Below are 61,848 nucleotides of genomic sequence, written 5' to 3' on the forward strand. Positions count from 1 at the left end.
AATTTTACTAATATAGGTGGAGCTTCCTACTCAGTCAATGCAGTCCTCAATACGGGGGATTGAATATGAGTCTGTTTGTGTTACTGCATTCATTTTGTGGTAATCAATGCAAAGTCTGGTTGATCCATCAGGTTTGGGTACCAATACAATAGGGGAACTCCAGCTACTTTGGTTTGGTTCAATTAAATCATTGTCCAGCATATATTTGATTTCTATGCAAACTTGAGCCAATTTGTCACGGCTCAGTCTGTATGGGTTTTGTTTTATTGGTGGGGTCTCTCCTACATCTATATTGTGTATTGTTGAGGATGTATGACCTGGTTTGTCCCTGCAAACTTCCTCAAACTCCCTTAGCAGTGTTGCTCGGACCTGTCTCTGTTGGTCAGAGAGATTGTTGAATATGGTATCTGGTCTCAATATTTCTGTATTTTCCAATTTCATGGTGGTGGGTTCAATTTGAGGATTTTCTGTGTTCTCTTCCTCACTTAGTTGGTCTTCATCAGTGCTGTCTTCCTCTACTGCACTTTCAGTTTGGCATACAGTTACTGCTTTATCTGGTTCTCATCAGTGGTATTGTTCTAATAGATTGATGTGACACAGTCTTTGCTTTTTTCTCCAGTCTGGGGTATTAATCAAGTAATTCACATCATTCACCTTTTTCCCTATACTGTATGGGCCACTGAATCACTGAATCTGGCTTTTCGGGATTCCGCTTGCAATGGTAACAGTACTAGAACCTGGTCCCCCAATTTGAATTCTCGGGCTGCAGCCTTTTTGTCTTGCTGCTTTTAGGTGTTCTTTTGCTGCAGCACAGGATTTAAAAAGTCTCTCACGAAAGGTGGATACATAATATAGTAGTGAGATTTCCTCCCTTTGATCCAGGAATTGATCTTTAATCAGTTTCAGGGCATCTCACCTCATGTCCAAAAACTAATTCAAATGGGCTGAAACCTGTGGCTTCGTTTGGTGAATCTTTAGTAGCAAACCGTAAGAACGCTATTCCTTTATCCCAGTCATGGGGGTAATTACAGCAATATGCCCTGATCATGGTTTTCAGGGTTTGATGATATCGTTCCAGAGCCCCTTGGGACTGTGGGTGGTATGCTGAAGATTTCAGCTGGCCAATACCAAGGCTGTGTACTACTTCTTGGAATGTTCAGGACTTGAAATTAGCATCGTGTTCGGACTTAGTTTCTTTGGGCAAGCCGTATCGTGTGCAAAATTTAACCACATCTTTGTGGATTTGTAGCCAGTAAGAGTGTGGGCTTATCCAGGCCTGGGTCTTTCTGATACCCACGTGCCCATCCATAGGGATTTCATGGGTAATTCTCAAAATTTCCATATGATATTTAGGGGGAACCACAATTTGGTGAACTGCTGTCCACTCCTCCTCTGCAGGTTGCTGTGGGTCTCCATTTACTCATCAGGATTTCATTCTTAAAATAGTAGCACTCAGGCAGTTTCTCTGCCTCAGAATAGGCTGTCAGCACTATCCTTTTTTAAATCAGGGTCTGTCTGCTGGGCCTCAATTAAGTAGGGCCTGTTGTATACCTCCCCTAAATCTCCAAAAATAATTTCAGCCAGCCAGACCTCAGGGTCACCTGACTGAATTACTGGCTCAGCCTGCTCTGTTGGAGCTTGCTTAACCATGGACCGTGTCACTACTCAGGCAGGAAAGATTACAGGGACTTCTTCCTGTATTTATTCTGTCTCCCTGGCCTCATTTGGCTGGTCTAAGACCACTGGAGCTGCTACCACTTTACCTCTAGCCAAATCATTGCCTAACAGCAAATCTATTCCAGCCATAGGCAGGTTTTTAAATCTTAAATACTAAATTGATTTAACTGATCATGGGATATGCCTCCCTGCCCTACAAACTCTTCAGTATTAAATGTGGCCATGTCTTTTTGTTTCTAGCACTATAAAGAAGAAAATAATGACACGAGAAAACCTGTTTGTTCAATTGTCCTCCCATTTCCAAATCTCTTGTTTAATCCGATTATTCAAAAATCTCAGCTTCAAGTCCCTAACTTGTTACAGACAGGTGGAAAGGGGTGTGGGTAGTTCCCACTGTTCACCTCCCAACTGACAGCAATTGTGTTTTGTTAAAATGCTGTGTTAGCCCAAGTGTCTTTCGGGTCAAGTAAATAGACAAGTGACAGTTTACTCATAGGTTAAAAAAAAAAATCTTTGCACAATTCCCAAAATGTTCACAACCTCACCCAAGCACACATACACAAGAATAGATAGATAGAGAAAAAAATGGTAAGTAGTTTAAAGTGAGGTAAGTGTTTGTGGTTTATGGTAAACCTGTTGATTTTTCTCAGGAGGACAGTCTGTTTTAAAGGTGCAGGCCTGGGTATTTGTAGTCTTGAACTTGTCGATATGTTGTAGATGTTCTGGTGGTTAAAACTTCAGACTGGAGGTGGTGGTCACTTTAAGTTCTCTGCTGCAGTAGAATTAGCAGCCGGGTTTCTTCCATACTTGGCTAGATCTTTTTCACAATCCCTGGTTGGACTGCTTCCTGAAGGTGTTAGCTTGGTCTCTTCCACCCCCCTCTCCCCTCTCTCTCTAGAGGGTTACTTTTTTTTTTAAAAGGTAAAACATTTATCACATTAGAGTTTCACTCCCCTAGTGTAACCACACAATGGACCAGGATGTGGAGACCATTGCTATCGCTTGACATTTGACTGGGGACTATTCTGTTAACATGGTGCTACTTCACACCTACTCAATGTTGGTTTGGGCTGTGAGTCTGTCTGTCTCCAGTATCCTTTGTTAGTTCATTCATGTTAAGAGTAATATGCAATAGTACTCTTTTTAATTTCAAAGGGGCTCTCCCCAGAGCTGTTTCAGAAAGATTAACTAGTTCCTTTCTTGTAGGCAGGTTTGTTGATTTCTAGTACAGGAGGGATCATATGACTGCTATTCCACTTAGACTGTGGTACAAGGGTCCACATTCTTATGGTTTTGTTTAACAGTTGATTTTTTTCTTAAATTCACAATTCTTCCATTTCATTGATGAAATAAACACAGCTCCTTCCAAGCATAACAAAATGCAAGTCACTGTTTTTGAAATAAGGGTAGAAAATTGGAGGTGGCATTTACACAAGCTAACAAAATGGTGAAACCACTGATTGAGCCAAATAGCTTACCCCTGTTTCAAGGCAAAAAATGCCGAGAAGAATCAAACTTCTAGGTGCTGGCTTTTCAACACTTGAGGCTCACATGGAGAGCAGCAGTTTGAAAAAGTAAACCTTAAGCTATTGCAAGGAACGAAATCCCAACTGGATGTAAAAATTCACAAAGGGCACAAAAATGGTCCTCAGGATATGTACCTATTTCTATGTTAATCAGCCAAACTGCTTTAAGCTCAGCTCTCTTTCAGTGTGGCTATTCCATTTCTCAGTATATAAAAATTCATGTGAATCCTCTTGCCTTAGGTCAGCCCTGTATTATTGCATTAAGATATTGTTACGTTGAAATGCACTCTATCTAGGGTCTTAAATATTTACAAGACAATTTTCAGTACCTCGAATACAAGGATTGAGTTCAAGTTCCTTTTTCATCTTTGAAAAAGTTAAATGGTGGTATTTTGGAACTTCCAGGTCCCATTTAATACTGAAGATACCAGCTTTTGCTGTGCCCCATTAGCCAATGGATTCTAGAAAATGAGCACAGCAGTTTACATTTGATCTGTTCAACAAATGTAAAAATGCAACAGAGGCAGAAGACAGGGATCTTATTTATTGAGAAAACAAGACAGAACATGTGAGTTACATTTGCAACAGAAGTTCACTTTTGCAATGCTGCACATCAATTGCTCAAATTCAGATGTACATTGCTACAGATTCAACTGATAATGAGCTAAAAATTCAATCACACCTCGATTAAATAATAAAAAAAGACCCAAAGCCAGTTGAGGTCAATTGAGAATGCCTGGCATAATGATTTGGAATATAATGTAGCACAAGAGACTCAACATCGGATGGAAGAAAAAAGATGTCTAAACAGAGTATATGCTTTTTAAAATAAATATGGAATGCAATCATTTAAGGTGTGATTGAACAATAATGGCATGATTTATGCAGCCGTGCGTAACTGATGATTAGCAAATTGAAGGACCCCACTTCAAGTCAGTCAATCTTAAGTTACAATTCACTGTTTAACTCACAATGTTTTATACTTTTATCTTGGTTCCCTGTTACAGCAGCACCCTATTATGATGTGAAAAACACTTCAATATTCTTCTCCTTCCTCTTCCCCTTCCCCTTCCACAGAGTCAACACCAACTTCTTCATAATCTTTCTCTAGAGCAGCCATGTCCTCACGGGCCTCAGAGAACTCCCCTTCCTCCATACCCTCACCAACATACCAGTGAACAAAGGCACGCTTGGCATACATCAGGTCAAACTTGTGGTCCAGGCGAGCCCAAGCTTCAGCAATGGCAGTGGTGTTGCTCAGCATACACACAGCTCGCTGAACCTTGGCCAGGTCACCTCCAGGTACCACAGTGGGAGGCTGGTAATTGATACCAACCTTGAAACCAGTTGGGCACCAATCCACAAATTGGATGGTACGTTTAGTTTTAATAGTAGCAATAGCTGCATTGACATCTTTTGGCACCACATCACCACGGTAAAGGAGACAGCAGGCCATGTACTTGCCATGACGGGGGTCACATTTGACCATCTGGTTGGCTGGCTCAAAGCAAGCATTTGTTATCTCAGACACAGAAAGCTGCTCATGGTAGGCTTTCTCAGCAGAGATAACTGGTGCATAGGTGGCCAGTGGGAAGTGGATACGTGGGTATGGCACCAAGTTGGTCTGGAACTCTGTCAGATCAACATTCAGAGCACCATCAAAGCGGAGGGAGGCAGTGATAGAGGACACTATCTGGCCTATTAATCGGTTGAGGTTGGTGTAAGTTGGTCGATCAATGTCCAAGTTTCTCCGGCAGATGTCATAGATGGCTTCATTGTCAACCATGAAAGCACAATCTGAGTGCTCCAGGGTGGTGTGGGTGGTCAGGATAGAGTTGTAGGGTTCTACCACTGCTGTGGACACCTGTGGAGCTGGATAGATGGAGAATTCAAGCTTGGATTTCTTGCCATAGTCAACGGAGAGACGCTCCATCAGCAGGGATGTGAAACCAGAGCCAGTGCCACCGCCAAAGCTGTGGAAGACCAGGAAGCCCTGGAGACCTGTGCACTGGTCAGCCTGCAGAAGATAATGCAAATTTCAGGTTACCTGATATTTAAATATGACTAGCTGCAACATTTCGTTTCCACATGAGGACATCTGTCCTTAACAAGTAACAATACTCACGAGTTTCCGGACTCTGTCCAGAACCAGGTCAATGATCTCCTTGCCAATTGTGTAATGACCACGGGCATAGTTATTGGCAGCATCTTCCTTCCCAGTGATGAGCTGCTCTGGGTGGAACAGCTGGCGATAAGTACCAGTACGAACCTCATCTGGAAAAGGAAAGCAAAAAAATATTTTGTTACTCAGCTATGGATTATTAAACAGGTAGGAAAAGGTGATGTGATTTTTAAAAAAAAAAAAGTGATGGATTGGAAACCCATTTAAACACAAGGACTGATGTTTAGTTTTTGGGATACATCAAAGTTCTGCTTTCAAACCAAATTGAGAAAGATCACTCCAAAAAGCTAATGAATAGCAATGACAAATGATTTGTCACCTACCAATTACAGTTGGCTCCAAGTCCACAAACACAGCTCGTGGAACATGTTTGCCTGCTCCTGTCTCACTGAAGAAAGTGTTGAAGGAATCATCTCCACCTCCAATGGTCTTGTCACTGGGCATCTGTCCATCAGGCTGGATGCCATGCTCCAAGCAGTAGAGCTCCCAGCAGGCATTTCCAATCTGGACTCCAGCCTGACCAACATGGATACTGATGCACTCACGCTACAGAGAAACAAATACAAAGTTTTGATCAGCTACTTGAATACCTTGCCTAATACTCATTACATACAGGTTTATTTCTGCATTCGTGCTCATCCCAAGCACCAGCTTTAGGAGCTGGTCAACTGCTCCCCCAGTGTGGAGGCCAATATACCCCCCTGAATCAGCTACAAATCTATTATCGGATGGTTGTCTCAGACATCTTGTTGACCAGCTGATTGTACAAGTCACGACTGTCCTAATTAAAACCTCTAAATGGTGAAGGGAGGCAGTGTTTTGGGGCTACACAGTAACTTAAGAGGTAGGACAGCAAGACATTTAGTTTGTATGAAGCAGCTGTACTTGTGCTGGACTCACTGGCAGCTCAATATGGTGGAAAGTGGTCAGGGGCAGTATTGCTATCATTGTGGTTGTGTGCGCATTGGTGGTTACTTGGAAATTGATGTTAAAAGAAACCATATCAATAGAAGGGGGTCAACGTGTGTGTTTTTCTGTGTGCACATTTGCATTTGCAGGGCAAGTGGTCTCACATGTGGTAGGAGTGGGACGCATGTTTGAGGGAGGTACCATGAAGAAGCAGATACAGGCGAGAATTTTATGGTGGATGGGCCAAAAAGTCAGGAGTGAGCTCACCTCCACTGGTCCTGGGAGGCACACTGGGATTTTCTTTGCTCCCTCGGCACTCACTTGGCCTTGGGCAGGACTGCCACTTGAGGCAGGCCAGCAGCTTAGTTCCAGCAATGCCACTGGGAGCAGTGGCCACTACAGGGACTGCACCCAGCCAACAGAAGCAAGAGGGACAGCAGCCCTGTAACCAAGGTATATTTTTGGGGACTCACTGGGGACAATTGGCCAGACCCCAGCCCGCAAGGCCACCAGGTTTTACTTGGCAGTGTTCTGGGGGCCTTTGCCATCCACTGGCTGAGGGGGAAATACCAATGGCGGCAGAAGGAGACCCTTAAGTGGAAGTTAATTGGCCACTTGAGGATTTTGATTGGCCTGGGGCAGGCAGGCCATTTCTTGCCACCACCTGCTTGTGGGGGCCATAAAATTCTGGCCATACAGACAGCTTGAGTGTAAATATCAAGTCTAATATGGACAGAAACAGGATTGAATTTAGTAACTCAGGTTTGCAGCTGATACAGAAATTGGGCACATCACCCAGCAATTCAGCAAGTTTTATCGTACCTCCTCAGCACACCCCCCCCCCCCCCATATTGTTTAAGAGGGCGGCACAGTGGCGCAGTGGTTAGCACCGCAGCCTCACAGCTCCAGCGACCCGGGTTCAATTCCGGGTACTGCCTGTGTGGAGTTTGCAAGTTCTCCCTGTGTCTGCGTGGGTTTTCTCCAGGTGCTCCGGTTTCCTCCCACATGCCAAAGACTTGCAGGTTGATAGGTAAATTGGCCATTATAAATTGCCCCTAGTATAGGTAGGTGGTAGGGAAATATAGGGACAGGTGGGGATGTGGTAGGAACATGGAATTAGTGTAGGATTAGTATAAATGGGTGGTTGATGGTCGGCACAGACTCGGTGGGCCGAAGGGCCTGTTTCAGTGCTGTATCTCTAAAACTAAAACGATTACATCAGTCTTAATTCTGTTAATACAAATGTAATTCCTTTCTAATACCCTGTATTCTACCATCTTAATGCAGATTTTGCTCGAGTATTTAATACATGGACTGCTTTTTAAGCAATAGTTGGCAATTTACAAAGTAATTCAAATTTAATTTTCATCCTCAAGTGATACCCTTGTTTGTGCTTGAATATATATTGATGGTGCAAATCAGTTAGTTTTGTTGAGAAAATCGTTTAAATGAAGCATAGTTTTACAACCGAACATTTTTTGAATAAAAGGCTTTTGGTCCCATCTGTAAAAAAAAAATGTAAATCTCTAGAATTTGATTGCTCTGCAAATCTACGGCAGTTTCTTGCGAGACAATGGTGCTTATTCTGAGAAATCATATCCGCTGGGCAGAAAACGGCACATCAGTGCAATTCTTTGGAGTTCAGTACTGCAACATTCATGAGCTGAAGGTTCTGATGCTGAATCTGGGTGGGGTTACACTGCAGTGCGGATTGCCTCCACCTACCTTCCCCCCTCCCCACCCCATATTGTTTTGCTAGACGCCAAACGATCCGTTTGAAATCTTTTCGCCAAGCCATTTTTCAAATAGGACCTTTTTTATACCCAGTCACCAATATGGACTCCAAATTTACATTGTCTGTACTTAGCATAGTACCGAATGAGTTGTAATTCTGTACATTTCTTGGTGACCTAGTTTGACGTTGGCTTTGTGCCCTCCGCATGATCATTATTGACGTAATGCCGTTAGTAAGCCGACCTGCAGTGATTTTCGGTAGGAAATCCGTATGAAATTCGCTAGCTCGCAGCTGTGGTCGACAAACCATAGAACAGGAAAATGTGAAGTATCTGGAAACGTTAGAGTCCCAACAAAACAAAGTAATTTGAAGGGGAGGATTGACAAATTCAGCTCGCATCCTCTGCGCATTACTATCCACTTAGAGCCACCCCCTATTGTATTAAAACACCAAATTCACGTTTCAGAAGTTCCATCTTGAAGTATCATTTTAAACATATCTAACAATTAGCCCGCGAAAAAAAGCTTCAAAACATAGGTTTGGCCAAGGACAAAATCAAATAAATTCGCGTTAAATGGAGTCAAGTTCTAATATATTTGCAAAAGTCTACTGAAAAGTGACTGTTAAACACCTTGAAGTTTGTTTTTATCTTAAAATGAAGTGGATTGTATTGACGGAAAATTGTATGTGAATAGCGTACATATACATTACCTTCTGCTTGTTATTTCGGTCTTAACTATTTATTTCCCGTAACTAAACCACTCAGTGAACGTAGTTTGTAATTTAGCATTTGGCCCGATGCTTATGCTCTGGAACCTCCTCACACCCTACTTCATCTCACTCGGAGCAAAAACCTTCTGTTTCTTTCTCCTTTATGCACTTATCTAGCTGTCCCTTGATGTTTATGTTCAAGAGATCACTTTGCGTCGTGCAATTCAATGATTGAAAAAAATATTAGGGCGCTTCAAAATTAGGATACAAGTCTTACAATACAGAATTTAAATGCCTAACTTGTTGGGAAGAAAAAACCTTTTTGCATTAAACAGCATCTTACCATGATGCCTGGTCCTTGGCAGTAGACAAAACAAATGGAATAAAGAGGAGGCTTGAGCGACTTCTTCCTACAGCGCGACTTTTACGAGTCGTCGTAAGAAAGAACCTACAATTCAGACGGGAGAGACATGTTCTTATACCAGGGCCGGACTGCAAGACCTGGGCAGCGGTCCCACTCTCATTGGAGGAGGTGAGTTTGAGTGATGGGGAACCACCACAATGTCGACTCTCTGATAGGAGGATACGTCCTCCGTTAGATGCCTCGCGAGGTTTGATTGGACAGGCGCTCCAGAATAAGCTAATCGCCTTCACCACTTGTAATTTTCAACAAAGGCTGACATTTGATAAAACACCATAAAAATGGAAGAACAAAGATAATGTAAGATTCGGCTTTTTGAAATGTAAAACACCTTAACAGTTATTCAAGCCACCATCCTTCTAAAAGGGCAAATGGTCCTGCCTTGTAAAGAGTAATTCAATGTAAATATCCTTTCACTGTTAACTAGATACTAGAAAGCGTGTTGAACTGCTCATCAGATGCAGGAAACGATTAGATAAATTATAAATATCAATTTACAAATAAATCATTTTCTGACTCTACTTTCCCATAAAAAAACATTAAGATTGCCGTATTTAATGAAGTCCCGTTTCCATTTCTTTGACAAAAGGAATATTCCTTCCCCAACGAAATGCAATCTTTTACACAATATAAACCAATAATGGATTAATCACTTAATAGCAGTATTACACTACTAGAATCTGAATGTAAAAGGTGGTATTTTATTTACAGGTTACTGCAAAATGAATACAATAATCTGTAAGGTTTGCTACACTAGCTCTTTGTCTAATTTATAACATAACAGCTCTAGTGACCCGGGTTTGATTCTGGGTACTGCCTGTGTGGAGTTTGCAAGTTCTCCCTGTGTCTGCGTGGGTTTTCTCCAGGTGCTCCGGTTTCCTCTCACAGCCAAAGACTTGCAGGTGATAGGTAAATTGGCCATTATAAATTGCCCCTAGTATAGGTAGGTGGTAGGAGAATTGTGGGAATGTGGAAGGAATATGGGATTAATGTAGGATTAGTGTGAATGGGTGGTTGATGGTCGGCACAGACTCGGTGGGCCTGTTTCAGTGCTGTATCTCTAAATAAATAATAAATAAATAACGAGGTGAGGCTGAATCGCCTTTTCTCTCGATGTAGCAGAAAACGTTCTGCTTGTCGTAATTTATCCAGCGCTCTCGAATGCAAGCGGCGCCTTCTCTTTCCTTGTTACACCCGAAACGTCCCAACGAATCGTGCCGTCAGTGGGAGAAATAAAACGCATTCTTTAGTTGAGCAACTTTGTTTTTAGTCGGTATTGTTTCATGTTACAAAACAGACGATGGGGCGGGGATTTTTTTCATGTTTGAAAAGCAGCCTTTTGTGCTATAGGTATGTCAATGCAGAGCTAGTTACATTTGCAGTGACTTTATATAAACAGCCTACAGTTATATAAAAAGGTCATTTTAGCACAATTTCCCAGCAATTATTTAAACCGTTTTTATTTCAGGCAATCTTGACTATCCAAAGATTGCACATTTTAACAATTCAGCAAAGAGAGAAAAGCACTACACACTGATATGCTTCAGTATAGGGAGGTAGTTTTTCTGCTGGTATAGAAGACATAAAGCTGATAACAGCATTAGGCAATAGCAAGGTGAAAGCTTTAATCGTATCTATCAGATGATGCGTAGTTTTGAAAGGGAGTGTGTTACAAAAGATTGAAGGGTTCAGACTCGACTATTGTAAACGGCAACACTGAAGGTAGATGGATTTGTTAATGTCGTCTGAATACAAATATGTGTCTGTCTTGAATGAAAGTCCAACTTCTGTTCTTTATATTGTATAGGCAAACAATAATAGCTTAACATTTTTTGAAGTGGGAAAAAAGTTATTGTTCGCCCCTTTTAAAGTTTATTCATTTCAATAGAATGGATGGGTCCTGTGTACCAGGTGACTCATACTGCAGATATTGTACCATGTGACTCATACTGCAGTGTTTTTTTTCCCTTCAATTTTTCCTCAGTTTTTTTCCCCTTTATTCCTCCTTTCCACAGGGTGAGAACTCCAGGAGTAATTGTGGCCATTTGGTATCTTACCCAAGTAACCATTCTTCGCATATGAGCTAGGGCAGTGAGTGAGCCATGCTCGCTGTGACAGTTTACATGCTAGATTAGGATCATTTCGAGCAGTTCCTAAAATGGGGAGTTCCTCTTGGATTCTCATTGTTTTAATTTACGAGTGGCTTATTTTCCAAAAAAATATATACAGTATTTGAGAGTGCAAAGTATTCAGATCCAACCAGAACCAGTGACAGTATTAGATTAATACAATGATTCCAAAGACATTTTAATCTATTTACAATATCATAACTATTAGCATCTGCACCAGCATGACACTAATGTCTAATAATGATCGATTGCATCTGACTTTATTTGTCCCTGTGAAATGGTAGATTTGCATTGACCTCTAGTCCACCTACACATTATTTCTTGCAGGTTTGTACCTGAGCTCTGGTAAATAATGTCCACTCAATGCACTAGACAATTTAATGTGTTTGTCTCCTTTTTGTCTCCTCCTAAAGACCACAGGTACAACACCACAGGCATGGCAGGGTTCATCTAGAGTGCCATTCTTCACTTGTTATGGTGGGGGTGTGGTGAGGGTACAACACAGCCTGATCTTGTGCTGTCTCACTGTTCACGTGTACCTCCAGTAAGAGTTGCTTTCTAGTCTTACATAGAGTTATATAGAACAGAGAGCACAGAAACAGGCTATTCACCCCAACTAGTCCATGCTGATGTTTATGCTTCACATGAGCTTCCTTCCTAAACTAACTTCCTGGAAAACTCTCCGCTGGTTGGACTCATACCTAGCACAAAGGAAGATGGTTGTGGTTGTTGGAGGTCAATCATCTCAGTCCCAGGACATCACTGCAGGAGTTCCTCAGGGTAGTGTCCAAGGCCAAACCATTTTCAGCTGCTTCATCAATGACCTTCCGTCCATCATAAGGTCAGAAGTGATGATGGTCGCTGATGATTGCACAATGTTCAGCACCATTCACGACTCCTCAGATACTGAGGCACACCGTGTCCATATGCAGCAAGACCTGGACAACATTCAGGCTTGGGCTGATAAGTGGCAAGTTATATTCGTGCCACACAAGTGCCAGGCAATGAACATCTCCAACAAGAGAAAATCCAATTATCTCCCCTTGATGTTCAATGACATTACCATTGCTGAATTCCCCACCATCAATAACCTGGGGGTTACCATTGACCAGAAACTGAATTGGACCAGCCACATAAATGCTGTGGCTACAGGAGCAGGTCAGAGGCTGGGAATTCTGCGGTGAGTAACTCACCTCCTGACTCCCCAAAGCCTGTCCACCATCTACAAGGCACAAGTCAGGAGTGTGATGGAATACTCTCCACTTGCCTGGATGGGTGCAGCTCCAACAACACTCAAGAAGCTCGACACCTTCAGGACAAAGCAGCCCGCTTGATTGGCACCTCATCCACAACCTTCAACATTCACTCCTTCCACCATTGATGCACAGTGGCAGCAGTGTCTACCATCTACAAGATGCACTGCAACAGTTTATCAAGGCTCCTCTGACAGCACCTTCCAAACCCGTGACCTCCAGCACCTAGAAGGATAAGGGCAGCAGATGCATGGGAACACCACCACCTGCAAGTTCCCCTCCAAGTCACACACCATCCTGACTTGGAACTATATCGCCGTTCCTTCACTGTCACTGGGTCAAAATCCTGGAACTTGTGGGAGACACTAAAACTAGGCGGCACAGATTAAAAATAAGGGATTTCACATTTAGGACAGAGATGAGGTGCAATTTTTTCTCTCAGAGGGTCGTGAGTCTGTGGAACTCTCTTCTCCGTAGAGCAGTGGAGGCAGGGTCATTGAATGTTTTTAAGGCAGAGGTAGACAGATTCTTGACAAACATGGGAGTCAAAGGATATCGGGGGTAGACAGGAAAGTGGAGTTGAGTCCACAAACAGATCAGCCTTACAGAATGGCAGAGCAGGTTCGAGGGGCTGACTAGCCTATTTCTGCTCCTCATTCATATGTTCGTATGTAACTCTCTTCCTAACAGCACTATGAGTGTACCTACACCACAGGGACTGCAGCGGTTCAAGAAGGCAGCTCACCACCACCTTCCCGAGGGCAATTAGGGATGGGCAATAAATGCTGGCCTAGCCAGCGATGCCCACATCCTATGAAAGAATTAAAAAAGCCCTCTATTGCCTTCTCCCTCATATTGCCATCTGGCTTCCCCTTAAATAAATCTATACTATTCCCCCGCAACTACTCTGTGTGGTAGCGAGTTCCATATTCTCACCACTTTTAGTGACTATCTCATATTGATGGCCTCTAGTTTTGCTGTTCCCCACAAGTGGAAACATTCTCTATGCGTCTACTTGACCAAAACCTTTCATAATTTTAAAGAACGCTATTAGGTCACCTCTCAGCCTTCTTTTTTCAAGAGAAAAGAAACCCAGCCTGCTCATCCTTTCCTGAAATGTATAACCTTGCAGTTCTAGTATCTTGATTTTCACATATGGACTGGGAACCTTCGTTGATTTCCCCCTACCCAGCTGAAGGGTGCTCAAGCTAATTTTAGCACCTATAACCCCCCCCCCCCCAACTGAGATCAGCTAACTAATTACAAGTAGTTCCATTTGAAGCAGATGTTGGGCTCCTCTGATTCATACCACAGTTCCTTTTGAAAGAATTTTCTCGATAAATAGTATGCCCTGTGCATATTTTACTGCAATAATGGTCTAGTGACGAGGAAACTATCAAATATTTGATGTATGGTAATACCTGCTCATTATAGGTTTAAAACAATATAAAGAACAATAGATATTAGGGTAAATTATAAGGCTATATTTTAACAGTTCAAATGACATCATAAATGTGCTAGAACAGAGCTCAACAACAACAACTTGCATTTATAGAGTGCTTTTAACTTAGAAAAACATCCCAAATTGCCACTGCGCTAAAGAAGGAACCATTAAGACAGGTGATCAAAGGTCAAAGAGGTAGGTTTTAAGAAGGGTCTTAAAGCAGGAGAAGTTTAGGGAGCGAATTTCAGAGCTTAGAGCCCAGACAGCTGAAGACACGGTTGGAGGAACGTAGCATTCTTGGAGGTTTGTAGGGCTGTAGGAATGTACAGAGGGGTGAGGTTACAGAAGGGATGAATAGATTTGAATAGAAGGATAAGTATCTTAAAATTGAGGCGTTGGTGGGCCAGGAGCCGAATAAGGTGAATGACATACAGACCAGTTCTCTGATTCCTGAAATTAGATTACAACATGTTAAATTCACTTCTGGGCATCCAAAACTCTGTTGCCCATATCCTAACTCACATCAAGTCCCATTCACCCACCACCCCTATGCTCACATTCTAGATGGTGAGTGTTGGTAGGCTGTTCAACCATAGGTTGCATCACAGCCAGGTCTGATAATATGCTCATCTGATAGCCATGTGCATTTTCCAGCAGGACTCATTGGAGCAGAATGCATGATTGATTTTTTTAGCCTAGAGATATTGAAGTGCCCCTCCTGCTGCCCAGATAACTCGGCAGGACCTTTCTGGTTTGTACTTTCTGGCTGATACTGAATGCTGCATTTATCCACTAGCCTTCTGGGGGAACCCTGTCCTTCTTCAAAAGTATCTATGTTACTGCAGTAATCTATTCACCAATGCTATTGATTCTTCCTGAGTTGGTACCAATCAATGGTTGCTGACTCTGAGTTTATGAAATTGACAGGTAATTGGGAATGTGAATCATATCTGGCCTGTTTTTTGTCAGTAGTTTTTGATGAATAATAGAAGGGACACTTTTCCTTTTTAATATTAGATTTGTGCTACAATAAGACAAAGGACAAGCAATTAAATTATTTTCCACAATGCTTTTGTTCACTGGTTATCCAAGAGCACATCAGACATGCCACTGTCAGTAATCCCAACGCACCTCGCCTCTCACAAATTGCATGTTGGAAAGCTAATTAGAGTGGACGGTCAATTCTTCAATCCTGTTGCTAGGAGATGAATGGCTCTGTTGCCATAGAGACTGTCTTGGCACCTTGGTGTGTTGTAAGCTTCCTTTATCACATTGGAGCACGTGACTGCTGTCATATCCATAAAACTGTAACAGCATTTGCAATTCAATATCTAGATTATTGTAGCCACTTTCAGTGTTCAATATTCCTATATAATTGTGCAATGTCTTCCAGCTTTCAGTGAGACATTAAAGAGCAGCGTTAGCTTGGCTTGGCTAGTAAGAAAGAATATACATTTATATAGCGCCTTTCACGACCTCAGGAGTGCTTTACAGCCAATGAAGTACTTTTGAGTTGTAGTCATTGTTGTAATGTAGGAAATGCAGCAGCCATTTGTGCACAGCAAGCTCCCACAAACAGCAATGTGATAACACCAGATAACCTTGTCCTTCATGATGTTGGTTGAGCGATAAACATTAGCCAGGACACTGGGGAGAACTGCCCTGCTGTTCTTTGACATCCACCTGGGAGGGCAGGCGTGGCCTTAGTCTAGTGGCTTATCTGAAAGACAGTGTCTCCATCAAGGCAGCATTCCCTCAATACTGCACTGGAAGGTGTTGTGTGATCGCTTTAAGAATGATGTCCCTTTAAGAACTCAGTATGCTAATGAGCTAAGTACCAGGATGTAGTCATGTGACTAGTAGCCATTGTCTCTCTTCACTATAACATCCTGGACAAAGGTTCTGTATATAGTTTGCTCTGTATTGTATACACTAGTTTAGCTGTTAATAAACCCTCTAGAGATCTTCAAGGAACTGGAATCCACATACCTCATTGTGTTGCTTAAGATAACACAAAGAACACATGACAGGAGGGTCAGCCTAGATTTTGGGCTCAAGTCTTTGGAGTGGGACTTGAACCCTTGACCTTCAGACTCTGGCAAAAGTAGTGTCAGCTGTGGCTCATGGGTAGCACTCTTGCTACAATTTGCATCTGCTGTGCTAAACTATGATATGAATAATATTCTTAGGAGCAACTCATTTCTTTTTCTTACTGTTCATGGAAGCTTACTGGCCTGTGTAAGTTGCTTCAGCTGGATTCTCCAATTTGAAGAAGATGTGGCAGGATTGAGGGTGGGGGTGGACTGGTGAAATCAATGAGATGAAAACTAGGCAGGTTCTACAATGGATGGACAATCTGCTCCACCAGGTTACTGCCCAGATGATGAAGGTGAAGATTACCTCCAGGCTGATCAATACCTTCACAAAAATACTGGAGCCAAATTAATTTAAATGACTTTTTTCCTCTTAAAAAGCTGCCAATTAAACATATCTTTGAATAAATCACAAAAGGTGTTAGTATTTGAATTGAATGATTCAGCTGTCTCAAAAAACCCCATCAAATTAAAGGTGCGATATGATTTCTGTGACTGAAGCTATTTTTTAACACCTTATGTACCATGACAGAGTTTTTTAAAAAGCCAATACCAAGCTAAATCTTAGATAAAATTACTTCATTTGTGTCACAGGATGTTAATAGCTAAAGATGGCCAAGTTGGTAAATGTAGTACTGTGCCATATGGACTTGAAAGGCCCCAGGATCAATCAGTGAGGCTGCAGTAGTAGTGCAGTTGATCAGGGATCCTTGGGAGGAGAAAGAAAAGAAGCCAATTGCTGGAAACTGCATGTGAAAAGACAGAAACAGACTCTGTTGTGCAGCCTAAAAGCTGCAGACTGAGATTTCACTGACACAGCTGTGGTGAATATAATAAATAGGAACTACCAGCTAAATGTAGTAGGGATTAATGGAACAGTAAAAAGGATTTTTAATATTTGTATTCATGAAACACCAATACAAGTACGTAGGAAAAAGTCAACATCAAGGAAGAATGACTCAAAAAGCAGTAAATGAGTCAGGGTTTAGCTACACGAGTAATTGACTGGAACATGGTTAAAAAGACGAGTATATGCAAACGTTACTTTGCATTTTTTGCTATTAGATCCTGTTCTCTACTCTGTAAACAAAAATCAGTTGCTTTAAAAATTCTCCTCTTCCAGTCTTCTCCTCTCTTCTCTCGAAGGTACTGATTTGTGTTGGGGTATGGTTCCACGTGTGGTAGCTGCCTCTGGTACCTAATTAAAATGGTCATGGTTTGTTACTCACGGATGAGCAGGATGCCAGAAGGAGCTTCAAAGCTGAGCCCAATTCTATCCTCAGCTAACATCTGCACATGTATACTTTTCACTGGTGGTTACTAGATAGTGAACAGGAGTGGAGTCATGATTGATTTCTTTCATTCCCTGGTCTGGAGTGCTGTAGCCATTTGTAGCACCTAAAACTGCCTCTCTAACTGAGAGAGCTAATTCAGCACCAACTAGGGATCAAACCTGGTCTGGTATTGTTAATTTCCACATTGAATAGTAAAATTACCAACTGACCCACCAGGGAAACAAAACATTAATTCAAAAAACAGACAAACTACAAAGATAAATGGTTTTCAGGTAGATTTTAAGCTCAAACAAATGCTGTCAGCTCAGGCTGTAATATTTTTGCAGACAAAATTGAAGTTCTAAAATCAATGCTGCAATATGCTCAGAGGGAGTTACAGTGATGTGATCATTAGTCACAGCCCTGACATTGATTTCACATGGATCTGCTGATGAACAAAAGATGTTTGCTCTTCAGAATGTTGCTGACTCCACAGAATTGTTTCACTTGCCGCCCAAACACCAACCACCTCAGTCTCTTGCATGACTAAAACATTCATATGCCCCATACTGACAATAAGCACAGCGCATATCCCTGAACTCTTCATGAAGTAATAAAGGTCTGTAAGTCCAATATGCTGATCTATTATTTCAGGACTGGTGTGCACAGTGCCTGCAACTGTTCCATAAGCTGCACTGGTTGTTACGATCCACAAGCCCTCTGTTTCTGTTGTGTCATTTGCAATGCAAATATGTGTGATGTCAATGTTGCATAAAATTATATTAAATTATTAAGTATGTGCATGCATACCATGGTCAGTCACAGATTAGTTTGATTATTCAATTATCATGAACCATAAAATCTAAACCAAAAAAAAATCAACTCTGCCCAAAATTCTCTTATTGTCTTGTGCACACTCAGATTCCTGTGTTTAACAATTAATTAAATCTGATGTGGTATCTACAGATGCCTGTCTCATTTCAATTGGCACCAATAGTCTTATTAAAGTACTCCAGAGGATATGATGGTTTTCTACTATTGGGGGAAGGGGAGGGGAGAGATGTAAGTAGAACACATCAGGGGAAGATTAAATAGTGGAGAGGTGAAGCTGGATGATTATTCTGGTCAGTTACTTTCAGGGATCAGGGATATTTATGAAGAATCTTTGCTCGCGTGATTAAGTGGCTGGGGGAGGGGTACAGTGCACAAATGGCTTGATTTTGAAGCAATCTACTGCTGCACCACACTTCGCACCAGAAAGACAAGCACCAGGGTGGATCCCAGAGAATTGGGGTACTCTACAGCCAAAGCTGATGACCCCTGTGAGGTTTTCTAGAACACCAGCTGAGGACTGGCATTAAGAGTACTGGGGGCATGCCCTCAATATTGCAATGAGCCGGACCCTGGAAAATTCAACAGGGCCTGAGTGGGATTATGTGTTGGGCAGACATCCTGACCCAATGCATTTTGAGGGCTGCAGCATCCATTCTCCCGCAACTAAGATGGGGTCAGGGACGCATCCTGACAGGGGTGAAAATCCTGCTCTGTTGCAGTTCAAGCTGGCATTATGGTCAAGTAGAAGATATAGACTGTGAATTTATTTTTAGCTGTTTGCATGTGCCTATGCATTTAAATCCTGTATATTGATATTCATATTTGCTGCATATATATCTATCTATAATAATAATACACATTTTTTGTCTTTCCAGACTGATTTAATTGGACAATTTAAGGGGTGCATTTGTTTGTTTAGGACCTTCCCCTTTATTCCAGGTGACTTCTATCAAATGGACCAAAAATACTCAGTATCTTAATGTTAAAATAAAATGAGACCTTCATAGCCACTCCAGGTGCTGCTTCACAAACCACTGACCACCTCCAGGCGCTTACCCATTGTCTCTCGAGACAAGGAGGCCAAAGAAGAAGAGAAGAAAATGTTACAATAAGGGATGCGTCCGTTGGTGGGTTTATTTGGTGGGCGGTGCCAAGGTTTAGTTTTCGGTGGCATTTTCAACTGGGACGGAGGTGAGTAGTAGAAATAAAATCTTCTTTTAGTGGGATGAGATCATGACAAATTTGTAAAAATGTTTTTCAGGCAAGTGTTTGCCAGCTGCAAGAAAACAAAGCGTAAGGTAAGCTCCCTGGGACAGAGTCCGGTGAGGTGTCAATTCTCCCCCTGGGGTACAGTTAGTTAGGCAAGGTGCTGACCCTGTCTCTCCCTGGGGTACAGTCAGGCAAGGTGCTGACACTCTCTCTCCCCAGGATACAGTCAGGCGAGATGCTGACACTCTCGCTCCTTGGGGTACAGTCAGGCAAGGTGCTGACCCTGTCTCTCCCCAGGATACAGTCAGGCGAGGTGCTGACACTCTCGCTCCTTGGGGTACAGACAGGCGAGGTGCTGACACACTCTCTCCCCAGGATACAGTCAGGCGAGGTGCTGACACTCTCTCCCTAGGCTATGATCAGACGAGGTGCTGACTCTCTCTCCCTAGGCTATGGTCAAGCGAGGTGCTGACTCTCTCGCTCTAGGCTATGGTCAGGTTGGGGTGCTGACTCTCTCTCCCTAGGCTATGGTCAGGCGAGGTGCTGACTCTCTCTCTCCCCAGGGTACAGTCAGGCAAGGTGCTGACACTCTCTGTTCCCAGGATACAGTCAGGCGAGGTGCTGACCCTCTCTCTCCGCAGGGTACAGTCAGGCGAGGTGCTGACACTCTCCCTCCGCAGGGTACAGTCAGGCGAGCTGCTCACATTCTCCCCAAGGTACAGTCAGGGGAGGTGCTGACACTCTCCCTGAGGTACAGTCAGGCGAGGTGCTGACTCTCTTTCTCCCCAGGGTACAGTCAGGCAAGGTGCTGACACTCTCTGTTCCCAGGGTACAGTCAGGCGAGGGGCTGACCCTCTCTCTCCGCAGGGTACAGTCAGGCGAGGTGCTGACACTCTCTGTCCCCAGGGTACAGTCAGGAGAGGTACTGACACTCTCTGTTCCCAGGGTACAGTCAGGCAAGGTGCTGACCCTCTCTCTCCCCAAGGTACAGTCAGGCGAGGTGCTGACACACTCTGTCCCCAGGGTACAGTCAGGCGAGGTGCTGACTCTCTCTCCCTAGGCTATGGTCAGGCGAGGTGCTGACACTCTCTCCCTAGGCTATGATCAAGTGAGGTGCTGACTCTCTCTCCCTAGGCTATGATCAGGCGAGGTGCTCACTCTCTCTCCCTAGGCTATGGTCAGGCGAGGTGCTGACACTCTCTCCCTAGGCTATGATCAAGTGAGGTGCTGACTCTCTCTCCCTAGGCTATGGTCAGGCGAGGTGCTGACTCTCTCTCCCTAGGCTATGGTCAGGCGAGGTGCTGACTCTCTCTCCCTAGGCTATGGTCAGGCGAGGTGCTGACTCTCTCTCCCTCAGCTATGGTCAGGCGAGGTGCTGACTCTCTCTCCCTAGGCTATGATCAGGCGAGGTGCTCACTCTCTCTCCCTAGGCTATGGTCAGGCGAGGTGCTGACTCTCTCTCCCTAGGCTATGGTCAGACGAGGTGCTGACTCTCTCTCCCTAGGCCATGGTCGGGCGAGGTGCTGACTCTCTCCCTAGGCTATGGTCAGGTCAGGTGCTGACTCTCTCTCCCTAGGCTATGATCAGACGAGGTGCTGACTCTCTCCCTAGGCTATGGTCAGGTCAGGTGCTGACTCTCTGCCCCGAGGCTATGGTCGGGCGAGGTGCTGATTCTCTCTCCCTAGGCTCTGGTCGGGCGAGGTGCTGACTCTCTCTCCCTATGCTATGATCAGGCGAGGTGCTGACACTCTCTCCCGAGGCTATGGTCAGGTCAGGTGCTGACTCTCTGTCCCTAGGCTATGATCGGACGAGGTGCTGACTCTCTCTCCCTAGGCTATGGTCAGGTCAGGTGCTGACTCTGTCCCTAGGCTATGATCAGACGAGGTGCTGACTCTCTCTCCCTAGGCTATGGTCAGGTCAGGTGCTGACTCTCTGTCCCGAGGCTATGATCAGGCGAGGTGCTGACACTCTCTCCCTAGGCTATGGTCAGGTCAGGTGCTGACTCTCTGTCCCTAGGCTATGATCAGACGAGGTGCTGACTCTCTCTCCCTAGGCTATGGTCAGGTCAGGTGCTGACTCTCTGTCCCTAGGCTATGATCAGATGAGGTGCTGACACTCTCTCCCTAGGCTATGGTCAGGTCAGGTGCTGACTCTCTGTCCCTAGGCTATGATCAGACGAGGTGCTGACTCTCTCTCCCTAGGCTATGGTCAGGTCAGGTGCTGACTCTCTCTCCCTAGGCGATGGTCGGGCGAGGTGCTGACTCTCTCTCCCTAGGCTATGGTCAGACGAGGTGCTGACTCTCTGTCCCTAGGCTATGATCAGACGAGGTGCTGACTCTCTCTCCCTAGGCTATCGTCAGGTGAGGTGCTGACTCTCTGTCCCTAGGCTATGGTCAGATGAGGTGCTGACTCTCTCTCCCTAGGCTATGATCAGACGAGGTGCTGACTCTATCTCCCTCGGCTATGATCAGACGAGGTGCTGACTCTATCTCCCTCGGCTATGGTCAGACGAGGTGCTGACTCTCTCTCCCTAGGCTATGATCAGACGAGGTGCTGACTCTATCTCCCTCGGCTATGGTCAGACGAGGTGCTGACTCTCTCTCCCTAGGCTATGATCAGACGAGGTGCTGACTCTCTTCCTGGGCTATCGTCAGGTCAGGTGCTGACTCTCTGTCCCTAGGCTATGGTCAGACGAGGTGCTGACACTCTCTCCCTAGGCTATGATCAGACGAGGTGCTGACTCTCTCTCCCTAGGCTATGATAAGACGAGGTGCTGACTCTCTTCCTGGGCTATCGTCAGGTCAGGTGCTGACTCTCTGTCCCTAGGCTATGGTCAGACGAGGTGCTGACACTCTCTCCCTAGGCTATGATCAGACGAGGTGCTGACTCTATCTCCCTCGGCTATGGTCAGACGAGGTGCTGACTCTCTCTCCCTAGGCTATGATCAGACGAGGTGCTGACTCTATCTCCCTCGGCTATGGTCAGACGAGGTGCTGACTCTCTCTCCCTAGGCTATGATCAGACGAGGTGCTGACTCTCTCTCCCTAGGCTATGATCAGACGAGGTGCTGACTCTCTCTCCCGAGGCTATGGTCAGACGAGGTGCTGACTCTCTCTCCCTAGGCTATGATCAGACGAGGTGCTGACTCTCTCTCCCGAGGCTATGATCAGACGAGGTGCTGACTCTCTCTCCCTGGGCTCTGATCAGACTTGGTGCTGACTCTCTCTCCCTAGGCTATGGTCAGGTGAGGTGCTGACTCTCTCTCCCTAGGCTATGGTCAGGCGAGGTGCTGACTCTCTCGCTCTAGGCTATGGTCAGGCGAGGTGCTGAATCTCTCTCCCTGGGCTATGATCAGACTTGGTGCTGACTCTCTCTCCCTAGGCTATGGTCAGGTGAGGTGCTGACTCTCTCTCCCTAGGCTATGGTCAGGCGAGGTGCTGACTCTCTCGCTCTAGGCTATGGTCAGGCGAGGTGCTGACTCTCTCTCCCTAGGCTATGGTCAGGCGAGGTGCTGACTCTCTCGCTCTCGGCTATGGTCAGGCGAGGTGCTAACTCTCTCACTCTAGGCTATGGTCAGGCGAGGTGCTGACTCTCTCGCTCTCGGCTATGGTCAGGCGAGGTGCTGACTCTCTCGCTCTAGGCTATGGTCAGGCGAGGTGCTGACTCTCTCGCTCTAGGCTATGGTCAGGCGAGGTGCTGACTCTCTCGCTCTAGGCTATGGTCAGGCGAGGTGCTGACTCTCTCGCTCTCGGCTATGGTCAGGCGAGGTGCTGACTCTCTCGCTCTAGGCTATGGTCAGGCGAGGTGCTGACTCTCTCGCTCTAGGCTATGGTCAGGCGAGGTGCTGACTCTCTCGCTCTAGGCTATGGTCAGGCGAGGTGCTGACTCTCTCGCTCTAGGCTATGGTCAGGCGAGGTGCTGACTCTCTCGCTCTAGGCTATGGTCAGGCGAGGTGCTGACTCTCTCGCTCTAGGCTATGGTCAGGCGAGGTGCTGACTCTCTCGCTCTAGGCTATGGTCAGGCGAGGTGCTGACTCTCTCGCTCTAGGCTATGGTCAGGCGAGGTGCTGACTCTCTCGCTCTAGGCTATGGTCAGGCGAGGTGCTGACTCTCTCTCCCTAGGCTATGGTCAGGCGAGGTGCTGACTCTCTCGCTCTAGGCTATGATCAGACGAGGTGCTGACTCTCTCTCCCTCGGCTATGATCAGGCGAGGTGCTGACTCTCTCGCTCTAGGCTATGGCCAGGCGAGTTGCTGACTCTCTCACTCTAGGCTATGGTCAGGCGAGGTGCTGACTCTCTCTCCCTAGGCTATGATCAGGCGAGGTGCTGACTCTCTCGCTCTAGGCTATGGCCAGGCGAGGTGCTGACTCTCACTCTAGGCTATGGTCAGGCGAGGTGCTGACTCTCTCGCTCTAGGCTATGGTCAGGCGAGGTGCTGACTCTCTCGCTCTAGGCTATGGTCAGGCGAGGTGCTGACTCTCTCGCTCTAGGCTATGGTCAGGCGAGGTGCTGACTCTCTCGCTCTAGGCTATGGTCAGGCGAGGTGCTGACTCTCTCTCCCTAGGCTATGGTCAGGCGAGGTGCTGACTCTCTCGCTCTAGGCTATGGTCAGGCGAGGTGCTGACTCTCTCGCTCTAGGCTATAGTCAGGCGAGGTGCTGACTCTCTCGCTCTAGGCTATGATCAGACGAGGTGCTGACTCTCTCTCCCTAGACTATGATCAGGCGAGGTTCTGACTCTCTCGCTCTAGGCTGTGGCCAGGCGAGGTGCTGACTCTCTCGCTCTAGGCTATGGTCAGGCGAGGTGCTGACTCTCTCGCTCTAGGCTATGGTCAGGCGAGGTGCTGACTCTCTCTCCCTCAGCTATGGTCAGGCGAGGTGCTGACTCTCTCTCCCTAGGCTATGGTCAGGCGAGGTGCTGACTCTCTCTCCCTAGGCTATGGTCAGGCGAGGTGCTGACTCTCTCGCTCTAGGCTATGGTCAGGCGAGGTGCTGACTCTCTCGCTCTAGGCTATGATCAGACGAGGTGCTGACTCTCTCTCCCTAGGCTATGATCAGACGAGGTGCTGACTCTCTCTCCCTAGGCTATGATCAGGCGAGGTTCTGACTCTCTCGCTCTAGGCTGTGGCCAGGCGAGGTGCTGACTGTCTCGCTCTAGGCTATGGTCAGGCGAGGTGCTGACTCTCTCGCTCTCGGCTATGGTCAGGTCTGGTGCTGACTCTCTCCCTAGGCTATGGTCAGGTCAGGTGCTGACTCTCTCTCCCTAGGCTATGATCAGACGAGGTGCTGACTCTCTCCCTAGGCTATGATCAGACGAGGTGCTGACTCTATCTCCCTCGGCTATGGTCAGACGAGGTGCTGACTCTCTCTCCCTAGGCTATGATCAGACGAGGTGCTGACTCTCTCTCCCTAGGCTATGATCAGACGAGGTGCTGACTCTCTCTCCCGAGGCTATGATCAGACGAGGTGCTGACTCTCTCTCCCGAGGCTATGGTCAGACGAGGTGCTGACTCTCTCTCCCGAGGCTATGATCAGACGAGGTGCTGACTCTCTCTCCCTGGGCTATGATCAGACTTGGTGCTGACTCTCTCTCCCTAGGCTATGGTCAGGCGAGGTGCTGACTCTCTCGCTCTAGGCTATGGTCAGGCGAGGTGCTGACTCTCTCGCTCAAGGCTATGGTCAGACGAGGTGCTGACTCTCTCTCCCTGGGCCATGGTCGGGCGAGGTGCTGACTCTCTCGCTCTAGGCTATGGTCAGACGAGGTGCTGACTCTCTCTCCCTGGGCCATGGTCAGGCGAGGTGCTGACTCTCTCGCTCTAGGCTATGATCAGACGAGGTGCTGACTCTCTCTCCCTGGGCTATGATCAGACTTGGTGCTGACTCTCTCTCCCTAGGCTATGGTCAGGCGAGGTGCTGACTCTCTCGCTCTAGGCTATGGTCAGACGAGGTGCTGACTCTCTCTCCCTGGGCCATGGTCGGGCGAGGTGCTGACTCTCTCCCTAGGCTATGGTCAGGTCAGGTGCTGACTCTCTCTCCCTAGGCTATGATCAGACGAGGTGCTGACTCTCTCCCTAGGCTATGATCAGACGAGGTGCTGACTCTATCTCCCTCGGCTATGGTCAGACGAGGTGCTGACTCTCTCTCCCTAGGCTATGATCAGACGAGGTGCTGACTCTCTCTCCCTAGGCTATGATCAGACGAGGTGCTGACTCTCTCTCCCTAGGCTATGATCAGACGAGGTGCTGACTCTCTCTCCCGAGGCTATGGTCAGACGAGGTGCTGACTCTCTCTCCCGAGGCTATGATCAGACGAGGTGCTGACTCTCTCTCCTTGGGCTATGATCAGACTTGGTGCTGACTCTCTCTCCCTAGGCTATGGTCAGGCGAGGTGCTGACTCTCTCGCTCTAGGCTATGGTCAGGCGAGGTGCTGACTCTCTCGCTCTAGGCTATGGTCAGGCGAGGTGCTGACTCTCTCGCTCTAGGCTATGGTCAGGCGAGGTGCTGACTCTCTCTCCCTAGGCTATGGTCAGGCGAGGTGCTGACTCTCTCGCTCTCGGCTATGGTCAGGCGAGGTGCTGACTCTCTCGCTCTAGGCTATGGTCAGGCGAGGTGCTGACTCTCTCGCTCTAGGCTATGGTCAGGCGAGGTGCTGACTCTCTCGCTCTAGGCTATGGTCAGGCGAGGTGCTGACTCTCTCGCTCTAGGCTATGGTCAGGCGAGGTGCTGACTCTCTCGCTCTAGGCTATGGTCAGGCGAGGTGCTGACTCTCTCGCTCTCGGCTATGGTCAGGCGAGGTGCTGACTCTCTCACTCTAGGCTATGGTCAGGCGAGGTGCTGACTCTCTCGCTCTAGGCTATGGTCAGGCGAGGTGCTGACTCTCTCGCTCTAGGCTATAGTCAGGCGAGGTGCTGACTCTCTCGCTCTAGGCTATGATCAGACGAGGTGCTGACTCTCTCTCCCTAGACTATGATCAGGCGAGGTTCTGACTCTCTCGCTCTAGGCTGTGGCCAGGCGAGGTGCTGACTCTCTCGCTCTAGGCTATGGTCAGGCGAGGTGCTGACTCTCTCGCTCTAGGCTATGGTCAGGCGAGGTGCTGACTCTCTCTCCCTCAGCTATGGTCAGGCGAGGTGCTGACTCTCTCTCCCTAGGCTATGGTCAGGCGAGGTGCTGACTCTCTCTCCCTAGGCTATGGTCAGGCGAGGTGCTGACTCTCTCGCTCTAGGCTATGGTCAGGCGAGGTGCTGACTCTCTCGCTCTAGGCTATGATCAGACGAGGTGCTGACTCTCTCTCCCTAGGCTATGATCAGACGAGGTGCTGACTCTCTCTCCCTAGGCTATGATCAGGCGAGGTTCTGACTCTCTCGCTCTAGGCTGTGGCCAGGCGAGGTGCTGACAGTCTCGCTCTAGGCTATGGTCAGGCGAGGTGCTGACTCTCTCGCTCTCGGCTATGGTCAGGTCTGGTGCTGACTCTCTCCCTAGGCTATGGTCAGGTCAGGTGCTGACTCTCTCTCCCTAGGCTATGATCAGACGAGGTGCTGACTCTCTCCCTAGGCTATGATCAGACGAGGTGCTGACTCTATCTCCCTCGGCTATGGTCAGACGAGGTGCTGACTCTCTCTCCCTAGGCTATGATCAGACGAGGTGCTGACTCTCTCTCCCTAGGCTATGATCAGACGAGGTGCTGACTCTCTCTCCCTAGGCTATGATCAGACGAGGTGCTGACTCTCTCTCCCGAGGCTATGGTCAGACGAGGTGCTGACTCTCTCTCCCGAGGCTATGATCAGACGAGGTGCTGACTCTCTCTCCCTGGGCTATGATCAGACTTGGTGCTGACTCTCTCTCCCTAGGCTATGGTCAGGCGAGGTGCTGACTCTCTCGCTCTAGGCTATGGTCAGGCGAGGTGCTGACTCTCTCGCTCAAGGCTATGGTCAGACGAGGTGCTGACTCTCTCTCCCTGGGCCATGGTCGGGCGAGGTGCTGACTCTCTCGCTCTAGGCTATGGTCAGACGAGGTGCTGACTCTCTCTCCCTGGGCCATGGTCAGGCGAGGTGCTGACTCTCTCGCTCTAGGCTATGATCAGACGAGGTGCTGACTCTCTCTCCCTGGGCTATGATCAGACTTGGTGCTGACTCTCTCTCCCTAGGCTATGGTCAGGCGAGGTGCTGACTCTCTCGCTCTAGGCTATGGTCAGACGAGGTGCTGACTCTCTCTCCCTGGGCCATGGTCGGGCGAGGTGCTGACTCTCTCCCTAGGCTATGGTCAGGTCAGGTGCTGACTCTCTCTCCCTAGGCTATGATCAGACGAGGTGCTGACTCTCTCCCTAGGCTATGATCAGACGAGGTGCTGACTCTATCTCCCTCGGCTATGGTCAGACGAGGTGCTGACTCTCTCTCCCTAGGCTATGATCAGACGAGGTGCTGACTCTCTCTCCCTAGGCTATGATCAGACGAGGTGCTGACTCTCTCTCCCTAGGCTATGATCAGACGAGGTGCTGACTCTCTCTCCCGAGGCTATGGTCAGACGAGGTGCTGACTCTCTCTCCCGAGGCTATGATCAGACGAGGTGCTGACTCTCTCTCCTTGGGCTATGATCAGACTTGGTGCTGACTCTCTCTCCCTAGGCTATGGTCAGGCGAGGTGCTGACTCTCTCGCTCTAGGCTATGGTCAGGCGAGGTGCTGACTCTCTCGCTCTAGGCTATGGTCAGGCGAGGTGCTGACTCTCTCGCTCTAGGCTATGGTCAGGCGAGGTGCTGACTCTCTCTCCCTAGGCTATGGTCAGGCGAGGTGCTGACTCTCTCGCTCTCGGCTATGGTCAGGCGAGGTGCTGACTCTCTCGCTCTAGGCTATGGTCAGGCGAGGTGCTGACTCTCTCGCTCTAGGCTATGGTCAGGCGAGGTGCTGACTCTCTCGCTCTAGGCTATGGTCAGGCGAGGTGCTGACTCTCTCGCTCTAGGCTATGGTCAGGCGAGGTGCTGACTCTCTCGCTCTAGGCTATGGTCAGGCGAGGTGCTGACTCTCTCGCTCTCGGCTATGGTCAGGCGAGGTGCTGACTCTCTCACTCTAGGCTATGGTCAGGCGAGGTGCTGACTCTCTCGCTCTAGGCTATGGTCAGGCGAGGTGCTGACTCTCTCGCTCTAGGCTATGGTCAGGCGAGGTGCTGACTCTCTCGCTCTAGGCTATGGTCAGGCGAGGTGCTGACTCTCTCGCTCTAGGCTATGGTCAGGCGAGGTGCTGACTCTCTCGCTCTAGGCTATGGTCAGGCGAGGTGCTGACTCTCTCGCTCTAGGCTATGGTCAGGCGAGGTGCTGACTCTCTCGCTCTAGGCTATGGTCAGGCGAGGTGCTGACTCTCTCGCCCTAGGCTATGGTCAGGCGAGGTGCTGACTCTCTCGCTCTAGGCTATGATCAGACGAGGTGCTGACTCTCTCGCTCTAGGCTATGGCCAGGCGAGGTGCTGACTCTCTCGCTCTAGGCTATGGTCAGGCGAGGTGCTGACTCTCTCGCTCTCGGCTATGGTCAGGCGAGGTGCTGACTCTCTCGCTCTAGGCTATGGTCAGGCGAGGTGCTGACTCTCTCGCTCTCGGCTATGGTCAGGCGAGGTGCTGACTCTCTCGCTCTAGGCTATGGTCAGGCGAGGTGCTGACTCTCTCTCCATAGGCTATGGTCAGGCGAGGTGCTGACTCTCTCGCTCTAGGCTATGATCAGACGAGGTGCTGACTCTCTCTCCCTAGGCTATGATCAGGCGAGGTGCTGACTCTCTCGCTCTAGGCTATGGCCAGGCGAGGTGCTGACTCTCTCGCTCTAGGCTATGGCCAGGCGAGGTGCTGACTCTCTCACTCTAGGCTATGGTCAGGCGAGGTGCTGACTCTCTCGCTCTAGGCTATGGTCAGGCGAGGTGCTGACTCTCTCGCTCCAGGCTATGGTCAGGCGAGGTGCTGACTCTCTCGCTCTAGGCTATGGTCAGGCGAGGTGCTGACTCTCTCGCTCTAGGCTATGGTCAGGCGAGGTGCTGACTCTCTCTCCCTCGGCTATGGTCAGGCGAGGTGCTGACTCTCTCGCTCTAGGCTATGGTCAGGCGAGGTGCTGACTCTCTCGCTCTAGGCTATGATCAGACGAGGTGCTGACTCTCTCTCCCTAGACTATGATCAGGCGAGGTTCTGACTCTCTCGCTCTAGGCTGTGGCCAGGCGAGGTGCTGACTCTCTCGCTCTAGGCTATGGTCAGGCGAGGTGCTGACTCTCTCGCTCTAGGCTATGGTCAGGCGAGGTGCTGACTCTCTCTCCCTCAGCTATGGTCAGGCGAGGTGCTGACTCTCTCTCCCTAGGCTATGGTCAGGCGAGGTGCTGACTCTCTCCCGAGGCTATGGTCAGGTCAGGTGCTGACTCTCTCGCTCTAGGCTATGGTCAGGCGAGGTGCTGACTCTCTCGCTCTAGGCTATGGTCAGGCGAGGTGCTGACTCTCTCTCCCTAGGCTATGGTCAGGCGAGGTGCTGACTCTCTCGCTCTAGGCTATGGTCAGGCGAGGTGCTGACTCTCTCGCTCTAGGCTATAGTCAGGCGAGGTGCTGACTCTCTCGCTCTAGGCTATGATCAGACGAGGTGCTGACTCTCTCTCCCTAGACTATGATCAGGCGAGGTTCTGACTCTCTCGCTCTAGGCTGTGGCCAGGCGAGGTGCTGACTCTCTCGCTCTAGGCTATGGTCAGGCGAGGTGCTGACTCTCTCGCTCTAGGCTATGGTCAGGCGAGGTGCTGACTCTCTCTCCCTCAGCTATGGTCAGGCGAGGTGCTGACTCTCTCTCCCTAGGCTATGGTCAGGCGAGGTGCTGACTCTCTCTCCCTAGGCTATGGTCAGGCGAGGTGCTGACTCTCTCGCTCTAGGCTATGGTCAGGCGAGGTGCTGACTCTCTCGCTCTAGGCTATGATCAGACGAGGTGCTGACTCTCTCTCCCTAGGCTATGATCAGGCGAGGTTCTGACTCTCTCGCTCTAGGCTGTGGCCAGGCGAGGTGCTGACTGTCTCGCTCTCGGCTATGGTCAGGTCAGGTGCTGACTCTCTCCCTAGGCTATGGTCAGGTCAGGTGCTGACTCTCTCTCCCTAGGCTATGATCAGACGAGGTGCTGACTCTCTCCCTAGGCTATGATCAGACGAGGTGCTGACTCTATCTCCCTCGGCTATGGTCAGACGAGGTGCTGACTCTCTCTCCCTAGGCTATGATCAGACGAGGTGCTGACTCTCTCTCCCTAGGCTATGATCAGACGAGGTGCTGACTCTCTCTCCCTAGGCTATGATCAGACGAGGTGCTGACTCTCTCTCCCGAGGCTATGGTCAGACGAGGTGCTGACTCTCTCTCCCGAGGCTATGATCAGACGAGGTGCTGACTCTCTCTCCCTGGGCTATGATCAGACTTGGTGCTGACTCTCTCTCCCTAGGCTATGGTCAGGCGAGGTGCTGACTCTCTCGCTCTAGGCTATGGTCAGGCGAGGTGCTGACTCTCTCGCTCAAGGCTGTGGTCAGACGAGGTGCTGACTCTCTCTCCCTGGGCCATGGTCGGGCGAGGTGCTGACTCTCTCGCTCTAGGCTATGGTCAGACGAGGTGCTGACTCTCTCTCCCTGGGCCATGGTCAGGCGAGGTGCTGACTCTCTCGCTCTAGGCTATGATCAGACGAGGTGCTGACTCTCTCTCCCTGGGCTATGATCAGACTTGGTGCTGACTCTCTCTCCCTAGGCTATGGTCAGGCGAGGTGCTGACTCTCTCGCTCTAGGCTATGGTCAGACGAGGTGCTGACTCTCTCTCCCTGGGCCATGGTCGGGCGAGGTGCTGACTCTCTCCCTCGGCTATGGTCAGGTCAGGTGCTGACTCTCTCTCCCTAGGCTATGATCAGACGAGGTGCTGACTCTCTCCCTAGGCTATGATCAGACGAGGTGCTGACTCTATCTCCCTCGGCTATGGTCAGACGAGGTGCTGACTCTCTCTCCCTAGGCTATGATCAGACGAGGTGCTGACTCTCTCTCCCTAGGCTATGATCAGACGAGGTGCTGACTCTCTCTCCCTAGGCTATGATCAGACGAGGTGCTGACTCTCTCTCCCGAGGCTATGGTCAGACGAGGTGCTGACTCTCTCTCCCGAGGCTATGATCAGACGAGGTGCTGACTCTCTCTCCTTGGGCTATGATCAGACTTGGTGCTGACTCTCTCTCCCTAGGCTATGGTCAGGCGAGGTGCTGACTCTCTCGCTCTAGGCTATGGTCAGGCGAGGTGCTGACTCTCTCGCTCTAGGCTATGGTCAGGCGAGGTGCTGACTCTCTCGCTCCAGGCTATGGTCAGGCGAGGTGCTGACTCTCTCTCCCTAGGCTATGGTCAGGCGAGGTGCTGACTCTCTCGCTCTCGGCTATGGTCAGGCGAGGTGCTGACTCTCTCGCTCTAGGCTATGGTCAGGCGAGGTGCTGACTCTCTCGCTCTAGGCTATGGTCAGGCGAGGTGCTGACTCTCTCGCTCTAGGCTATGGTCAGGCGAGGTGCTGACTCTCTCGCTCTAGGCTATGGTCAGGCGAGGTGCTGACTCTCTCGCTCTAGGCTATGGTCAGGCGAGGTGCTGACTCTCTCGCTCTCGGCTATGGTCAGGCGAGGTGCTGACTCTCTCACTCTAGGCTATGGTCAGGCGAGGTGCTGACTCTCTCGCTCTAGGCTATGGTCAGGCGAGGTGCTGACTCTCTCGCTCTAGGCTATGGTCAGGCGAGGTGCTGACTCTCTCGCTCTAGGCTATGGTCAGGCGAGGTGCTGACTCTCTCGCTCTAGGCTATGGTCAGGCGAGGTGCTGACTCTCTCGCTCTAGGCTATGGTCAGGCGAGGTGCTGACTCTCTCGCTCTAGGCTATGGTCAGGCGAGGTGCTGACTCTCTCGCTCTAGGCTATGGTCAGGCGAGGTGCTGACTCTCTCGCCCTAGGCTATGGTCAGGCGAGGTGCTGACTCTCTCGCTCTAGGCTATGATCAGACGAGGTGCTGACTCTCTCGCTCTAGGCTATGGCCAGGCGAGGTGCTGACTCTCTCGCTCTAGGCTATGGTCAGGCGAGGTGCTGACTCTCTCGCTCTCGGCTATGGTCAGGCGAGGTGCTGACTCTCTCGCTCTAGGCTATGGTCAGGCGAGGTGCTGACTCTCTCGCTCTCGGCTATGGTCAGGCGAGGTGCTGACTCTCTCGCTCTAGGCTATGGTCAGGCGAGGTGCTGACTCTCTCGCTCTAGGCTATGGTCAGGCGAGGTGCTGACTCTCTCTCCCTAGGCTATGGTCAGGCGAGGTGCTGACTCTCTCGCTCTAGGCTATGATCAGACGAGGTGCTGACTCTCTCTCCCTAGGCTATGATCAGGCGAGGTGCTGACTCTCTCGCTCTAGGCTATGGCCAGGCGAGGTGCTGACTCTCTCACTCTACGCTATGGTCAGGCGAGGTGCTGACTCTCTCGCTCTAGGCTATGGCCAGGCGAGGTGCTGACTCTCTCACTCTAGGCTATGGTCAGGCGAGGTGCTGACTCTCTCGCTCTAGGCTATGGTCAGGCGAGGTGCTGACTCTCTCGCTCCAGGCTATGGTCAGGCGAGGTGCTGACTCTCTCGCTCTAGGCTATGGTCAGGCGAGGTGCTGACTCTCTCGCTCTAGGCTATGGTCAGGCGAGGTGCTGACTCTCTCTCCCTCGGCTATGGTCAGGCGAGGTGCTGACTCTCTCGCTCTAGGCTATGGTCAGGCGAGGTGCTGACTCTCTCGCTCTAGGCTATGATCAGACGAGGTGCTGACTCTCTCGCTCTAGGCTATGATCAGACGAGGTGCTGACTCTCTCTCCCTAGACTATGATCAGGCGAGGTTCTGACTCTCTCGCTCTAGGCTGTGGCCAGGCGAGGTGCTGACTCTCTCGCTCTAGGCTATGGTCAGGCGAGGTGCTGACTCTCTCGCTCTAGGCTATGGTCAGGCGAGGTGCTGACTCTCTCTCCCTCAGCTATGGTCAGGCGAGGTGCTGACTCTCTCTCCCTAGGCTATGGTCAGGCGAGGTGCTGACTCTCTCCCGAGGCTATGGTCAGGTCAGGTGCTGACTCTCCCTCCCTAGGCTATGATCAGACGAGGTGCTGACTCGATCTCCCTCGGCTATGGTCAGACGAGGTGCTGACTCTCTCTCCCTAGGCTATGATCAGACGAGGTGCTGACTCTCTCTCCCTAGGCTATGATCAGACGAGGTGCTGACTCTCTCTCCCTAGGCTATGATCAGACGAGGTGCTGACTCTCTCTCCCGAGGCTATGGTCAGACGAGGTGCTGACACTCTCTCCCGAGGCTATGATCAGACGAGGTGCTGACTCTCTCTCCCTGGGCTATGATCAGACTTGGTGCTGACTCTCTCTCCCTAGGCCATGGTCGGGCGAGGTGCTGACTCTCTCCCTAGGCTATGGTCAGGTCAGGTGCTGACTCTCTCTCCCTAGGCTATGATCAGACGAGGTGCTGACTCTCTCCCTAGGCTATGATCAGACGAGGTGCTGACTCTATCTCCCTCGGCTATGGTCAGACGAGGTGCTGACTCTCTCTCCCTAGGCTATGATCAGACGAGGTGCTGACTCTCTCTCCCTAGGCTATGATCAGACGAGGTGCTGACTCTCTCTCCCTCGGCTATGATCAGACGAGGTGCTGACTCTCTCTCCCGAGGCTATGGTCAGACGAGGTGCTGACTCTCTCTCCCGAGGCTATGATCAGACGAGGTGCTGACTCTCTCTCCCTGGGCTATGATCAAACTTGGTGCTGACTCTCTCTCCCTAGGCTATGGTCAGGCGAGGTGCTGACTCTCTCGCTCTAGGCTATGGTCAGGCGAGGTGCTGACTCTCTCGCTCTAGGCTATGGTCAGGCGAGGTGCTGACTCTCTCTCCCTAGGCTATGGTCAGGCGAGGTGCTGACTCTCTCGCTCTCGGCTATGCTCAGGCGAGGTGCTGACTCTCTCGCTCTAGGCTATGTTCAGACGAGGTGCTGACTCTCTCGCTCTAGGCTATGGTCAGGCGAGGTGCTGACTCTCTCGCTCTAGGCTATGGTCAGGCGAGGTGCTGACTCTCTCGCTCTAGGCTATGGTCAGGCGAGGTGCTGACTCTCTCGCTCTAGGCTATGGTCAGGCGAGGTGCTGACTCTCTCGCTCTCGGCTATGGTCAGGCGAGGTGCTGACTCTCTCACTCTAGGCTATGGTCAGGCGAGGTGCTGACTCTCTCGCTCTATGCTATGGTCAGGCGAGGTGCTGACTCTCTCGCTCTAGGCTATGGTCAGGCGAGGTGCTGACTCTCTCGCTCTAGGCTATGGTCAGGCGAGGTGCTGACTCTCTCGCTCTAGGCTATGGTCAGGCGAGGTGCTGACTCTCTCCCTAGGCTATGGTCAGGCGAGGTGCTGACTCTCTCTCCCTAGGCCATGGTCGGGCGAGGTGCTGACTCTCTCCCTAGGCTATGGTCAGGTCAGGTGCTGACTCTCTCTCCCTAGGCTATGATCAGACGAGGTGCTGACTCTCTCCCTAGGCTATGATCAGACGAGGTGCTGACTCTATCTCCCTCGGCTATGGTCAGACGAGGTGCTGACTCTCTCTCCCTAGGCTATGATCAGACGAGGTGCTGACTCTCTCTCCCTAGGCTATGCTCAGACGAGGTGCTGACTCTCTCTCCCGAGGCTATGGTCAGACGAGGTGCTGACTCTCTCTCCCGAGGCTATGATCAGACGAGGTGCTGACTATCTCTCCCTGGGCTATGATCAGACTTGGTGCTGACTCTCTCGCCCTAGGCTATGGTCAGGTGAGGTGCTGACTCTCTCTCCCTAGGCTATGGTCAGGCGAGGTGCTGACTCTCTCTCCCTAGGCTATGGTCAGGCGAGGTGCTGACTCTCTCTCCCTAGGCTATGGTCAGACGAGGTGCTGACTCTCTCTCCCTAGGCCATGGTCGGGCGAGGTGCTGACTCTCTCCCTAGGCTATGGTCAGGTCAGGTGCTGACTCTCTCTCCCTAGGCTATGATCAGACGAGGTGCTGACTCTCTCCCTAGGCTATGGTCAGGTGAGGTGCTGACTCTCTCTCCCTAGGCTATGGTCAGGTCAGGTGCTGACTCTCTGTCCCTAGGCTATGGTCGGGCGAGGTGCTGACTCTCTCTCCCTCGGCTCTGGTCGGGCGCGGTGCTGACTCTCTCTCCCTAGGCTATGATCAGACGAGGTGCTGACACTCTCTCCCTAGGCTATGATCAGACGAGGTGCTGACTCTCTCTCCCTAGGCTATGGTCAGGCGAGGTGCTGACTCTCTCCCTCGGCGATGGTCGGGCGAGGTGCTGACTCTCTCGCTCTAGGCTATGGTCAGGCGAGGTGCTGACTCTCTCGCTCTAGGCTATGGTCAGGCGAGGTGCTGACTCTCTCGCTCTAGGCTATGGTCAGGCGAGGTGCTGACTCTCTCGCTCTAGGCTATGGTCAGGCGAGGTGCTGACTCTCTCGCTCTAGGCTATGGTCAGGCGAGGTGCTGACTCTCTCTCCCTAGGCTATGGTCAGGCGAGGTGCTGACTCTCTCGCTCTAGGCTATGGTCAGGCGAGGTGCTGACTCTCTCGCTCTAGGCTTTGATCAGACGAGGTGCTGACTCTCTCTCCCTAGGCTATGATCAGGCGAGGTTCTGACTCTCTCGCTCTAGGCTGTGGCCAGGCGAGGTGCTGACTCTCTCGCTCTAGGCTATGGTCAGGCGAGGTGCTGACTCTCTCGCTCTCGGCTATGGTCAGGTCAGGTGCTGACTCTCTCCCTAGGCTATGGTCAGGTCAGGTGCTGACTCTCTCTCCCTAGGCTATGATCAGACGAGGTGCTGACTCTCTCCCTCGGCTATGATCAGACGAGGTGCTGACTCTATCTCCCTCGGCTATGGTCAGACGAGGTGCTGACTCTCTCTCCCTAGGCTATGATCAGACGAGGTGCTGACTCTCTCTCCCTAGGCTATGATCAGACGAGGTGCTGACTCTCTCTCCCTAGGCTATGATCAGACGAGCTGCTGACTCTCTCTCCCGAGGCTATGGTCAGACGAGGTGCTGACTCTCTCTCCCGAGGCTATGATCAGACGAGGTGCTGACTCTCTCTCCCTGGGCTATGATCAGACTTGGTGCTGACTCTCTCTCCCTAGGCTATGGTCAGGCGAGGTGCTGACTCTCTCGCTCTAGGCTATGGTCAGGCGAGGTGCTGACTCTCTCGCTCTAGGCTATGGTCAGGCGAGGTGCTGACTCTCTCTCCCTGGGCCATGGTCGGGCGAGGTGCTGACTCTCTCCCTAGGCTATGGTCAGGTCAGGTGCTGACTCTCTCTCCCTAGGCTATGATCAGACGAGGTGCTGACTCTCTCCCTAGGCTATGATCAGACGAGGTGCTGACTCTATCTCCCTCGGCTATGGTCAGACGAGGTGCTGACTCTCTCTCCCTAGGCTATGATCAGACGAGGTGCTGACTCTCTCTCCCTAGGCTATGATCAGACGAGGTGCTGACTCTCTCTCCCGAGGCTATGGTCAGACGAGGTGCTGACTCTCTCTCCCGAGGCTATGATCAGACGAGGTGCTGACTCTCTCTCCCTGGGCTATGATCAGACTTGGTGCTGACTCTCTCTCCCTAGGCTATGGTCAGGCGAGGTGCTGACTCTCTCGCTCTAGGCTATGGTCAGGCGAGGTGCTGACTCTCTCTCCCTAGGCTATGGTCAGGCGAGGTGCTGACTCTCTCGCTCTCGGCTATGGTCAGGCGAGGTGCTGACTCTCTCGCTCTAGGCTATGGTCAGGCGAGGTGCTGACTCTCTCGCTCTAGGCTATGGTCAGGCGAGGTGCTGACTCTCTCGCTCTAGGCTATGGTCAGGCGAGGTGCTGACTCTCTCGCTCTAGGCTATGGTCAGGCGAGGTGCTGACTCTCTCGCTCTAGGCTATGGTCAGGCGAGGTGCTGACTCTCTCGCTCTCGGCTATGGTCAGGCGAGGTGCTGACTCTCTCGCTCTCGGCTATGGCCAGGCGAGGTGCTGACTCTCTCGCTCTAGGCGATGGTCAGGCGAGGTGCTGACTCTCTCGCTCTAGGCTATGGTCAGGCGAGGTGCTGACTCTCTCGCTCTCGGCTATGGTCAGGCGAGGTGCTGACTCTCTCACTCTAGGCTATGGTCAGGCGAGGTGCTGACTCTCTCGCTCTAGGCTATGGTCAGGCGAGGTGCTGACTCTCTCGCTCTAGGCTATGGTCAGGCGAGGTGCTGACTCTCTCGCTCTAGGCTATGGTCAGGCGAGGTGCTGACTCTCTCGCTCTAGGCTATGGTCAGGCGAGGTGCTGACTCTCTCGCTCTAGGCTATGGTCAGGCGAGGTGCTGACTCTCTCGCTCTAGGCTATGGTCAGGCGAGGTGCTGACTCTCTCGCTCTAGGCTATGGTCAGGCGAGGTGCTGACTCTCTCGCTCTAGGCTATGATCAGACGAGGTGCTGACTCTCTCCCGAGGCTATGATCAGGCGAGGTGCTGACTCTCTCGCTCTAGGCTATGGTCAGGCGAGGTGCTGACTCTCTCGCTCTAGGCTATGGTCAGGCGAGGTGCTGACTCTCTCGCTCTAGGCTATGGTCAGGCGAGGTGCTGACTCTCTCGCTCTAGGCTATGGTCAGGCGAGGTGCTGACTCTCTCGCTCTAGGCTATGGTCAGGCGAGGTGCTGACTCTCTCGCTCTAGGCTATGATCAGACGAGGTGCTGACTCTCTCCCGAGGCTATGATCAGGCGAGGTGCTGACTCTCTCGCTCTAGGCTATGGCCAGGCGAGGTGCTGACTCTCTCACTCTAGGCTATGATCAGGCGAGGTGCTGACTCTCTCGCTCTAGGCTATGGCCAGGCGAGGTGCTGACTCTCTCACTCTAGGCTCTGGCCAGGCGAGGTGCTGACTCTCTCGCTCTAGGCTATGGTCAGGCGAGGTGCTGACTCTCTCGCTCTAGGCTATGGTCAGGCGAGGTGCTGACTCTCTCGCTCTAGGCTATGGTCAGGCGAGGTGCTGACTCTCTCGCTCTAGGCTATGGTCAGGCGAGGTGCTGACTCTCTCTCCCTCGGCTATGGTCAGGCGAGGTGCTGACTCTTTCGCTCTAGGCTATGGTCAGGCGAGGTGCTGACTCTCTCGCTCTAGGCTATGATCAGACGAGGTGCTGACTCTCTCGCTCTAGGCTATGGCCAGGCGAGGTGCTGACTCTCTCGCTCTAGGCTATGGTCAGGCGAGGTGCTGACTCTCTCTCCCTCAGCTATGGTCAGGCGAGGTGCTGACTCTCTCTCCCTAGGCTATGGTCAGGCGAGGTGCTGACTCTCTCTCCCTAGGCTATGGTCAGACGAGGTGCTGACTCTCTCTCCCTTGGCCATGGTCGGGCGAGGTGCTGACTCTCTCCCTAGGCTATGGTCAGGTCAGGTGCTGACTCTCTCTCCCTAGGCTATGATCAGACGAGGTGCTGACTCTCTCCCTAGGCTATGATCAGACGAGGTGCTGACTCTATCTCCCTCGGCTATGGTCAGACGAGATGCTGACTCTCTCTCCCTAGGCTATGATCAGACGAGGTGCTGACTCTCTCCCTAGGCTATGGTCAGGTGAGGTGCTGACTCTCTCTCCCTAGGCTATGGTCAGGTCAGGTGCTGACTCTCTGTCCCTAGGCTATGGTCGGGCGAGGTGCTGACTCTCTCTCCCTCGGCTCTGGTCGGGCGCGGTGCTGACTCTCTCTCCCTAGGCTATGATCAGACGAGGTGCTGACACTCTCTCCCTAGGCTATGATCAGACGAGGTGCTGACTCTCTCTCCCTAGGCTATGGTCAGGCGAGGTGCTGACTCTCTCCCTCGGCGATGGTCGGGCGAGGTGCTGACTCTCTCGCTCTAGGCTATGGTCAGGCGAGGTGCTGACTCTCTCGCTCTAGGCTATGGTCAGGCGAGGTGCTGACTCTCTCGCTCTAGGCTATGGTCAGGCGAGGTGCTGACTCTCTCGCTCTAGGCTATGGTCAGGCGAGGTGCTGACTCTCTCGCTCTAGGCTATGGTCAGGCGAGGTGCTGACTCTCTCTCCCTAGGCTATGGTCAGGCGAGGTGCTGACTCTCTCGCTCTAGGCTATGGTCAGGCGAGGTGCTGACTCTCTCGCTCTAGGCTATGATCAGACGAGGTGCTGACTCTCTCTCCCTAGGCTATGATCAGGCGAGGTTCTGACTCTCTCGCTCTAGGCTGTGGCCAGGCGAGGTGCTGACTCTCTCGCTCTAGGCTATGGTCAGGCGAGGTGCTGACTCTCTCGCTCTCGGCTATGGTCAGGTCAGGTGCTGACTCTCTCCCTAGGCTATGGTCAGGTCAGGTGCTGACTCTCTCTCCCTAGGCTATGATCAGACGAGGTGCTGACTCTCTCCCTCGGCTATGATCAGACGAGGTGCTGACTCTATCTCCCTCGGCTATGGTCAGACGAGGTGCTGACTCTCTCTCCCTAGGCTATGATCAGACGAGGTGCTGACTCTCTCTCCCTAGGCTATGATCAGACGAGGTGCTGACTCTCTCTCCCTAGGCTATGATCAGACGAGCTGCTGACTCTCTCTCCCGAGGCTATGGTCAGACGAGGTGCTGACTCTCTCTCCCGAGGCTATGATCAGACGAGGTGCTGACTCTCTCTCCCTGGGCTATGATCAGACTTGGTGCTGACTCTCTCTCCCTAGGCTATGGTCAGGCGAGGTGCTGACTCTCTCGCTCTAGGCTATGGTCAGGCGAGGTGCTGACTCTCTCGCTCTAGGCTATGGTCAGGCGAGGTGCTGACTCTCTCTCCCTGGGCCATGGTCGGGCGAGGTGCTGACTCTCTCCCTAGGCTATGGTCAGGTCAGGTGCTGACTCTCTCTCCCTAGGCTATGATCAGACGAGGTGCTGACTCTCTCCCTAGGCTATGATCAGACGAGGTGCTGACTCTATCTCCCTCGGCTATGGTCAGACGAGGTGCTGACTCTCTCTCCCTAGGCTATGATCAGACGAGGTGCTGACTCTCTCTCCCTAGGCTATGATCAGACGAGGTGCTGACTCTCTCTCCCGAGGCTATGGTCAGACGAGGTGCTGACTCTCTCTCCCGAGGCTATGATCAGACGAGGTGCTGACTCTCTCTCCCTGGGCTATGATCAGACTTGGTGCTGACTCTCTCTCCCTAGGCTATGGTCAGGCGAGGTGCTGACTCTCTCGCTCTAGGCTATGGTCAGGCGAGGTGCTGACTCTCTCTCCCTAGGCTATGGTCAGGCGAGGTGCTGACTCTCTCGCTCTCGGCTATGGTCAGGCGAGGTGCTGACTCTCTCGCTCTAGGCTATGGTCAGGCGAGGTGCTGACTCTCTCGCTCTAGGCTATGGTCAGGCGAGGTGCTGACTCTCTCGCTCTAGGCTATGGTCAGGCGAGGTGCTGACTCTCTCGCTCTAGGCTATGGTCAGGCGAGGTGCTGACTCTCTCGCTCTAGGCTATGGTCAGGCGAGGTGCTGACTCTCTCGCTCTCGGCTATGGTCAGGCGAGGTGCTGACTCTCTCGCTCTCGGCTATGGCCAGGCGAGGTGCTGACTCTCTCGCTCTAGGCTATGGTCAGGCGAGGTGCTGACTCTCTCGCTCTAGGCTATGGTCAGGCGAGGTGCTGACTCTCTCGCTCTCGGCTATGGTCAGGCGAGGTGCTGACTCTCTCACTCTAGGCTATGGTCAGGCGAGGTGCTGACTCTCTCGCTCTAGGCTATGGTCAGGCGAGGTGCTGACTCTCTCGCTCTAGGCTATGGTCAGGCGAGGTGCTGACTCTCTCGCTCTAGGCTATGGTCAGGCGAGGTGCTGACTCTCTCGCTCTAGGCTATGGTCAGGCGAGGTGCTGACTCTCTCGCTCTAGGCTATGGTCAGGCGAGGTGCTGACTCTCTCGCTCTAGGCTATGGTCAGGCGAGGTGCTGACTCTCTCGCTCTAGGCTATGGTCAGGCGAGGTGCTGACTCTCTCGCTCTAGGCTATGATCAGACGAGGTGCTGACTCTCTCCCGAGGCTATGATCAGGCGAGGTGCTGACTCTTTCGCTCTAGGCTATGGCCAGGCGAGGTGCTGACTCTCTCACTCTAGGCTATGGTCAGGCGAGGTGCTGACTCTCTCTCCCTAGGCTATGATCAGGCGAGGTGCTGACTCTCTCGCTCTAGGCTATGGCCAGGCGAGGTGCTGACTCTCTCACTCTAGGCTCTGGCCAGGCGAGGTGCTGACTCTCTCGCTCTAGGCTATGGTCAGGCGAGGTGCTGACTCTCTCGCTCTAGGCTATGGTCAGGCGAGGTGCTGACTCTCTCGCTCTAGGCTATGGTCAGGCGAGGTGCTGACTCTCTCTCCCTCGGCTATGGTCAGGCGAGGTGCTGACTCTTTCGCTCTAGGCTATGGTCAGGCGAGGTGCTGACTCTCTCGCTCTAGGCTATGATCAGACGAGGTGCTGACTCTCTCGCTCTAGGCTATGGCCAGGCGAGGTGCTGACTCTCTCGCTCTAGGCTATGGTCAGGCGAGGTGCTGACTCTCTCTCCCTCAGCTATGGTCAGGCGAGGTGCTGACTCTCTCTCCCTAGGCTATGGTCAGGCGAGGTGCTGACTCTCTCTCCCTAGGCTATGGTCAGACGAGGTGCTGACTCTCTCTCCCTTGGCCATGGTCGGGCGAGGTGCTGACTCTCTCCCTAGGCTATGGTCAGGTCAGGTGCTGACTCTCTCTCCCTAGGCTATGATCAGACGAGGTGCTGACTCTCTCCCTAGGCTATGATCAGACGAGGTGCTGACTCTATCTCCCTCGGCTATGGTCAGACGAGGTGCTGACTCTCTCTCCCTAGGCTATGATCAGACGAGGTGCTGACTCTCTCTCCCTAGGCTATGCTCAGACGAGGTGCTGACTCTCTCTCCCGAGGCTATGGTCAGACGAGGTGCTGACTCTCTCTACCGAGGCTATGATCAGACGAGGTGCTGACTATCTCTCCCTGGGCTATGATCAGACTTGGTGCTGACTCTCTCTCCCTAGGCTATGGTCAGGTGAGGTGCTGACTCTCTCTCCCTAGGCTATGGTCAGGCGAGGTGCTGACTCTCTCTCCCTAGGCTATGGTCAGGCGAGGTGCTGACTCTCTCTCCCTAGGCTATGGTCAGACGAGGTGCTGACTCTCTCTCCCTAGGCCATGGTCGGGCGAGGTGCTGACTCTCTCCCTCGGCTATGGTCAGGTCAGGTGCTGACTCTCTGTCCCTAGGCTATGGTCGGGCGAGGTGCTGACTCTCTCTCCCTAGGCTCTGGTCGGGCGAGGTGCTGACTCTCTCCCTGGGCTATGATCAGACGAGGTGCTGACACTCTCTCCCTAGGCTATGATCAGACGAGGTGCTGACTCTCTCTCCCTAGGCTATGGTCAGGCGAGGTGCTGACTCTCTCCCTCGGCGATGGTCGGGCGAGGTGCTGACTCTCTCTCCCTAGGCTATGGTCAGGCGAGGTGCTGACTCTCTCGCTCTAGGCTATGGTCAGGCGAGGTGCTGACTCTCTCGCTCTAGGCTATGGTCAGGCGAGGTGCTGACTCTCTCGCTCTAGGCTATGGTCAGGCGAGGTGCTGACTCTCTCGCTCTAGGCTATGGTCAGGCGAGGTGCTGACTCTCTCGCTCTCGGCTATGGTCAGGCGAGGTGCTGACTCTCTCGCTCTAGGCTATGGTCAGGCGAGGTGCTGACTCTCTCGCTCTAGGCTATGGTCAGGCGAGGTGCTGACTCTCTCGCTCTAGGCTATGGTCAGGCGAGGTGCTGACTCTCTCGCTCTAGGCTATGGTCAGGCGAGGTGCTGACTCTCTCGCTCTAGGCTATGGTCAGGCGAGGTGCTGACTCTCTCGCTCTGGGCTATGGTCAGGCGAGGTGTTCACTCTCTCTCCCTCGGCTATGGTCAGGCGAGGTGCTGAGTCTTTCGCTCTGGGCTGTGATCAGGCGAGGTGCTGACTCTCTCTCCCTCGGCTATGGTCAGGCGAGGTGCTCACTCTCTCTCCCTGGGGTATAGTCAGGCAAGGTGTCCTGTTCCCCTCCGACTGCTCCACAAAGTCTGCTCTCACCCTCTTAACACACGGGGTTTGGGAGCACACGCTGTCCTCGCCCCCAAAAAGTACAATTGGAAACGGAAACCCCGTGGCTTTTTCTCCATTAATTGTGGAACTGGGGATACCCTCTGTGGTGGCCTGGGGGGGTGTGGGGAGTGGTGTTGGTGGAGAAAAAAAACAGTGGAAGGGAAAGGGAGCCGAACAGCAAAGTTACCCTGGCTAGAGGGATTGGGTTGTGGGGGGGTGTGGGAATGGCATGATGGGGGGTGCATGGGGGGTTGTCACAGCATGAGGGGGAGTGGCATTAGAGGGCAAAGGGGAAAGGGCGTGGGGAGTAACGGTGTGGGGGTGGAGGGAACGGCATGGGGGACAGGGATGGGGACGGCATATGAAGAAGGGGTGGGATGTGGGATAGGATGGGGATTAAAAGAGAGGGATGAAAGGAATAGGATGGGTATGGGATGAGAGGGATGGCATGGGAAGGATGGAAAGGCATGGGATGGGGATTTAAAGTAGTACTGTTGCAATAAAGGTCCTAATTTCACTGCTAATGTTTTGCAGGTCTCTGCTAGTATCTGAATAAAAGTGAATTGGTTTCCTTCCCCACAACATTGCATTCTGTGAAACTGACCTCATAAAAGTTATCTGCATAAAAAGGATAGTGCAGTTTCATTTCAAATGCAGAAAGCAGGAAGTAAATGAAAAGCAAATGAATAAGCTTGTAAATGATTTGGCTGACACTCAATCACTTTCCTCCTCCCCCACCACCATCACTGCCTCACACACGTTGTCATGGAAACAGGAGGCTGATAGAGCCAGATGCTGTTAAAGAAAAAGCCAATACCTCCAATAAATTGGCTAAGAGAAAAGACAGAACGTCAGCCTTTGGACAAGATCCAATAACTGCAGATTTGGGCTGTGGCTGTCTGAGATATAGAGACTGCACTGCAGTAAGAGAGAGAAAAGAAAGAGATCTATAATAAACAAATACTTGCATTTATATGGTATCTTATCACATCAAACCATGTCAAAATTCACCAACTAATTTGTATTCAAAATTGAGATTGTTTAAATATCGCATTAACATGTTGAATTCAGAAAATAGCACAGTCGTGCTATCAGTCCCACAAGCTCTAGAGCCACAAGCATGTCGTCAAACAGGGTGTTACTGAGTAAATACAGAACCACAGGGATAGATCTTTGTCTTCACCGCCTGGGTGTTAAGCAGTGTCTGAGTGGAGGGTAGAAAGGAAAATCTTCCAGGGAGAATTGCACGCCCCTTACAATACCCATTAGATTTTCCTTCCATTAATTTGCAATATTCCTTTCTGCACTCTGCCTGGGTGATGCTTAACACCCAGGTAATAAAGACCAAAATCTGCCCCATAGAATACTACAGCAGAGAAGGAGGCCATTTGGAACATTGCACCTGTGCTGATTCTCTGAAAGAGTTATCCATTTAGTCTCACTCCCTGGCTCTTTCTCCATACTCTTTGAAATGTTTTGGTTTACAATACTTGTCCAATTCTCTTTTAAATGCTGTTATGGATTCTGCTTTCATTGTTGTTTCTGGTAGGGAATTCCATGCCCAAGAAGCTTCTGCATTTATAAAAAAAATTCTCCTAACCTTTCCCTTTGTTCTTTTGGTGATGATCTTAAATTGATGTACTCTAGTTTATCACAGTGTGAGCAGGAATCAGGACAGCGCTGTACACACAATAGGATTCAGAAGGAGCAAAACATTTAAACACTAATCAAATTGTATTTGTTTGATATTGTAAAGAAGTGTGGCAGTTCTACCTAACAATGAAATGAGAAGCTTGCACATGTTAAAAGAGGAGGAACAGAGAACTTGATAACAGCATCCAAGTAATGGTAAATCAGCAGCCCTGGGATCTTGGGATTTTTAGGAGTAAATACTGAATTCTAGACAATTTGGAAATGTCAAAATATAGTAAGGGTTCTGGTAAAAGGACAAGAACAGAAAACTTGGTATATGTGACAATTATTTTCTGTTGTTTGCAAAATCCCAGTAAGAAGCAGAAAGGGTTGTAGAAATGATAGATTTCTTTTCCCTTGTGTTTCTGAATATAAAGTTAATTGGAAGCTCCTCCAATAGCTCAGTGGTTCAGTGGTTAAGTGCATAGGTGCAGTATGAGCCAGGCAACTCGGAAAGCCCCAGGCTGAATCCCTTTGCTGAGTTAAATGATCTCAGCACAGGGTGGCAGTGGGGGTGATCCAACTGGGTCTCAGCATCTTTGGATTAGGGATAGGGGAAAATACAGCCAGTGTTCCCGCTCCTGATTACCAACAAGCAACCCTTGCTGGAAATAGGAGTGTGTGTGAACTTCAGGGAAGGGGAAAATTGCCTGCCTGGCACTTGCTGTCGGGAGAATGCAGATGGGCAGAAAATAAAAATTAGAAAGGGAGGATGGAAGTGGGTGAATTTGACTTCTTATTATTCATGTCTTGTAACAGTAAGAGAATTAGATCAGCTGGCGGGGTGCCAGAAAATCACAACTGTTTGCACATTTACAGCTTTTTCTATGTTTTCTCATGCCCATTCCAAATCAAGCAGCCCAGAGATAAGCAGCAATAAGGACAGGCAAGTTCAGAGAAGTATTTAGTAAATGAGTATTCCGTGAAATAAAGGCTGTTTCAGCCTGTAAGTGTCTAAGCACAATGCCAGTTTATTAAAGATCTCTTCCTGAAGGACCCCATGGGTGGAGTCCAGTTCCCAAAAGGATTCAGCCGGCAGCTGCGATGCCATCAATAATTCAGCAGCTGCCAGTGTACTCGTTGAAAAGCAGGGCGGGGACAGAGCCAAGAATAAACTCCATTTTAGTGGATTCAATCCATTTTAAACCCTAACCCTATGTGCTGTATCATTAAATAAATCTTAACTGATAGAATTTGATGCTATCCTAAATTGAACTGCGCTGCAAAAAAAAGAGGTACATTATTCCCTAATCCCTCCAGAACAGAGTCTGCACAATCATGACCTTATTGTGGGTGATCTTATTGATCTCCTGGCTTTGCGTGAAACTTGGCTCACGGATGGTGATGCTCTGAAGCTTCCCCACCCAAACCACTGCATTGACGGGGTGACCCTTATCATCAAATCATGTCTTGGTCTCTTCCCTTGTTCTTCTGCTACCTTCACACCATTCAAGCACTTTATCATGTTTCACCCTTCTCGCCTTTCCTTTAAAATCCTCATCTGCTGTCCTTAAACCCCACCCCAAATTTCCCCCTGAGATATTTTTTTTTTTTTTTTTTATTTCCAAAATATACTTTATTCATAAAAATCTGTAAAAATTACATTGCCAAACAGTTTCCAAACAGCACGAAAAAATACAAACATTGCAAAAGAGATCAGTTTCTTTCAATAATGTCATGAGTTTCTTCCCAACCCTTCCGTTTCACAATTGTCATGTCAATTACAGTTTTACATTTACAGCAATTGAGAATATTAACGATACAGTTCGAGGGGCTTCCCATGGTTCCAGCCCCTCAGTCCAGCTTGGTGGGGGAACCTTACACTGTGGTCTTTCCCCATTGAGCCTTTGCTGCGGCTGCCCCAAGCTTTAGTGCGTCCCTCAGCACGTAGTCCTGGACCTTGGAATGTGCCAGTCTGCAACATTCGGTGGTGGACAACTCTTTGCGCTGGAAGACCAGCAAGTTTCGGGCAGACCAAAGGGCGTCTTTCACCGAATTGATAGTCCTCCAGCAGCAGTTGATGTTTGTCTCGGTGTGCGTCCCTGGGAACAGCCCATAGAGCACAGACTCCTGTGTTACAGAGCTGCTTGGGATGAACCTTGACAAAAACCACTGCATCTCTTTCCACACCTGCTTTGCAAAGGCACATTCCAGGAGGAGGTGGGCGACCGTCTCTTCCCCACCACAGCCAACGCGGGGGCACTGTGCGGAGGGGGCGAGACTTCGGGTGTGCATGAAGGACCTGACGGGGAGGGCCCTTCTCACCACCAGCCAAGCTACGTCTGAGATATTCTCCCTCCTTTTCTCCCTCAGCCTATTTACTGATCATCTCCTCATCCTTGGTGATTCCAATCTTCAGCTACCCTTGTCCTCCCTCCTCTGAATTCACTGACCTGTCCTCCATAAATCTCTCCCTCCATATAAACTCTCCTGTCTGAGCTAAGGTTCTGACCCCATGTTCTCTCCAACACAAAGACTGTCTACTTCCACTTTCGTAACATTGCTTGTCTTCACTCCTATCTCAACCCTAATCCAGATGAAAAAAGGAAAATTTGCATTTCTATAACACCTTTCATGACCACTGGACATCTCAAAGCACTGTACAGCCAATGAAGTACTTTTGAAGTGTAGTCACTGTTGTAATGTCGGAAACACAGTAACCAATTTGTACACTGCAAGCTCCCACAAACAGCAATGTGATAATGACCAGATAATCTGTTCTTGTGATGTTCATTGAGGGATAAATATTGACCAGTGCACTGGGGAAAACTCCCCTACTCTTCTTCAAAATAGTGCCATGGGATCTTTTACATCCACCTGAGAGGGATCCAGTTTTAACAGCTTATCCAGACGATGGGACCTCCAAAACTGCAGCACTCCCTCAGTACTGCACTGGAGTGTCAGCATTGATTTTTGTACTCAAGTCCTGGAGTGGGACTTGAACCTACAACCTTCTGGACTTAGAGGCTAAAGTGTTACTAACTGGACCATGGCTGACACATGAAAGACTATGAAATCCATTAAACCCTCATCCATGCCTTTGTCACCTCCAGACTTGACTATTCCAGTGCTCTCTCAGTCAGCTGCCCATCCTCCACCCTGCATAAACTTTCAAAACTTGTATCCACCACCAAGTCCTTCTCATCCATGCTGACCGATATTGGCTCCCGGTCCTCCAATTTAAAAATCTTGTCTTTGTGTTCAAATTCCTTCAGAGCCTTGCGCACCCTATCTTAGCAATCTCCTCCAGCCCTAAAACAACACCTCCACCCACCAGATCTTTCCATTCTTCTGACTCTGGCCTGTTGTGCATCTCCCTTCACCTTACCATTGGCAGCCGTGCCTTCATCCATCTATGCCTTACACTCTAGAATTGCTTCCCTGAACTCTATCTCCCTCTCCTCCTATGACCCTGCTTAAACCTCACCTCTTTGACCAAGCTTTTGGTCACCCCTCCTAATAGCTTCTTCTTTGACTCAATGTCCATTTTTGTCTAATTACGCCTCTTTGAAGCATCTTAAGATCTGAGTCGGAAGCTCGTCTGCTATAATACCTATATTCTGAGGATTGAAGCAGTTGATCTGCATTTCCAGCACTAATGTTAATTGCACTGAGTCAACGCTATCTGTGTCTCTCCAACCTCCCTATGGGATAACATATTGCAGAGATACTGGCATACATCCTCCTGTACATCTGTGCAGTGGATCATCACAGTGAAAACAAACCAATACAGGACAGCTGTACTTCACACCATTTAAACCAATTATGAATGTCTAGAAATTTCATAAAAGTTAAATATGAATAAGCCAGTGGATATTTAATGTGATTTCTGAGTAGATTGCTAACTCCCCCTATCTCTGTAACCTCCTCCAGCCCTACAACTCTCCGAGATCTCTGCACTCCTCCCATTCTGGCCTCTTGCACATCCCTGATTGTAATCGCTCCACCATTGGCAGCCGTGCCTTCAGCTTCCTGGTCATAAGCTCTGGAATTCCCTTTCTAAGTCTCTTTGTCTCTCTACCTCTCTCTCCTCCTTTAAGATGCTCCTTAAAACCTATTTCTTTGACCAAGCTTTTGGTCACCTGTCCTAAATATCTCCTATGTAAGCTCAGTGTCAAATTTTGTTTCACAATGCTGCTGTGAAGTGCCTTGGGATGTTTTACTACCTTAAAGTTGCTATTTAAATACAAGTTGTTGTTGCAGCTTTCGTTACTTAGAATCACCTTAGTCACTAAGAAAACAAAATAGGGAGACCTTTACCAACTGCCACTCAAGCTACACTTGGTACTAACCATAATGAGAAGATAAACAGAAAGATCAAAAGGACCATTGCATTAAGCCAAGCTCCAGGTTAAATATAAACTACGCCTTTGTTCAAAAGAGTCGGCTGTTAAATTCTATAGAAATTGAGTTTGATTTAACTCTAAACTCTTGTTGCAGATGCAGGTCATTCGTCTGACATCAAAATGCAAAACAAACAAGGCTGACAAAATGATGCATTTTTTCCTGTTTCATACATTCCTGTGTTCATTGTACCACAAAGAATTTTAATTGTTATGTTCACGTTGGATGAAAAATGAAAGAGCAATTTTAATCATAAAGATTAGAATCTGAAGAGAGTTTAATCGCATTCTCCTCTGATTCTGTCTGTTCGAACAACCTTTACTGAAGGTCAATGCCATCAGTATTTCCTCTCACCCAGTCCTTTGTGCGTAAAAAATAGGGCCCCTACAACCAGCTGCGGCTCGGTGGATAGCACTTTCAGCTCACAATTAGAAGATCATGGGCTCAAGCTGCACTCCAGAGCATTGAACACAAACTGACTGAAGGAGTGCTGTGGTGTTGGAGGTGCCATCTTTTGGATGAGATGTTAAACTGAGGCCCCACCTGTTCTCTCAGGTGGATGGATCCTCATAGCTTTCCCTCCCTCTCGTCTGTAGTGCTCTACCAAGGAGGCTGACCATATTGAGCCAAAAAACCACTCAGCCAACAGCAGCAACTTTGGCAATGAATGGTGCCGTAGCCTGTGATCAGATTCACTGTTATTTTTTACAAGTCACCAATCAAGGCATCTGCCACCAACTAATAGTGAATGTTCAAACACTTGATGCATCTGAATCAAAAAGGATGCCAATTCCTGCTAACATTACGGAGCCACTCACAGACAGAGAGATTTTGAGAAAGATTCAACTGGTCACTGTAACAGCTGATTGTACAGTTGCCACTGGCCCGATTCGAAATTAGAATTTGGATTAAATTGCCAGTAAGCAGACCACATGCCAACTGTATAAGCAACAGTTACAGTAACCAGCTGGAACCTTTTATCATCTTTTGACAGGTTGAGAGGCAGAACATCAGCAGTTTACAGGATACTGGAAATTAAAATTAATGTTTCATAGTATAATGCCACTGTCATTTTAAAACAGCAACAACAACAACTTGATAGATTGCTCAATGGGGACCAGCATCCATGAGGCCCCCCAGCATTTATGCGACAAAGTACAGCTCCTTCTCCTGACAGCAGACTTGTAGATCTGACGGGATAAGGAAGCTGGATTAAATGCTGGTAATTCGTGCACAAATGTCCATCTCCCAGAATGCAAATGAAACAAATGTCAGTATAAAAGCAGCTCACTTTTTCTTCTTGTCTGAAACTCTATAAAACACAGTTCCCTCGATGAACCAGGATGCACCAAAGTAAGTTGGCCTGCTGTTGTAGGGCTTTCGTTGTTTATAAAGTAAATCACAAAGCTCTTAGTCATTTCGTGAATTTGCTGAGGAACTGGGCGATACATGACAAGTGTGTGGGTGACAACAGTGACATTTCGTGCACTCACATTCAAAGTGCAATTGTTACATTTAGACAAAGAATGTTGGCAGCTATGGGGTTATTTTAGCCGACAAATCAATAAGGACAACAGGGATTAATAAACATTGGAACCTTATCATCTCACAAGCCTCATGCACTAACTGGGGGCGGAATCTTATTGTCTGCACGTCGTTGCACAATTGCATGTGTGGGTTGCATTTTTTGTGCAACTACAAACATACAGTATGCAAATGATGTGTCATATTCAGCCTCCCCCCATTTGTGGTGATGCTTTAGATGTGCATGTTGCCACTAAGGAGGAGATGGAGCAATAATAAAATGGCATCTTCGACATCAACCCATTAACATCTAGGGGCTCAGTTTTACACTGTTGAACCACCTACCTGTGGCATGTAGTCACATACACTGAGTAAATAATTTTTTTTAAGAAGAAGATGAACTGATGCATCCCAACAGTCATTCAGGGTGTCTAATTGGACAATTCCATCAAAATGCATCTATGTGAGGTATGATTGGTGAGCCGTCAAAACTTGGCATTAAAATTATTCACAATGATATTAGGAAATTGTGTTCCTATTTTGTTTTGTTTATAAACCTGTATTTTTTAAAATCTCTGATCTGTGCTCAGTTAAATGTACCTCCATGTAATACTCTTCACTCAAGAGTACTGGGGTGGTGCAGTTAGAAACCTCTACACGGACACTATTAATGCCATTCCACAGCGGACGACAGCATGTGGATATTTATCTCCGACCAGATTTCTTTCCCTCTATAGATGAAGTAATATGCATTAGCAAAACTAAGCCTCGGTGTTGAATCTAGGATTCACGTTCAGGTTTCCAAATCAAGAGTCATATCAAGCTCATTAAAATCAAATCAAATGACAATTTTAGGCTGAAAATCATTGATCATAACCAGTGAGTTTTACAAATTTGTTTTAGTTCTGCTTTTCTACCCCATAGTTCCTGAAGGGACTGTCTCATTCTGAAGTATGTCACTGCAGACACTGGGAGACTTCCTCTACCCCATCCAAAGCTGGAACTCTCTTCGCCATAAAGCTGTTGAGGCTGGGGTCAATTGAAAAATTCAAAACTGAGATTGCTAGATTTGTGTTAAGTAAGGGTATTAAGGGTTACGTAACCAAGGGTAGATGGTGTCTAGGTACAGGAGCTGGGTCTATTTACGTTAGAGGAGAGGTGAGTTGATAGAGGTCTATAAAGTAATTAACGGGCTGGATAGCATGCCTATTGACAGATTGTTCCAGTTTAACAGATTGTGGAGGACTCGGGAACATTAAACTGTGTGAGAGTAGGAATAGGCTGGATGTTTAACGGTTCTTCTTTTCCCAGAGAGTAGTGAGCCACTGGAATAGGTTGCTGGCTGGTATGGTGGCTTCTGACTCTCTGCCCACATCAAGAGTTCTTATCTGGAGCAGAGATTGTATCATAAAGAAGGTCAGTGTCCTTATAGATAACACTTGGTCCATGTGATCTCCTGGGCAGGTTTTGATTGTCTGAGGATTTGATTTAGAGATACAGCACTGAAACAGGCCCTTCGGCCCACCGAGTCTGTGCCGACCATTAACCACCCATTTATACTAATCCTACACTAATCCCATATTCCTACCACATCCTCGCCTGTCCCTATATTCCCCTACCACCTACCTATACTAGGGACAATTTATAATGGCCAATTTACCTATCAACCTGCAAGTCTTTTGGCTGTGGGAGGAAACCGGAGCACCCGGAGAAAACCCATGCAGACACAGAGAGAACTTGCAAACTCCACACAGGCAGTACCCAGAATTGAACCCGGGTCGCTGGAGCTGTGAGGCTGCGGTGCTAACCACTGCGCCACTGTGGAACAAAGGCAGGTTGATGGAGTTAAGATACTGATCAGCCAGGATATAATTGAATGGCAGAACAGGCTCAAGGGGCTGAACAGCTTACCCCTGTTCCTATGTTTTCGTAGTCGTGAATCCGTACCTCAAGTGTGTGTCAGTGTCTTCAGAAGAGAAGAAAGGGGAAAAAATGTGGGTAGAAAGCTGAGTATAAAAGGGTGGTGTAAAAAGTAGCAAGGAGTTTGTGAGAGCCATTACCCACTTCCTTACAGCTGTTGTGCCATTGGGAAAGATTGGGTTGGCAAAGACATTCAAGGATTTTTTTTAAAAGGGGAGGAATAAGCATTCTTAAAAATAAATCAGGAAATACTGATTATTTTTTTTTTTATTTCCAAAATATACTTTATTCATAAAAATCTGTAAAAATTACATTGCCAAACAGTTTCCAAACAGCACCAAAAAATACAAACATTGCAAGGGAGATCAGTTTCCTTCAATACTGTCATGAGTTTCTTCCCAACCCTTCCGTTTCACAATTGTCATGTCAATTACAGTTTTACATTTACAGCAATTCAGAATATTAACGATACAGTTCGAGGGGTTTCCCATGGATCCAGCCCCTCAGTCCAGCTTGGTGGGGGAACCTTACACTGTGGTCTTTCCCCATTGAGCCTTTGCTGCGGCTGCCCCAAGCTTTAGTGCGTCCCTCAGCACGTAGTCCTGGACCTTGGAATGTGCCAGTCTGCAACATTCGGTGGTGGACAACTCTTTGCGCTGGAAGACCAGCAAGTTTCGGGCAGACCAAAGGGCGTCTTTCACCGAATTGATAGCCCTCCAGCAGCAGTTGATGTTTGTCTCGGTGTGCGTCCCTGGGAACAGCCCGTAGAGCACAGACTCCTGTGTTACAGAGCTGCTTGGGATGAACCTTGACAAAAACCACTGCATCTCTTTCCACACCTGCTTTGCAAAGGCACATTCCAGGAGGAGGTGGGCGACCGTCTCTTCCCCACCACAGCCAACGCGGGGGCACTGTGCGGAGGGGGCGAGACTTCGGGTGTGCATGAAGGATCTGACGGGGAGGGCCCTTCTCACCACCAGCCAAGCTACGTCTTGGTGCTTGTTTGAAAGTTCTGGTGATGAGGCATTCCGCCAAATGACTTTGACGGTCTGCTCGGGGAACCATCCGACAGGATCCACCGTTTCCTTTTCCCGTAGGGCCTTGAGGACATTCCGTGCAGACCACTGCCTGATGGACCGGTGGTCAAAGGTGTTTTTCCACAGAAACTGCTCCACGAAGGATAGGTGGTCCGGCGCCGCCCAACTGCATGGTGCGTTCCGCGGCAATGTGACCAGGCCCATCCTTCGCAACACCGGGGACAGATAGAACCTCAGCACGTAGTGACACTTGGAGTTTGCGTACTGGGGATCTACACACAGCTTGATGCAGCCGCACACGAAGGTGGTCATCAGGATGAGGGCCACGTTGGGTACATTTTTCCCGCCCATGTCCAGAGATTTGAACATCGTGTCCCTCCGGACCCGGTCCATTTTAGATCCCCAGACGAAGCGGAAAATGGCTCGGGTGACTGCCACGGCGCAGGAGTGGGGTATGGGCCAGACCTGCGCCACGTAGAGCAACAACGTGAGCGCCTCGCACCTGATGACCAGGTTCTTACCCACAATGGAGAGAGATCGCTGCCCCCACATGCCCAACTTTTGTCGTACCTTGGCTACTCGCTCCTCCCATGTTTTGGTGCACGCCCTGGCCCTTCCGAACCATATCCCCAGCACCTTCAGGTAATCTGACCTGACGGTGAAGGGGACAAAGGATCGGTCAGCCCAGTTCCCAAAGAACATGGCCTCGCTCTTGCCGTGGTTAACTTTGGCTCCCGAGGCCAGTTCGAACTGGTCGCAGATGCTCATCAGTCTGCGCACGGACAGCGGATCCGAGCAGAAGACGGCGACGTCGTCCATGTACAGGGAGGTTTTGACCTGAGTGCCTCCGCTGCCTGGGATTGTCACCCCTCTTATGCTCGCATCCTTCCTAATAGACTCAGCAAAGGGTTCAATACAGCAAACAAACAAGACCGGGGACAGAGGACAGCCCTGTCTGACTCCAGATTTGATCGGGAAACTTTCAGATTCCCACCCGTTGATTGACACTGCGCTACTGATGTTTGTGTAGAGCAGTTGGATCCAATTGCAGATTCCCTCCCCAAACCCCATTTTGGAAAGCACGTCCATCATGTAGGTGTGCGATATCCTGTCAAAAGCCTTCTCCTGGTCCAGGCTGATGAGGCAGGTGTCCACCCTCCTGTCCCGTACGTAGGCGATCGTATCCCTGAGTAGCGCGAGACTATCAGAGATCTTCCTGCCAGGTACAGTACAGGTCTGATCGGGGTGAATCACCAACTCCAGAGCAGATTTGACTCGACTGGCGATGACTTTGGACAGAATCTTGTAATCAACATTAAGCAGTGAGATGGGCCGCCAATTTCTGATTTCTGCCCTCTCCCCCTTCTGCTTGTAAATGAGGGTGATGATGCCTTTTCTCATGGATTCTGACATGAAGTACTGATTATATGACACCAAGTTTGGGTTTTAAAAGCCTGTAAATTGTCAGCGGAACAGAAGGTTGTGAGTGGAGTGGAATTCCACCATTTTAAGGTTCGGGAAGCTATAAGTTAGAGTTGGTGATGGTGTGGTTGTATTTTTCATGATGTTGATGCTTTGGCTGGGGAAGTTACAGCGGGCCAACTTTAAAGTAAGTAAAATAAAAGCCTTGTTACTTATTAAACAGAGAAGGATTGTGATTCATCACCCTTATATCATTCCCTGAAACAACCCAACTCACAAAATGTCTGTTTTAAATGTATGCGATGTGGGAGTGAGTGAGAGCTGGCCTCCCCCTAGTGGACTAATACAGACATGTAGCTGAATAATTTAACTTCACAATGCAACGGTACCTTTTCTCTCTCCATATAAGAAAATTTTCTCATTTCCTCCACTCCTCACATAAAGGCTCTTGTGGGCTATCTTCGAGAAAAAGAATGCAAAGTAAAGCCTGGCTACCTGACTCGAACCCGACCAAATCTGACTACATGTGTCGGGTTCGGGTCGGGTCAGGTCTTTATTCTGCTTCCAGCATTCGGGCTTGGGTCGGGTTGGGCTGGACCGTACTGTTTTGTTACGTATTGTTTTTGTTTTAATCTACGATTTTTTTCTGTTTCATTAATATGTTTGTTATTTTCGGGTCAGGTCGGGCATTTAAAAAATTAAAGGACTCGGGCCCGGGTCGGGTTCGGGTTGGCTGTTGTCAGGTCGGGCCTGGGTCAGGTTTTAATTTTATACCCGAGCCAGGCTTTAATGCAAAGAGTAAGAATCACCTTTTATTCCTATGACATGCAGCCCAAAGATGTCAACCAAAGCTCAGTTGGTCGCTCTTTCGCCTCTGAGTCACAAGGTTCTAGGTTGAGTCGAAATCCAAAGACCTAAGCACATGATCCACGCCGACACTTCAGTGCAGTACTGAGGGAGCGCTGCACTGTCAGAGGTGCCGTCTTTCATTTAAGATGTTAAACTGAGGCCCTTTCTGCCCTCTCAGGAGGATGTAAAAGATCCCATGGCACTATTTTGAAGAAGAGCAGGGGAGTTCTCATCTATGTCCTGGCCAATATTTATCCCTCAACCAACATCACAAAAAAACAAATTATCTGATCATAATATACAAACATACAAATTAGGAGCAGGAGGAGGCCACTAGGCCCCTCGAGCCTGCTCCGCTACTCAACAAGAGTACAGTGGCGCAGTGGTTAGCACCGCAGCCTCACAGCTCCAGCGACCCGGGTTCAATTCTGGGTACTGCCTGTGTGGAGTTTGCAAGTTCTCCCTGTGTCTGCGTGGGTTTCCTCCGGGTGCTCCAGTTTCCTCCCACATGCCAAAGACTTGCAGGTTGATAGGTTAATTGGCCATTATAAATTGTCACTAGTATAGGTAGGTGGTAGGGAAATATAGGGACAGGTGGGGATGTGGTAGGAATATGGGATTAGTGTAGGATTAGTATAAATGGGTGGTTGATGGTCGGCACAGACTCGGTGGGCCGAAGGGCCTGTTTCAGTGCTGTATCTCTAAAGATCAGGGCTGATCTAACTGTAACCTCAACTCCACATTCCCACCTGCCCCCGATAACCTTCCACCCCCTTGCTTATCAAGAATCTATCTACCTCTGCCTTAAAAATATTCAAAGACTCTGCTTCCACCGCCTTTTGAGGAAGAAAATTCCAAAGACTCACGACCCTCTGAGAGAAAACATTTCTCCTCATCTCTGTCTTAAATGGGTGACCCCTTATTTTTAAACAGTGACCCCTAGTTCTAGATTCTCCCGCAAGGGGAAACACCCTTTCCACATCCACCCTGTCAAGACCCCGCAGGACATTATATGTTTCAATCAAGTCGCCTCTTACTCTTCTAAACTCGAGTGGATACAAGCCGAGCCCGTCCAATCTTTCCTCATAAGACAACCCACACATTCCAGGTATTAGTCTAGTAAACCTTCTCTGAACTGCTTCCAGTGCATTTACATCCTTCCTTAAATAAGGAGACCAATACTGTACATCGTACTCCAGATGTGGTCTCACCAATGCCCTGTATAACTGAAGCATAACCTCCCTACTTTTGTATTCAACTTCCCTCGCAAGAAGCAGTTACATTCTATTAGCTTTCCTAATTACTAATCATTCCTAATCATGACTGTGGGAGCTTACTGTGTGCAAATTGGCTGCTGAGTTTCCTACATTACAACAGTGACTAAACTTCAAAAAGTACTTCATTAACTGTAAAATGCTTTGGGACATCCTGAGATTTTTCTTTCTTTGTCGGTCTCTGCCCCTTTAAGTTCCTGCAGGCCTTTAAATCCTGCAGCAGCACAATAGTTCCCACTTTCCCCAAAATGGGTAACAAAGCCATTCTTGGAGCGAATAATAAATGTTTTAATGAGGTTGCCCCGGAAATTTATGGCAAGCTCAGTCCAATTGACATCAGGCAGGAGGGAATTCCTCTCTGTTCCACTTTTGGTCGGCACATCCAGTAAAGTGTGTTAAAGTTAACTAATGAGTCTCATCGCCCATGATGATTCAGTAGGTAATTTTATAACATCATGTGACACTGAATTTTATAGACCGGAAAGGTGCCAGGTTCAAGTCTTGGTCTGCACCAAGTTAGCTGATCTCAGCCAGAGTAGGGGAGCTAGAGTTGACTTCAGTGTGCAATGGTATGGGGAGGGGATCAGCCAGTGTAATGATTCCAAATGACTATCTAGTGGAGAGTGAGTGTGTGTGTGTGTATGTATATACGTGTGTGATCCAAAGACATGGTCAGACTCAGCTCTGATTCTTCCCACATTTGAATAGCCTGTAGGTGGCTCACGATTGAAAAAAATCTACTTAGGTGAGGTGGCGCCTATGAGGGACTGTACCTCAGCATGTCACAGCCTTCAGGAGAGAAGGGCAAAATACTGGAAAAAATAATGTATTGATAGCAGCTAAATTCATTGCAATTACTATGCTGCTGTTGTTGCTTTAAAAAGAGAAAAGGCATCCATTAGAAAGCACCCGAACACATCATTGAAATGTCTCAAAGTCCTTCACAGAATAAAGCACAACTGGTACTATGTTGAAACAAGACTAATAGAGTTGATACAGAGCAGGAATGTCTCAGATTGGATTCCCTGGTCTGTGCTATCTTAGTCAGTCCCAACTGAGTTGGCGGTCGAGGGATATAATTGACCTAGAGCTGGAGAAGGAAAAAAAAATCATCCAAGGTTGCTGTTCCTGATCACAGTCCATTGATCCCCTACTGGAAAGCATGTGTGGATGAATGTCAAGTAAAGACAAGGCTAGCCCTGGCTGTGATGAAATAGCCTGCCAGCACTCGCTGTTTAGGCCCACACATGAAGAATGGTCTCTTAGGCAAGGAAGCTTGGCAGTGAAACTGTAATCCAGCAAGACTCAGGAGAGGAGGAGGGGAGAGAAATGAGGGGCGGTGAAACAGTTTGTTTGACACTTGCACAAATGGCTGTCTACGTCTGTACTACACAGTGATCTAATCACAATATTGCAGTTGACTGTGTACCGTTGAGGAGGCCCCTTTCAAATAAAGGCCTCAACTATGATTGTTTTCCCCTCGCCTTTCCTCATTTCTTTGGTATAGTACCATAATCCTTCAGTAACTTTTACCTGATTGCTCTTATAAGGAGATGCTGAGTGTCCTCTGAACACTACAGCATGTGGTGAATTGTATGTTACTTACACCATAACTTTAAATATAAAACGGAGTCTCACTCTACTGATAGTGAAGCATCTCCATTTAATGACATCCCTGTCTGGCTGGACCACATGAAACACTATCAGGTCCTGTTCTCATCTGCCAAAACTGCTTACTATTCCAGGATCATCCTGGAATGCAAAGATAACTCCCGGCTTCTTTTCTTTACTGCGAACCATCTTCTTAAATCCCTCTCCCTTGTCTCCTCCACCCTCACATGCAACAATTAGTGAGGAGCTCATGGACTTCTTTGTCACTAGGAGTGAGACCATTGATCAACTGCCTCTGCCACAGGCCAAACTTCCTCTAAAGCTTCCCCCCCACCCTCACCCTGAATTCACATCTTTGTCTGGTTTCTCTCCTATCTTCCCCTCATGCCCTCTCATCTTGCCCATGAGACCCACCTCCTGCTTCCTTGACCCTCTTCCCCTAAACTGCTGTCCACCCAACTTCCCCTCCTGGTCCTCACGTGAGCTGATGTTGTAAACGGTTCTCTCTGTTCAGGATTTGTTCCTCTCTCCCTTAAACTGCTGTCATCACCCCTCTCAAAAACAACGAACACTCGACCCCACCGTTCTTGCAAACGACTGCTTCATCTCCAACTTCCCTTTCCTCTCCAAAGTCCTTGAACGTGTTGTCATCTTCCAAATCCGTTCCCATCTTTCCCAGAACTCCATGTTTGAATCCCTCCAATCGGGTTTCTGCTCCTACCACAGTCATGAAACCTCTCTTATCAAAGTCACAAGTGACATCTTACGTGATTGTGACAAAGGTAAACAATCCCTCCTCATCCTTCTCGACCTGGCTGCAGCCTTTGGCACAGTTGATCACACTACCCTCCTTCAACCCCTCTCCACTGTCGTCCAGCTGGGTGGGACTGCTCTCACCTGGTTCCATTCTTAGCCACCTAATCGTAACCAGAGAATCACTTGCAATGGCTTCTCTTGCTGCCCCCGCACAGTTACCTCTGGTGTTTCCCCCAAGGATCTATTCTTGGCCCCCTCCTATTTCTTGTTTACATACGGCCCCTCGGTGATGTCATCCAAAAGCACGACGTTAATTTTCACATGTACACTAACGATACCTGGCTCTGCCTCACCATCACTTCTCTCAACTCCTCCACTGTTAATAAATTATCAGACAACTTATCTGATATCCAATACTGGATAAGCAGAAATTTCCTCCAATTAAATATTGGGAAGACTGAAGCCATTGTTTTTGGTCCCTGCTCCAAGCTCCGTTTCCTAGCTAATGACTCCATCCCTCTCCCTGGTAACAGTCTGAGACTAAACCAGTCTGTTCGCAACCTTGGTGCCATATTTGACTCTGAGATGAGTTTCCAAACACATATTCACACCATCACTAAGATCACCCATTTCCACCTCTGTAACATTTCCAGACTTCGCCCCTGTCTCAGCTCCTCTGCTGCTGAAATCTTCGTTCATGCCTTTGCAACCTCTTGACTTGACTGTTCCAATGCACTCCTGGCTGGCCTCCCACATTCTACCATCCGTAAACTTGAGGTCATCCAAAGCTCTGCTGCGAGTGTCTTAACTCTTAACTCATGTCCCGTTCACCTATCACCCCTGTGTTCGCTGACTTACATTGGCTCCTGATCAAGCAAAGTCTTGATATTAAAATTCTCACCCTTGTTTTCAATTTCCTCCATGGCCTCACCCCTCTCTATCACTGTAATCTCCAGCCCCACGACCCTCAGAGCTCATCTATTTCTGGTCTCTGTGCATCTCCGATTTTAATTACTCCACCATTGGTGGACACGCCATCAGCTGCCTAGGCCCTAAGCTCTGGAATATGCTCCCTACACCTCTCTGTACCTCTCTGCCTTGTTTTTCTCCTTTACGACACTCCTTAAAACCTACTTCTTTGACCAAGCTTTTAGTCATCTGACTGATATCTCTTTATGTGGCTCAGTGTCAAATTTTGTTTTATGATACTCCTGTGAAGCACCTTGGGAAATTTTATTATGTTAAAGGTGCTATATAAATATAAGTTGTTGTTGTTACATCTACAGCAGGGCAAAAACAATTTAAACACGATTCATGAATGTGTAGGTGTCGGCCCATCTTAAGCACTGAAATAAAAGTTTAAAAAAATTATTTACTTGATTTATTTGTGGTCTGTTAGTACAATAACATAAGTAGTTCAGCGAGCACAAGTCGATTCCTTTGTCCCTTACGTTTCTACCATTATTGCTTGGCTGTTCTATGAATCACCCAGCAGATGGCACCATTCTTTATCCATTGTAGTTTGCTGATTCATGATGGATGTTGCAAGAAGCCGCATACATCCTATGCCCCATCTCTTTGTCCATCACCGTAACTGAGACTGAAAACAACCGAAACTTACAATAAAATTCAGCAATGCAAGCAATCACAGAAAAATAGAGTTGGGAGCATCCAGGCATCAGAACCTTAAATGTTTTGTTTAAAACTGCCACAGAGAGCCATTAATCACGGCATGAAACACAAAGACTAGGCTAACAGACAATGCACAGACAGTCTTTGTGCAGGAGCCATTGATAACATCATTTATATGCACTTCATAAAAAATTTATCCTTGTATCTGAACAAAGAGGGTGATTAATGACATCAAATCTGGTGATATCCATTGTGATCTTGACAATGCAGGTTACTTCAGAACATTCTACTACAGATACCCAAACTTTTGCAACTGGGGGTTGGATACACGTTAAAACCAG

General features: G+C 49.1%; 1 protein-coding gene across 1 annotated transcript; it reads right to left on the minus strand.

Moving 5' to 3' along the window:
• Positions 1 to 3,743: 3,743 nt before the first annotated feature.
• On the minus strand, positions 3,744 to 9,221 carry LOC137358676 (tubulin alpha-1A chain). Its single transcript, XM_068024847.1, has 4 exons — positions 9,084 to 9,221; positions 5,709 to 5,931; positions 5,329 to 5,477; positions 3,744 to 5,220 (listed from the first exon to the last, which is right to left on the minus strand). The coding sequence occupies exons 1-4, from the start codon at positions 9,084 to 9,086 to the stop codon at positions 4,240 to 4,242; spliced, it is 1,356 nt and encodes a 451-aa protein (XP_067880948.1). The 5' UTR covers positions 9,087 to 9,221; the 3' UTR covers positions 3,744 to 4,239.
• Between the last annotated feature and the right edge of the window lie 52,627 nt (positions 9,222 to 61,848).

This window comes from Heterodontus francisci, chromosome X (assembly GCF_036365525.1).
Source record: "Heterodontus francisci isolate sHetFra1 chromosome X, sHetFra1.hap1, whole genome shotgun sequence".
Taxonomy (NCBI): Eukaryota; Metazoa; Chordata; class Chondrichthyes; order Heterodontiformes; family Heterodontidae; genus Heterodontus; species Heterodontus francisci.

Excerpts from the sequence above, each read along its gene's own strand:
- LOC137358676 (XM_068024847.1), bottom strand. Across the intron at positions 5,478-5,708 it reads CTTGGAGCCAACTGTAATTG|ATGAGGTTCGTACTGGTACT; the intron begins GTAGGTGACAAA and ends TTCCTTTTCCAG. Across the intron at positions 5,221-5,328 it reads TGGACAGAGTCCGGAAACTC|GCTGACCAGTGCACAGGTCT; the intron begins GTGAGTATTGTT and ends TATCTTCTGCAG.